This window comes from Rutilus rutilus (genome assembly GCF_951802725.1).
Source record: "Rutilus rutilus genome assembly, chromosome: 2".
Taxonomy (NCBI): Eukaryota; Metazoa; Chordata; class Actinopteri; order Cypriniformes; family Leuciscidae; genus Rutilus; species Rutilus rutilus.
In genome coordinates this window covers 18,556,509-18,617,456 of record NC_140210.1, presented here as the reverse complement: position 1 = coordinate 18,617,456, position 60,948 = coordinate 18,556,509, and the positions used below count along the sequence as shown (strand labels likewise).

The window sequence follows — 60,948 nt, the reverse complement described above, 5'->3', positions numbered from 1 at the left end:
TTTTGTACATTTGGAGTGCTGTCAATACAGAGAACAACGACAAAAATCGGTGTTGCCTACACTGTGTTATCCTCTTTTTAAAATTTGCACCCTGTTGACTTCAATGGGGCAAGTTTTAAACCTGCTTTTAGCCTCTTAATATCCTTGATGTGTCATTACAAGTGCACAGCCAATGTGAGTGATTCCTTCAGAGTGAACACGAGTGAATCGAGTGATTGTCGAGTTCACGCGCGTGATCATAGGTAACTAAACCTATGGGCGTGAACTCGGCAATCGACTACTTTGGACTTCGACCGAAAACAGGATGTAAATACAGGTATTTGCGCTGGCTTAAATAACATCATTTTTATTCTTATCTTTCACATCTACTGCAGTCAAATTCACTCGTGTTCACTCTGAAGGAATCACTCACATTGGCTGTGCACTTGTAATGACACATCAAGGATATTAAGAGGCTAAAAGCAGGTTTAAACATTGCCCCATTGAAGTCAACAGGGTGCAAATTTTAAAAAGAGGATAACACGGTGTAGGCAACACCAATTTTTGTCGTTGTTCTCTGTATTGACAGCACTCCAAATGTACAAAAAAATGTAAAGTTCTCCTTTAAGCCTCAAATATCTCAAAATACACAAACATATTTAGGACACTCGCTTTGTAACAGAACCCAAAATGTGAGTAGCCTATAATCATGAGTAAATAACAACAATGTCACATTTTATGGAGGACCAAACCTGCAGAAATAAAAAATGAAGAAATGAAGAAATATGCGAAGAAATGTAAAAAAAAGAAAAAGAAAAAAAAAGACTATTTATACTTTTATTTCCTTATTTATGTATAATTATATTATTTCACTTTATTTATTTTCACATTTATTTATGTATATATGTATTTATTTCCACATTTATTTATTTATACATTTATTTATACATTTCTTGCTCTGTATGCTAATGAGGGGGGCGTGTAAAGTATAAATAGTCATTTAGTTATTTTTATTTATTTTTTACATTTCTTCGTTTATTTATTAATTTATTCATTTATTTATTCATTTATTCATTGTTAATTTCTGCAGGTTTGGTCCTCCATAACATTTGGTGTTTAGACGCAAAAAGTGATCTCAATAAACTTCAACATGACTACAAATCAATCAATCAATCAATCAACATTTATTTGTTAAGCACATTTAAAAAAAAAAAAAACACAAGTTGGCCAAAGTGCTGTAGGCTACATGTCTAAAAATTAGCCTACTCAAAAAAAAAATTACTCAAATGATTCAGTAACAACAGTAAAATATGCTCACCACTGGGATCAGGTAAGGATAAAAATATAAAGCAATTTTGATGTTGAACGTCTTGAGTCTTAACAACAAGCTACATGAATCTCGTGAGTTCATCGTTTCTCTTCTCTAATGACGCAGAATCATATGCGTTCTGAGCATATATCGCGTTATTAAATCGACAGACTCTTACAAATAATAATTTATTATAAATAATTTATCCCTGCACATTATAATTTTATTTAAATTAATGTAGCCTACCCAGTCGTACCAAAGGCTGCAAGTCTGAGAAACACGTGTACAGGACCACTCCCACCACCATAATGCAATGTAGCCTACATTGTGCAGCAGGGATGATTTTTCTCTCTCTCTCTCTCTCTCTCTCTCTCTCTCTCTCTCTCTCTCTCTCTCTCCTCGCTCTCTCTCTCTCTCACTCTCTCTCTCTCTCTCTCTCTCTCTCCTCTCTCTCTCTCTCTCTCTCTCTCTCTCTCTCTCTTCTCTCTCTCTCTCTCTCTCTCTCTCTCTCTCTCTCTCTCTCTCTCTCTCAAAATAATCAAGGTTAGAAATATGTCAGGGGTATAAGACAGGGGTTCTCAACTCTGGCCCTCGACTAGTCTGGCTATCACCAGACCAAGCTCAATCTTTTAAGATTGAACATTAGTCTGGAGAGTCTGCCCTGTATTTTCTACTACACAAGAGGCGTGATCAACGGGCATAGTTCAAATGGCTCTGTACGCAATTGTGTAAGGGGCTTTACAGTCAGACAGAACTCTGAGGCTCCTGTTCATGGTTCATTACATTACATTACATTTATTCATTTAGCTGACGCTTTTATCCAAAGCGACTTACAATTGCTATATATGTCAGAGGTCGCACGCCTCTGGAGCAACTAGGGGTTAAGTGTCTTGCTCAGGGACACATTGGTGTCTCACAGTGGATTCGAACCCAGGTCTCTCAGGTTCATGTGGCAGAATGTGTGTGTATAGAAGACATCTACCCAGCAGAGGGCGATATTGAAGCGCAATAGCCAAGCGCAAGGGCTTCGAGTTATTGTAGAGCTAGAGGTGTCATCGCCTCAGCACACTTCCTGGATGCACAATAACCGCTTTGTCGTCGGAATCTTGTACCTTACAAGCTGTCAATTACAGGACATTCTCCAATTTTTGGTCAGTAAGTTGCCATTCTTTTTCCGACATTAATGTTTTAGGGGTTGTTTTTTTATGTCAATCTTTACTTGTTATCCGTTTACACGCCCAAAAGCAGACAAAGAAACGCCAGGCATACGGATGCATAGTTTTAATAGTAACTTATATTAAAATAGACTCTCTGCATTCCAATAAAATCGTGGATTTACTTGTGTAACGTTACTAGAATAGTTAATTTAATAGGCATTCATTCTTTGCTGTAATTATGTCTCAAATGTATTTTTTTGATGCATTAGCAAGGCAAGCGGGACTTGACCTTCTTTACAATGGCTGTGTCTTTAAACCTTTACACCTTGGGCACTTTGTGAACTTGCACGTTTGGAACACTCCCAACACGCTGGAAGACAGCTCGCTAGGTTTTGAAACACAGCCATTATGTTAATAATGTATTTGACTTTGCTAGTTAATATATTTGCTAACGCTGCCTTTTGCATTTATATATTGTTCAATAAAGCACACTATCCTAAGTCTTATTTCTGTTTTTTTCTTCTTCGCAGCTTCCCATTGGCGAAACAACAAACAACAAAGAAAATACATCCGGCATGCTGGTTCGGTGCTCATTCTGCTGAAAGCCCGTTATAACGCGTTGTACGCCTCCAGTTACACTTATAACAGCTTCTCCTGGTGAAGAGGAAACCTTTTTTGTCTTTAAGAGTGATCGTTAAACGTTTGGAGATGAACGGAGACTACGTGGACGCGCGGAGCGAGGCTTCAAAAGAGTAAGATGATATTGACGACTGTTGCTATGCAGCTTTCAGAAGTGATTGACAGTTCAAAAACAGTATTAAATTCCCTAACAATTGCTTTCTTTTTTGTTACCATGGTGTTTAAATATATAGACTCGTTTGTTTCTACTTGTTTATTTTAGCATTTAGGGTTGTATTTAACGTTTATTATTATATATTAATATTTATGATTATTATAAGTTTAATCCATTAACTTCCATGAATATTACGGTTACTGCTAAATAAATCAAACATAGAAGTAAAGAACAGACCCATACAAACATCTGCTTGATCTCATTTAATATGTCTTCCATTTATAGTAGCTACAGTTTCATCTAACTGATTCATGCATCTGTTTGTCCAGTCCTGGTGCAGATGTGGCATCTGGACTGCAGCCCGTGCAGGTGGACGGTAAGGGTCAGTCACATGTCTTCAGATACAGCCTGAACTACCCCAACATCGGGCACTGCGTCATCATCAACAACAAGAACTTTGATCGCAAGACAGGTAACACTTGTCAGTCGTCTTGTTTTTGTGAAAGTTGTCAATTTGAATGCCCATCAAACTCAGATGATTGTTGAAATGCATTTACTTATGAACGGAACAGTGAACAAATTTAGTAGTGTATTACTATTTATTAATGTTATGGCCTATACATGCATTAAACAAAATAAATAAAATAATACATGTATTATATGTTATAAGAATATGTAAATGTAATCTTTAGATGAACCCAAAATTAATATGTCTCAACATTATAATTTGTTTTTACCTGTAGAGTGTGTGTGTGTGTGTGTGTGTGTGTGTGTGTGTTTTTGTGTATATATATCATCGTTGTCAGGTGGAAACCTTCTATTTCCAAAAATGGAACCATATTTTTTACATAATTAAAGGACAAGTTCGGTATTTTACACTTAAAGCCCTGTTTTCAGATCATTTCTGATGAAATAGAACGGTTAAGATTGAAATTTGGACACATGCTGCTGGCCCGAGAATTTTCGGTTTCTGTGGTAGCACCCCCCACCTCCACAATGGCTGCATAGGTGCACTGGAACAATCCTTCCTAAAACGCATTCAACTTTCGTTTACAAAGACGTGAAACTCACCGAGTGGTCAGGGGTGTTCACTGATATGCTCACACAAAAATCGCTGCAAAAGATGCTTTCCAACAGGTTTTATCGTAGTTTTTGTCCAACTCCATTGACTTGTATTGGATGTGCTGTGAGGTACGGTATTACTCCGCCGCTGGAAACGGAAATGAGGTTGTTTGTATTCTTTCTGTAGTCTTATGCAGTCGTGGAAGCTCTCAACGGAAGAATGTACGGGTGTGAGGTGTTTGGAAAAATAGGTCCACACTTTTACAACGAATGGTAAAACACCTGTTGGAAAGCATCTTTTGCAGCGATTTTTGGGTGAGCATATCAGTGAACACCCCTGACCACTCGGTGAGTTTCACGTCTTTGTAAACGAAAGTTGAATGCGTTTTAGGAAGGATTGTTCCAGTGCACCTATGCAGCCATTGTGGAGGTGGGGGGGGGGGGGGGTGCTACCACAGAAACCGAAAATTCTCGGGCCAGCAGCATGTGTCCAAATTTCAATCTCAACCGTTCTATTTCATCAGAAACGATCTGAAAACAGGGCTTTAATTGTAAAATACCAAACTTGTCCTTTAAACACTGCGCTGTCAAAGTTAATGCTTTTATATGTGGTCAGACACTTGCATGTGTCATTTTATTGTTGACATTTTACCCAAAATCAAGCTCAAATGGAGTTAGGAGTTTTTTGACCAGTGGATTTCAGACATGTTTTGTCCGTCATTGGACCAACCGCATCTGAGGCAATAAGTGCATATATTATGCATATATTCAACTTATAAAGTTTAATGTAGCTATGTGGGCGCTCAGTTTTTTTCTGTCATGTGGGCAAAATATTGTTTATTTAAAGACGAAGTGCTATTTATGACAGTATTGGCTATGACTCGATGACAAATGCTAGACTGCGACACTCTTCTCTGCTCCTCAAATACATAAAACATTAGCCTTTATATATGTATAGTGTTTCTTGAGTAAAGAAAATGCTGTACTTATTCAAAGTCAAAGAACCAATTCTTTATTTACCCTTGCATTGCAAACAAGCAGTGAAGCAGAGACTGTTCAAACTGCGTGCAGCTGTGATGCTGTACAGAAAATTACACCAATCAGAGAGTCGAAAAAAGCAACATGCTCCAAAATAGCTCTTTAGCTCCGCCTACTCCCATAAAGCACTATGAATGTGCATAATTTATGCATATTTTGCAATAAACCTGAAATACATGGTTTTTATACATATAGTCAACATTTGTAAATGATTGGTTTTAAATGTTATACCCACAGACAGACATAAAGGGTGACCAATAGTAATGATTTATAATAAAAAAAAGACGAAAAATGGAGAAGCGAGGTTTCCATAGTATTGATGGCCATACTGTGAAAGCGTGAATCACTAATATCAATTAACGATGTAATGAATATATTGTGTTTGTCTTCAACCTTTTTAAGTCATTTAAAAAAATCTGTTATATGTAATAGTGTGATGATTACCTGTTCTTCACCTCCTACAGGCATGAACCAACGCAATGGCACTGATGTAGATGCAGGAAACGCAATGAATGTGTTTCGAAAGCTTGGATACACTGTGAAAGTTTACAATGACCAGACAGTAATGCAGATTAAGCAGGTTTTAACAGCAGGTATGGTGTATTCATATTACACTCAGTCTGCACAAACCTTAAATGAATTCTTATATCTTGTCTCTCAGCTTTCTGCCTCAATATCAGTAGATTAATCTTAAAATCCCAAGTTTTCTTGTTATTGCGATCAGGGCATTAAGTAATTATTTAAAAAGCGTGTTGATGTTATAATTGAAAAATTACCAAATTCATTTGAATCAGCTGCCAATACCCAAATGTTATGTTAATTGAACATTATACTTTTTATACCATTTGAATTGTAACCAATTGTAACATGGCTGTTTGTTGTTCTCTCAGTTGCCCGTGACGACCACAGTCGCTGTGCTTCATTAGTGTGTGTGATGCTTAGTCATGGAGACGAGGGGGTGTTTTTTGGCACTGATGGTTCTCTGGAGCTTAAGTCCTTAACTAGCCTGTTTAGAGGAGACCGCTGCCCATCGCTTGTGGGAAAGCCTAAACTTTTCTTCATACAGGTACATCCTAAATCTCTGCTGTCATCTTATGTGTGTGTGTGTTTGTGTTTTCTGGGTTGATGTTTATAATGAGTTGGCTCAGAGTGATTGTTTTCCACTCTTGAATTATCCAGGCTTGTAGAGGTACAGAGCTGGATCCCGGTGTGGAGACTGACGCCAGTAGCAGCTCAGACGGTCCAGTGAGGATACCTGTGGAGGCAGACTTCCTCTATGCATACTCTACAGTACCAGGTGCAAACACACAAAGCACACAAATACTTCCTCTGAGTATCAGATGAAAACTTCACAAACATAATGAATATGCACTACCAAATCAGCATATTAGAAGGATTTCTGAAGCATTATGTGGAATTGAAGTTTAGAGTAATGATGCTGAAATGGCATACAGTTTAACATAGTAAAAAGTTATTTTAATAGTATATAATAATAATATTTCACTATATTACTTTTTTTCTGTATTTTTGGTCTATAAATGCAGCCTCTGTGAGCTTAAGAGATTTATTTTTTATTTTTATTTTTTTGCCTACAGTTGCAAATGCACAAAGGAAAGTTCACTACGAATGAATTGTGGCTACTGATAGTATTCCTTATATGCTGATTAATCAATCGAAACCCAAGTAGGCATATATATAATTGAAGATAATTCTCTAAATGAAGATAATTTACATTAATGCTGTCAATCGATTAAAAAAAAATAAAAAATAATTTGCACATTTAATTAATTGTGATTTAATTGCACCTAACATTAAAGTTTATAGTATATTTATATATTGTAATAATTTCACATTCAATCTCCAAATTAATGTAGAAACCACATAAAGAAAGTACATTTTAACAAATTGATCTAACAGGTAGAAAATAGGCCAATAGGCTACATAAATTGAATAATTATTAAACACTTGTTTTCTCTGCATAAATTAAACATAGATCATTCTTTTTTTTTATTAAAGCTACAAAAGTTATTCAGTCAAGAACAGTGAGTGATTTTCTCTTTTTCTTTTGTTCTTTGATTAACATTAATGGAAGACAGCAGCAGGTTTATGAGACTGCTGTCACTTTAAGACCTGCCACACATGACACAGATCTGACATGCATACCATTCTCTTTACGTTAATTTAAAGCCCGGGACACACCAAGCCGACGGTCGGCCGTCGGGCAGTTTTTGTGCGTCGGCCGACTAAGTTTTCTCAGTGTGTTTCCGCGCGGTTCCACACAGTTGGCTGAAATTGGTCCTCGTCGGCTTTTTTTTTGGCCGATTCGACATGTTGAATCGGCGTCAGGCCGTCGGTGAGAGAGAGAAATAGACAGTTGTCTAATTTACACGCAGGCGCAGAACGCGCATTCTAGCTGACAGTCGGCTGTAGTTCTCTCGGTGTTTAAGTGCAGCTTTTTTCCTCCGACGCGAGGCGACAACGCAAATGGCTTTTATCAGCGCTAGTTCTTTGGCGTCGGTTTGGTGTGTCCCAGGCTTAAGACAAAACGGCCATTTTGGCATAATTTTGTGTGTTTTTGTTCGTGATAAAGCGTTCAGTTTGTTCATAATGAAGCATCATTCTGTGCAAATGAGTCTTGTCACAGACAGGAGATTCACAGAGTTTGAATGGTTTAAAAGCATTTGCATGAATAAGGGGTGTGATTATATAATGTAACGCTAGCTAAAGGATGGCAGAAAAAAAACGAATGCTGCATTAATTGCGTTAAATATTTTGAACACGCTAAACTGAAAAAATGAATCGAATGCCTTAACGCATTAATTTTGAAAGCCCTAATTTACATGCATGGGATGTTTCCTAATGTATTTCTTTTCTCTGTCAGGTTACTACTCCTGGAGAAACACCACTACCGGTTCATGGTTCATTCAGTCTCTCTGTGAAATGATGACAAAGTATGGCAAAGAACTTGAGCTCATGCAGATCATGACCAGGGTCAACCATAAAGTGGCGTACAACTTTGAGTCGACCTCCAACATGCCTGACTTTGACGCTAGGAAACAAATCCCCTGCATTGTCTCGATGCTCACCAAAGAGATGTACTTCAATCCTTGAAGGTACAAGGGAACTTTAAGGCATATGATATAGATTTAGGGGTTGAGTTTAAAAGTGTAAGACACTTTTTACACAGGGAAACTCTTTTTCAGATCCACTTATTTACCAGAAGCATTAGCTGAACATGCTTAGTTTGGGATTTCTCTCTCAGGACGGTTATTGTTGATGTTTTTCCTAACAAGTCTAATTGGCATTTCGTTAGCCTCATAGCATAATTGCCTAAGTAATATTTCTAAAAAAATGATTTGGGCAATTATGCAATGAGGCTAACGATTTAAAGTTTTGTACGTAAAATAAGGTGCTCAGGTCCTTTTCATCTTGAGACCTATATACCATTTATTTGTCGCTTGCCTCTGGTTTTCTAATAAAAAATATAATAATAATGAATTAAAAAAAGGTGGCGAAATTACAGTAATCAGGGACTTTGATAAACTTTAATGTGTTATTGCACTAGTTTGACTAAATGGGAATCATAGGTGGGCATTAAATCAGTTAAAGCAATGGACGGTGAGATGACTTTAAATTGAAGGGAAACCAGTGTGCCTGTTTTAATGTGAAAAGCAAACAACAATCAGAACTATTCCTGGTGCTTCTCACTGAGCCATGTTATCAACAGATTTTGATAACTTCTGAAATGTAATGTGTAGTTTTCCACGGACACACAATAAATGCATTATTTACACACATACTTTGTTACATGAAGTTAAGCTGTGGAAGGTACCAGTGACATCCAGTCCACTACCACAGAAAATTGTGTACATGCATTGACATTTTGGTCTAAAAGTTGAAGTCTGTGGGGCAAACGACTGTCCAAACCATCACTGTAAGTGCATAAATGTCAACACTCTTTTTGTTGTAATGGTCAGCATCAGTCACCTGAGAAAATCACTGTCATGAATTCTTTCAGTTGAGGTCATGCATGCATTGTGTACGTTATGAATTTCTAATTATGCATACATGAAAGAAAATGTTTCACGGTTATTGTACAATCATTAATATGTAGATTTTATGTATGTAATTAAACAGCTCTGTGGTGCACTGGATGATTGGTCAATATTTTATTGAGATTCTGAGAGTTTGTGTTACCAACGTTTCAAAATGATTCAGTACTCAGCAGGCATTTTTGAAGACATTTTGAAATAAACTGATGGTTGGAAATTATAGAGATTTCTGTCTAAAGAACAATTGAATCTATAATGGGTGTTTGTTAGCTCTTATTATAATCTCAAATATTTAGATTGGGAGCAGAAAAACATGTTTTCACAACCTATGTCTATATGGCGTGTAGGACACTGACAGCCTGTGAAACCAGTTTACTGAATTATAAGAAGGGTGTTTGCATTTAGAAAGTTTGTTCAGGTGTATCAATCGCCTAAGCACAGGTAACAGTAAGTGACAACGGAATCGGAAACTAAAGAAAAGGAGTTTCTCATCCATTCATTCAATCATATGCCTCATTGTCTTTTCAGTTTCATTAATGAAAATAATTAGCCATTTGCCTTGCACTCTTAGTAGCAGGCCATAGAGTAGACCTTTATCTACACTTTATATTGTAATCATGGAATCTTTTCCCCCATATATTATGCCCCATATCTTTTCCCCCTATATTTATTAATATAAAATGGCACCAATGAAAGAAATATGCTAACTTTTTTTAACCACAAAAGTCATATTTGTCTCTTCAAAAGTACAGCGTTAATATTTCATGTTCATATATAAAAAAAAAATCAAACTCAAAATGAATTGCTCTTCTCACTCATTCCCATGCAAGATCATTCCCACTGTCTGTGAACCAGAAATGTAGTTATGCTTTAGTCATTATATTGCTACAAACACAGATGCAATAATATAATATACTGATATTTGATGAATAATTCCCAATGAGGAAATGTATTACCAATATTATATTGTGCAACACTCACATTTTCTAAATATAGACACTGAGGTATGTATCAAAAATAATGAATTAAGGTTAAAGAAACCAAACCCAAACACTGTTAAAAGTCAATGCCATCAATTTATTTCCGTCTCACACCCACATGCTACAAATAAACTTTTGCACAATTTGCATGAACCAGAATACATTAAAAGATGTACAAAAACATAAATAGATGACCTATATACAAGCTTTAATCTCCATGAGAGAGGCACATTTGAGATGGACCGAGATTTCAAAGGGCTGTTGGTGGAATCTGAGCATCAACCACAACCAGTTTGTAATGTCAATTTCAGTGGAAATCATTTATTCAGATATGGAACAGATATGAGTCTGTGTCAAACACATGGTTTATCATAACAGAAGCATTGTTAAACAATAAGAATCCTACATTTAAATAATAAGCATTCTGAATTAAATTCCCATTTACATATGTTTATTGGAAAGCACTATATTTTAAACAGGTTTTGTTGAAAATATCTACGCATGGTTTACAAATCAGAAACCTGTCAGCACGTTTTTGGCATACAAGTATCAGCCTGTCATTTTGTTAAATATTTTTTGCGTGTGTTCTGGATTATTAGACTAAAGGCATTCACTGGCCTAAGGCATTGGGGTGGTTCACTTCCAGTTTGCTTGAATTGTCATCACAGATGAACAGCCGAGCTCATGCAATGTCTGGTATGTGCTTCGCTGGAGGGGCAGTACTTCACCTCTTTTGAGAGACGACGCTGGCACCTCCAAGTGGTAGAAATGACAAAAGTACTTCAATTAGGCTTCAGTGAGTCCAAGAGTATCAGCATCTGCAGTGGTCCTGATGCAATCACATGACAGAACTGGAGCACCTCCTTTACAATCATCAACACATCGCAAGTATGCGTGTTTTGGGGTGTTCTAGTTCAGTCACTCTCAGTGTTCACATTTTGATTTTGGCATAGAGCTGGTCAGTCTGCTCCCTGAAGCGGTTTCTCAGCTCGGTTCTCTTTGCTTTCAGTGTTGGTGTGAGGAGTCCATTCTGAACAGAGAACATCTCCATGTGCAGGGCAATGTCTCTCACCTACAAACACACAGATTAGATAAAAGAATACACAGTCATTCTTTTACAGGGGTTGTCAACCTTTTCTGAACCCTCCATCTAAACTCTCAACCAACTAGTATACAATTGCTTACATTTCACAGTAATATAAAATAACATGAGTCACTTAAATAATATTATTATAATTAATAGTTTAATTAAAATAAGAATTCTATAAAGATAATGTTAACAATATATAATAGTATAGCTAATATATATAAAAAAAAAAAATAATTTATTAATACTTCTACTACTAAAACAATATGTATCTAAAATATCCCCAATATGGTAACACTTTATAATAACTGCACGCTATTAATCATTAGTTAAGCATTAGTAAACAGTTAATTCATAATTTCTAAAGCATTAATATACATTAATAAGCAGTTTATAAATACAGCTATACATGCCCTGCTTTATTCTTGATTTAGAAGCATATCTATAATGTTTAATAATTGTATTTTCACACTTTATTAATGATCAATTTATCATTTCTAAATGAAGTATAGCATTATTTACAAAGCAGTTATTTAGGAGTTGTCAGTGATTCATAAGATCACTTAAGTGCAAGTAAATGTAGTAGATTCAGGGAGTTATAAAGCATTTAGTAGTGGTCAGTTAACTATTTTTGTGAGCTCATCTAAAGTGAGGACTAGTTATGCCTTGTAAAGCATTTATAAAGGAGATTTAAAGGCTCATTGATCTATACAGAAAAAGGAAACAAACACAACACAGTGATACAGAACATAGAAATATTTAACTGAGCCTTTAAATCTCCTTTATAAATGCTTTACAAGGCATAACTAGTCCTCACTTTAAATGAGCTCACAAAAATAGTTAACTGACCACTACTAAATGCTTTATAACTGCCTGAATTACAGTAGACATACATGTTAATAAACCATTTATTAACACACCAAGTAACTATTACTATATGTGTGAATAATAAGATGTATGAATGTACATTTAAATAATTTATTAATAATTTACTCACACATTCTAAGTGATCTTATGAACCACTGACAACTTCTAAATAACTGGTTTGTAAATAATGCTATACTTCATTTAGAAATGATAAATTGATCATTAATAAAACATTATTTTTAAGATTATTACTTCATTTTATTCTGCCGGAAAATAAAATCGGGTCAACACTAGTTTTGCATAATGTAATAATGTTTGTTAATGTTATTTATAAAATAATTGTAGTTTTATGCAGTATAAAAGCAACAAAATCAATAATATTAAAGTTTTTATTACAAGTATTATTTAATAACAAATTAAATAATAATTATCAGATAAATTCTCCATATCTAGAAATACATTTTGAAATAGGCTATGTATAATATTTTCAAAAACAATATTTAAGTTAACGGACCGCAGGGGTTCCACAGACCCTGGTTGAAAACCCTTGCGCAAGTACTTTTGTATGTTGATATCTGGATCATTATTTATTCACAATAAAAAAAAATTAAGCTTAAAAACTGATAAATTGTGTAAAAATGTGATAAGTGGCAGAGTTTAATTTATCTGGAATTGTGTTTGTTAGATTCACCTGTTCAAAAGACTTCAGTCCGGCTTCTTTCCCAAGCCGAATGATGTCCTCTAGAATGGCATTTTTCAGTTCCTGTTTAAACACAATAGCAGGTGTCAGTTCATCAGGGTTGGCACAGGCCATTCAAACATTACAGCCCATTCAAAATTCAGCTAATTCATTACGATGACATAAAATAGTGTGATAAAACGTACAGGTAATACAAAAACTAATCATCTGTGTTACATCTCTGGATGGTGAAAATGACATCTCCCATCATCCCACTCTCCTTCATAGCGTCATCAAGCTTCACCTTTGTTATTGTTTTGAAAATGGCGGCGAAAACTTACATATTGTGCCTTTAAATGTATTTTTTCTAAATAAGTGGTTTACCTTGGATTTGCACATTTCAGTGTAGGAGCCCTCAATGTCTCTTTTCTTTGCCCATCCTGGAAGAAAGTCTGGATCAGGAACCACAATACCCACTAAACATGCCTGCAAAGAGTACCAGAATGGGTTTACTCTCATTTATAGCATATGCTGTACTCTGATTCACTGCTGTGTGTGTTTCTCACCTGTAGACTGTCTCCATGTACAAAGACCTGGGCCACAGGGTCACTACGCATGTAGATGTTTTCAATCTTCTCCGGAGCGATGTATTCACCTTGAGCCAGCTTAAAGATGTGTTTCTTCCTGTCTATAATCTTCAGAGTTCCATTCTAAAACAATAAATACTCAGCTTCACTAATTAAGTAAGGAAGAAATAATGACAGACCATAAAATGAAAGGATGTCACAAAGTGGAGGCTTCTATTGGCTTGAAAGGCAAGTATTAACTTCAAAATATTAAAAACTTTGCAACAATACGGGAAGATTGTGCATAAGTGATATGCTTTAATTCTCTAAATTTTTATATTTATGCAACCTAGTGAAGTTGCAAGTGTGAGTTTCAGTGAACACATATGCAGAACTGTGTAGATATCTGGTTCACAATAACTCCTGTCAAGAACTAGTTAATGCAATAAGGCAGTGTTCAGAGCAATCTTCCCCAGCAGTCATTTGCGTTCATAACTCATTAATATACACTACCGTTGAAAAAGTTAGGGGTGAGTGAGATTATTTTTTTTTGAAGATTTTTTTGAAGAGTTCCCACAAAAATAAATAAATATTAAGCAGCAGAACTGTTTTCAACATTGGTAATAATAAGAAATGTTTCTTGAGCATCAAATCAGCATATTAGAATGATTTCTGAAGGATCACGTGGTGACACTGAAGTCATGATGCTAAAAATTCAGATTCACTATCACGGAAATAAATGACATATTGAAATCAATATTTAAATTCCTGTAAATAGAAATTCCTGTAAATATAAACAATTCTTTTAAATTGTAATAATATTTTCACAACATTACTGTTTTTACTATATTTTTGGACAAATAAAATGTAACCCGGGTGATCTTAAGACACTAATTTCTTACAAATCCCAAACTTCTGAATGTAGTGTAAATGCAGATGACATCATTTTTATTAACAAAGTGGTCTTAGGGTAAAATAAAGACTAAATATTGGGTAACAGTTCCATTTAGATGTCATTCAGATGTCAGTTCCATTTAAAATTAATCGGATTCACTGAAACAAGGGTAAAATTCACAGAAATCAGGATGTTGATTAAATTAGAACTGAACTGGGAGACTAAAATAAGATCTGTCGACTGAGAGTAAATAAGGAGCAGAAGTGCTGAGTAGGGCTGGGTACCGAGTTCGATACTTTTTAGGTACCGACCGAATTGCCTCGATACTATCGAGTATCGAAAAATGACTTGTTTTTCGGTACCAGATTTCGATACCTAAGGGGTTAACTCGTCAACGTCAGTGCTCAAACAAATACATATGAAATGCACAACGACACGCCTAAATTCGCTCACGCACATACACGCAAACTCTACACACACAAGACGCGCGGAACTCTCCGCACATACTTTTATGAGACGCGCGCGCACACACAAACTGTCCACACACTTTCTCATATGAGACGCGAGCCTATGGACGCGAGCACACACACACAAACTCGCGCACATACTCAATGACACGCAAGCACACACACTCACAATACCCTAAAGATGTGGAAAAGTCGATCAAAAGTGTGGCTACATTTCTCCAGGCTCGATGCCAACAGCGCGCGATGCAGTATTTGTGGTAAAATAATGGCTGCAAAGACGGTACCGCGACAGATATGATGAAGCCCTTGACAGTGCACGGAGTAAACATAAGAGCAGAAAGTTGCTGCGTCTTCGACTGGTAAATGAAGAGATACCTTGTTGATCACTCTGACTGTGTTTATATTGCAATAATGACCTACTGAATGTACACTGCCGTTCAAAAACGTGTTGGTCAGATTTTTTTTTCAGTAAGCATGCATTAAAGTGATCAAAAATGACCTTCCAAAAACTGTTTTCATATTTCAGCTTTGACAACACAGGAATAAATTACATTTTGAAATATATTCAAATACGATTTTAAATTGTAATACTATTCCACAATATTACAAGTTTTACTGTATTTTTGATGAAACAAATTCAGCTTTGGTGAGCATGAGCTCTTTATAAAAAAAAAATATTTTGTACCATATGTATAAGGAATATTTTGTTCCTTTGTGCTTTTTTTGTTCCTTTGTGCACTGACTAAGGAGCATGAGTCAAACTGAAAAAATAAAACCAAAGTTTTTCTGAGGTAATGTGTTATGTAATCTTGTTAAAATGGATTTCATAAAATTGGTATCGAAAAAAGTATCGTTCAGGAACTGGTATCGAAATCAAGGTATCGGTATCGGTACTGGTATCGAAAATTTTTGAACGATACCCAGCCCTAGTGCTGAGAGAGAATGTAGAATTCACCGGTAGCCATTTGCCGATGTCTCCAGTGTGCAGCCAGCCGTCTTTATCTACGGCTTCTAAAGTTCGCTCTGGGTCCTTCAGGTAACCTTGAAACACATTTGGTCCTTTCACACACACCTGTGGGGGACACACACACAGCCAGTAAACTGTGAGGTACACTGTGCCACTCAAAAATTGTATAAATAAAAAAAAGTATTTTTAAATGATCATTTTTGGTTTGCTTTTGTCATGACAAAAGTAAAAAAAAAAATTTGGGAGTTAGCCATTCCATCTGTTAATATATCATACATAAATGAGGGAGGAGTCTAAGGGGCTGTTTACACAACACCGTTTTCAACTAAAAACGTAAAAGTCTTTTTTGCGTTTTGGCCGTTCGTTTACACAACAACAGTGTTTTACCTGAAAACGCAAACTTTTGAAAATGGGTTTCAAAGTGCAAGTTTTTGAAACCGGTATCCGTGTAAACGACAAAAACGAGAATCTCTAAAGACGATGACATCATGCACATGCGCATTACGTGTTCAGTCTATAGTGTGTCATCGCCATCTAATGGCCTGGCAGCAGAATACAGCGTTTTTAGTCGTTTTCGCGGATCCGTGTGAATGGGGATCGTTTTGACAATGGTGTCGTCTGTACGTGGAAAACTCAAAGGAAAAACTTCTCTGATTTAAGTATTATTGTTGTCGTGTAAACGTGCCCTAACTTATTTGATTTATTAATCATTTCACTATTAACATTATGCCACAAAAGCTGTCAACAAATCTTAATTGAAACCACTTTATATTAAGTGTATTTAACTATATAATAACATTTAAATACATTTTTTATACAATGCACATTTTATGCATTTTACATGAAAGACACCTAAAATAAAGTGGGACCACTTGACCAACTTGAAATAAACCAAGAACGTTCCTTTAAAATTCAGCATTTTAACTGGTGACCTACCTCTCCCTCTCCATTGGCTGCAAAATAATTCATTTCAGCCAAATCCACTAACTTAACGAAATTACAGGGCAGCGGCGCTCCCACATGACCTGAGTGCAAGAGACAAAGAGAGTTTGTGTTACAGTACAGGCTGTTTATTCATTAAAACAGGTATATCTGTGTGTTAGTGTGAGATTTGCATGTGTTACCTGCTGTCCAGTCTCCAGGAAGTGACATTGTGCAGCCTGCGGTACACTCTGTCTGCCCATAACCCTCATAAAACTAACACATAAGCAACAAACAAAAAAAGTGACTTTAAATGAGATGTGGGAACTGGGAACTGATAGCATGAGAACAGAAGTCTGTGTATGTGTGTGTGTGTGTGTGTGTGTGTGTGTGTGTGTGTGTACCTGGCAGCCCAGCGCTGCTCGCAGGAAGGTGAGGACGGTGGGAGAGACAGGAGCAGCTCCTGTGATCATTAGCCTCACGCACCCACCCAGACTGGCCTGTAGGCAGAGTCACAGGAGTCAGTTTGGTTGTGTTTACCCACTAGCAGAAAATAGTTCTGTTTTTGGAGGGCTAAATAGTGTTGTGTTCATACTTAGTTTAGTCACAAAAGAGATTTTAGAGTCATCATTATCACTAATCAAATCATAATAACTTTTTTTAATCTAAGTGACAGATTTTTGGGCAAGTTCAGCTGATATGTGCTGTATTAAGAGTACACGATTGACATAATAGATTTATATCAAGCATAGCGTCAGTTCTGGCAGGTCACGTTAGTCAAGCTCGCATCAGCTGACTCTCAGCCGATCCACATCTACCTATAGGAATACGACGTACAGTGCCCTCCACAATTAATGGCACCCCTGGTAAATATGATCAAAACTGGCTGTAAAAAATAAATCTGCATAGTTTATCCTTTTGATCTTTCATTCAAAAAATGTGCAAAATTCTAACCTTTCATTGAAGTAAAAGAATTGAAAGTGGGGGGGAAATCACATTATGAAATAAAAGTTTTTCTCCAAAACACGTTGGCCACAATTATTGGCACCCCTAGAATTTTTTACGAGTAAAATATCTCTTAAGTATATTCCCATTAATATTTAACTTTTTTAGTACACCAGGGTGACTAGGAACATGAAACTGTCCAGCTATGACTTCGTGTTTCACAGGAGTTTAAATATGAGGAAATACAAAGGCCAAATCCCCTTAATCATCCATCACAATGAGTAAAACCACAGAATATAGTTCTGATGCGTAGCAAAAGATTGTTGAACTTCACAAAATAGAAAGTGGCTGTAAGACAATAGCTAAAGAATTGAAAATCCCCATTTTGACCATCAGGGCAATAATTAAGAAGTTCCAATCAACTAAAGATGTTATGAATCTGCCTGGAAGAGGACGTGTGTCTATATTGTCTTAATGCACGGTGAGGAGGATGGTTTGAGTGGCCAAAGACTCTTCAAGGATCACAGATGGAGAATTGCAGAGATTAGTTGAGTCTTGGGGTCAGAAAGCCAAAAAAAAAAACAAAAAAAAAACCTACATCCCCACATGTTGTTTGGGAGGGTTTCAAGAAAAATCCTCCTCGCTCCTCCAGAAACAAACTCCAGCAAATTTAATTGTCAGACATGACTGGAACTTCAAACGGCACAGGGTTCTGTGGTCAGATGAGACTAAAAAAATAGCTTTTTGGCAGCAAACACATTAGATGGGTTTGGTGAACACAAGGATAAAAAGTACCCCATGTGTACAATTTAATATACTGTTGGATCTTTAATGTTGTGGGCATATTTTTCTGCTGGAGGTCCTGGACTTCTTGTTCAGATACATGGCATCGTGGATTCTATCAAATATCAACAGATAAAAAATCAAAACCTGACGCCTTCTGCTAGAAATCTTATAATGGGCCGTGGTTGGATCTTCCATCAGGACAACGATCCAAAACAAACATCAAAATCAACACAAAAATTTGTTGCGGAGCACAAAATGAAGCTTCTGCCATGACCATCCCAGTCCCCTGACCTGATGAGTGGAGTGAACTGAAGAGAAGAAGCACAAACATGGATCTGGGAATCTGAAGGATCTGGAGAGATTCTGTATGGAGGAATGGTCTCTGATCTCTTGTCAGGTGTTCTCCAAACTCATCCGGCATTATAGGAGAAGACTCAGAGCTGGTATCTTGTCAAAAGGAGATTGCAAAAAGTATTTAATAAAAGGGTGCCAATAATTGTGGCCAACGTGTTTTGGAGAAAAACATTTATTTCATAATGTGATTTCCCCCCCACATTCAATTCTTTTACTTAAATGAAAGGTTAGAATTTTGCAAATTTTTTGAATGAAAGATCAAAAGGATAACCGATGCAGATTTATTTTTTACAGCCAGTTTTGATCATATTTACCAGGGGTGCCATTAATTGTGGAGGGCACTGTATATCATTGTATACATATATAAGCTCCTTCAGTATTATCAGCAGCTACCGCGTTTCTCAGGAGCTAATTACCCTCCTCCATCCCCAGCTCCTCCTCTCATCAGTCTCATCAGATTCCCCTTGAATCAGAATAAATTCTCAAATGATGTTGTAGGCTACTTTAAAATCTTGAATTAATGATATCTGCAATACATTCATGTTGGTTCTGTTCTGTTTACCCTAAGGGGGGTTATTGCTGCTCTCCCTGCTCTTATCCATGCTAGGCTGCATGGATGCGCAGGGAGTTCTCGCCCAGAACAGAACCATACCGCTAATCCAAACTGTATGCTAACTGTCAATCGTATTCGATGATAGTGGTCCTGACATAAATGGGCCATTCTACAGAATTGGTGCAAACTGCTGTCCAACAACCAAAAAACACATTTAAAAAGCATTTAGGTATTCAAATTGTAGATGTTTACTAAGATCCTTATATTATCTATTGAATCCCACAATAATATTTAAAATATAAATAAGTTTAATAAATATAAAATCATCATTTATTGTGTACTTTCAATTGGGAGGTGGCTGTCCCGAATCCTAACCCCTAAATTTCACTTGTGAAAATTATATTGAATGTTTTTTTATTTATTTATTTTTTATTGTTTTTTATAAATATATATTTTTGATATATTTTGCCATGGGTCTGCGGAATTTGCCTGCGTAACTCCGCCCTACCTCGTGGGTATATAAGGAAGTACGCCGCAACATGCAGATATGTTTCCTGCTGAGGAGCCGAGACTGAACTCCGGCGTTTCCAGCGGTACAGTGGAAGTGGCAGGAAGACGTATCGTCTCTGTTCCCTACTCAGGGAACGAGGGTTACATACGTAACCGAGACATTCCCTTTCGTGATCACTAAGAGTTACGTCAGTGACGACGAAATGGGGGTTCCAGTCTAATCACGCCACCTTCTCGGCTGTCTTCCAGTGCCCTGCGTAAGTCTGAGCTCCCTGTTGTGAGACTGGCACGGACGAAGGAGTCCTGCTTATCACAGGAATACCAAGGTACACTGGGAAGCATATCTCAGTGGAAATATGCAACACAATGCCCGCCCAAAGGGAGGTCTTAAGAATACACATATGACCCGGAGGGGGGGTGCATATGGAAGAACACTGGGGTGTCCAGCCCGAACGGTGGAATTTTTCAACCCCAGGGATGGCAAGGTGGCTTGCCAAGGGAAAGACACATGCTCAAGGAGGCTTACAGTGGAAATACACATGTGGGGGTCGCCCAACGGGGGAACCATGCACATGGAGGCACCTAGCCAATCGCGAAAGCTGCCAGAGGCATAACTCTGGCGTTGGCGTCAGCAGTGCTGGAGGAACTCAGGGTTTCTCTGTGAAACTCACCTGAGGAGAATATCACACTGATCCAGTCCGTGGAGTGGAATGGCGAGCACTCGTGGAGTGGAAGCGAGTACACGAGAGGATACTGGCTCCACTCGGAGATTATAGAATCTCTGGAATGTGTTAGGTGTCGCCCAGCCTGCAGCTCTACAGATGTCTGTTAGCGAGGCACCATGCACTAGAGCCCAATAGGAGGCCATGCTCCGGGTGGAGTGGGCTCTCACACCAAGGGGGCACGGTCGACCTTGCTGCTGGTATGCCAGAGCAATGGCGTCCACTATCCAGTGAGACAACCTTTGCTTGGAGAGAGCCTTTCCCCTCAGCTTCCCACCATAACAGACAAAGAGCTGGTCTGAGGTCCTGAAACACTGCGTTCTGTCTACGTAGGCACAGAGGGCGCGTACTGGACAGAGCAGTGCCAAGGCTAGGTCTGCCTCCTCCAAGGGCAGCGCTTGCAGGTTCACCACCTGATCTCGACAGGGGACGGTAGGAACCTTGGGCACATATCCAGGCCGGGGTCTCAGGATCACGTGAGAGTTAGCCGGCCCGAATTCCAGGCACGCTTCGTCAACGGAAAATACCTGCAGGTCCCCTACCCTCTTGATGGAGGCCAGTGCAAGCAGGAGCGCTGTCTTCATTGACAGGAACTTAAGCTCCACTGCTTGCAAAGGCTCAAAGGGAGCACTCTGCAGGGCAGTTAAAACCACTGAGAGGTCCCAAGAGGGCATGTGCGGCGATAGCGACAACATATACTTTAAGGGTGGAGGGAGACAGCCTTTCCAACCTTTCTTGCAGGAAGGAAAGCACGACACTGATCAGGCATTTCCTGGGGTCTTCTCGGCGAGAAAAGAACAAGGTGACGAAGAGGTTCCACTTCAACGCATAGGCATGTCTCGTGGACGATGCTCTAGCGGAAGTGATGGTAGCCACCACCGCTGGTGGTAGGATACTCAAACCTGCCTCGACCCATCCAGGAGCCACACGTTGAGGTTCCAAAGATCGGGACGAGGGTGCCATAGGGTGCACCGTCTCTGAGAAAGGAGGTCCTTCCTCAGAGGAATTGGCCAGGGAGGGGCACGAGGAGCATGAGTTCGGAAAACCAAGTCCGGGTGGGCCAATGAGGCGCAACCAGAAGGACCTGCTCCTCGTCCTCCCTGATCTAGCACTGTGCAAGAAGGCTCACTGGGGGAAACGCATACTTGCGGAGGCCCCGCGGCCAGCTGTGCGCCAGTGCATCCATGCCGAGCATGCCCTTGGTCAGGGAGTAAAACAGGCTGCAATGGGGAGAGTCGTGGGAGGCAAACAGATCTACCTGTTCGTCGCCGAATTGTTCCCAAATCAGCTGAACCGACTGGGGATGGAGTCGCCATTCTCCAGGGAGGGGCTAAAGCCGTGAGAGCTTGTCGGCTGCACAGTTCAGGTCTCCGGGAATATACATGGCTCGCAGCGGCCTCAGATGCTTCTGACTCCATAAGAGGAGGTGGCGGGCGAGTTGCGACATACGGCGGGAGTGTAGACCACCTTGACGGTTGATGTACGCTCCAGTCTGATCGGACTAGTACGTGCTGGTTCTTGAGCAACGCATGGAAGCGGTGCAGAGTGAGACGTACAGCCAGCAACTCGAGGCAATTGACATGCCAAAGGAGCTGGGGTCCTGTCCAGGAGCCCACGGCAGCATGTCCATTGCACATGGCACCCCAACCCGTGGTGGAGGCATCTGTTGAGACAACAACATGCCTGGAAACTTGTTCTAAGGGAACTCCGGCCCGTAGAAAGCTGAGGTTTGTCCACGGGGTTAAGGTCTGACGACAGGTCAGAGGAACTGGTACTCGGAGCGTGCCGTGTTGCCATGCCCACCTCGGGACTCGATCGCGTAGCCAGTGCTGAAGCGGTCTCATATGAAGCGACCCAAGCTGTGTGGCTGCCGCTGCAGATGCCACATGCCAGTGGAAACGCACTCTTGCTCTGGATGTGACGCAGTGACTGCGCGCTCGCTCGTAAGTTGTGCGCACATGGCGACCGAGTCGATTTCCATACCGCGAAAAGAGATCCTCTGCACGGGGCAAAGTTTGCTCTTCTTCCAGTTGACTCGAAGGCCCAGACGAGCTAGGTGCTGGAGCACTAGGTCCCTGTGCTCGCAAACCTGATCTCGAGAGTGAGCTACTGTAGGATCAGCTAGTCGTCGAGATAATTCAGGATGCGAACCCCGTGTAGCCGAAGCGGCACAAGGGCTGCCTCGACAACCTTTGTAAAGACGCGAGGAGAAAGGGCTAGCCCGAATGGGAGAACCGCGTACTGGTATGCCTGCCCCTCGAAAGCAAACCAAAGGAACGGTCTGTGTCGAGGAAGAATGGAGACATGGAAGTAGGCGTCCTTCAGGTCGATCGCTGCGAACCAATCCTGCGGCTGGATGCATTCGAAAATGCGTTTGGCCGTGAGCATCTTGAACGGAATCCTGTAGAGGGATCGGTTAAAAACTCACAAATCCAAGATTGGCCGTAACCCACTGGATTTCTTCGGTACAATGAAGTAGGGGCTGTAAAACCCGGACTTCATTTCGGCTGGAGGGACAATCTCGATCACACCTTTCGCCAATAAGGTAGCGATTTCCGCACGCGTGACAGGGGCACTGTCACCGACCATAGTGTAGCGGACTCCCCTGAAGCGGGGAGGAGATCGTGCGAACTGAATCGCATAGCCGAACCTGATGGTCTTGGCGACCCAGCGGGACAGGTTGGGAAGCTGAAGCCAGGCTCCCAAAAACTGTACCAGCGGGGTCATGGGGACCACAGACGTACCCTCGGTGGGGCAGCGAAGTGGTATGACTGGCCCGGACTGGGGAGGCGGAGCGTCCCGGTGTGGGGGCACAGTCATAGACCGCATCCTGACAGAGGAGACAAGGGAAGGACTTGCATTCCACTGGTGTCTGCTCTGACAGGGTTCTGGCGACAGAGGGGGACGAGAGTGGCAAGGCTCGTAAGCAGCGCACAATGCCATCCGCAAGCTCTGTGACAGAGGGTGACAAAAGTGGGGAGGCTCGTAAGCGGCGCACACTGTCATCCGCGCACTCTGGGTGCTCAGGGATGGGGGTGTTAGTTCTGTCTTTAACCACATTGGGGTGAACAAAAGATTCTCCCCCGGCCCTCCACAGGGGGAAGAAGTGGCCCTGCTACAACCTCCTCGACAGAACTGTGGCCCATCTCTGAGCTGTCCGCGTCAGGAGCGCCGCTTGGCCTGGCGTTTAGTGGGCGGCGGGGCTTGAGCGGACTGGGGCGCCTTCCTGCGAGCACCTCCACAGCACGGCCCGGGTGAAGGCTGCTGCTTGGGCCAAGCGGGAGGGGCAGGAGTCGCAGGAGGGCGCCCTTGGCGGCGAACAGACTGAGTTGACTGTGCCAGCGACTGGGTGGAGGCAGCAGCTGGTCGCCGGGGCAGTATGTGCTTAATAGCCTCAGTCTGTTTCTGGGCAGCCGAGAACTTTTGGCCGAAAAGGCCTGCCTGGGATATAGGAGAGTCGAGCAGACGAGTCCGCTCGGCATCTCTCATATCGGCCAGGTTAAGCCACAGGTGTCGTTCCTCGACCACACTAGTGGACATCACCTGACCAAGGGAGCGTGCGGTCACCTTCGTTGCCTGGAGAGCGAGGTCGCTGGCGGCACGCAGCTCATCAAAGAGCCCTTGGTCAGCTCTGCCCTCGTGCATGTCCTTGAGCATCCTGGCCTGGTAGGATGGCCATGGCATGCAGCGAGGCGGCGGCCTGCCCCGCAGCTCTGTAGGACTTCGCCACGAGAGTGGACGAAAACCTACAGGCCTTGGAGGGGTGCTTTGGGTCGCCACACCACGTCGAAGCACTCTGCGGACACAGTTGCATCGCAACAGAGCATTCAACGGGGGGAACCTCAGTGTACCCGTTGACCGCGGCCTCATCAAGGGTAGAGAAGGCGGAGGAGGCCGCTGAATGATCACGGGAAGACAACGGGGCCTTCCAGGATCTCGTGACCTCCTCATGCACCTCCGGGAAGAAGGGAACTGGGGGGGTGCGTGCAGCCCCCAAGAACCAATCATCCAACCGCGAGCGCTCAGGGCAGGGTGGAGGGTTCCACGCTTACCCGATGCTCGCGGTGGCCCGGGAGAGCATAGCTGTCAATTCTGGATCCAACTCGGACAGTGCTGGGATCCCGGAGGGCGGCAGCACAGTCGAATCTTCATCCCCAGAAGAGTCCAGCTCGCCTTGTGATGCGGCGATCAACATTCCTCCCGATTCCTCCTCTGGAGTCCCAAATGCGACACGAGGCACGTCCGTAGGTGGCCCCGCGATGACACTTGAAGAGCTTGCGGGTTGCTGAGCTGCAGAGGGGGGTGTGGCCCGATGAAGCATCGCCAGGGCATTGTTCCACACAGTAACCCTCAGATCACCCTGGCCACCAGCCAAAGTGTCACCTTTCGTGGAGGGGACAGATCGGGGTGTGGCAGAGGGGACTCTACCTTTAGACAAGTCACGGAGTCTTGTTCTCAGCTCAGCGATGGTCATGTTACCACAGTGAGAACATGACTCATCCATGAAAGCTGCCTTTGCGTGTTCTAAGCCCAAACACGCAAGACAGCGATCATGCCCATCAGAAGAAGGAATGGAACGACCGCACCCAGAAACACAGGGGCGAGACATCTTTAAAAAGACGTGCCCGTACAAGCTCTTTTGTGAGAGGAAACTTTACAATCTGTGCCGAGATGGCCAGGGAGAAACCACTGCACAGATCAGCAGGCAGGAATGTGAAACTCGCTGGAAATCGCCTATGACACCAACACAGACTGGAAAGCAGCTCGTCTCGAAGAACACTCGATGACACTCAGAGAATGCAAGCTACAGGAGTGAAGAGGACCTCTTGGCTACGAAGCAAAAACATATCTGCATGTTGCGGTGTACTTCCTTATATACCCACGAGGTAGGGCGGAGTTACGCATGCAAATTACGCAGACTCATGGCTTTTCCATTGCCATTGGCCCGTTTTGTAATACTTGAAGGTGATAGGCTTCTAAGCGAAACCCCCATTTCGTCGTCACTGACGTAACTCGTAGTGACCACGACAGGGAACATTTATTTTATATTTTATTTTTAAATCATGAAACTTTTCTAAGTTTCTTTATGTAAGAAAAATGTGTCCCGCATTTTCATGTCACTACCAAAACAGTGTGTGTTTTAGTCCATTGGCTGAGACTGATTTTAACCACACCCCTATATTTTTGATCAGGAAATATTCCTGAATGCCTCTCTATCATTATAGATAGGTATCATAATTTTGAGGGAAATGTGTTTAAAAGTCTGAAAATCTGTGTGTACTTTAAGGGACGTCACTACCAAACACCTTTTTTTCTGCAATTAAGCAAACTTTTTGGGGTTTTATTCCATAAAATGTCGTTTTTATGTGTGTACAACTGTTCAGAACTGGGCTAGGTAACCATGTGCTGATTATCATCTTTGAACTCGGCTCAAAAGTATCTTAAATTGTCACTACCGAAACAGTCATGACTGAAACATGTCATTATTGTTTTGGTAGTGACAAAAAGGAACACATAATCATTTATTTGGGGGAAATAAGTTAGTTATACTATATTTAGTACCGTTATGCAAATCATTAGTATCTTAGTATGTTTTAGTAGTGTTTTAGTGTGCGAGTTAAAATTCTGTAATGTGATGTGGTCGCTACCAAAACATTACTGTCACTACAGAAAATGTACCGCCACAACCGAAACATGGATGTTTTGTCTAAAATAAAGTATACTGAATTATCAACTAAGACGTTATTATAGTGTTTGGTTCAATGTACAGACCCTTTCCAAAAAATTTGAATATCATGGAAAAGTTTATTTATTTCCATAATTCCATTCAAAACGTTTAACTTCCATAGATTATAGATTCAGGGCCCACAACTTAAACGATTTCAAGTATTTAGTTGTTTATTTGTACATAATTTGGGCTTCCAGCTCATAAAACCCACGAAAACAGGATTTCCAAAAATTTGAATATTACATATTGCAAGGTTTCTTTCACCAGCACCAGAGCGGAGCAGAAGCAGAGTTTCTATGAAAGCCTGAAAAACGATCGATCAATCAATCAATCAATCAATAAAAAGCCAATTGCGACTTTAGACTTTAGACTGTTGGACAGTTGGATGTTGAGTGTTTTTGAATTTGTGAGTTGCCAGGAAACAGTCTTTATAGGTTCTCTATGGTTTCATCTGATTGTTCTGTTCCTGGGCACAAACACACTCTTTCTTTCTTTCCTTCTCCTTTTCATCTGGTTACCTGCACTTTGCTGAAGATTAGTTTATCCCACATGCTGTCCGTCCTCACAACTCCACTTCTTAGCTCCGCCTCTTTTCTGCTGGTGGCAAAATCCAGCAGCCATCTCTTAAGAGGAGTGTTCGCCTGTCCGAAGATCTTAACGCAAACAAAGATGAATGTATAATGATGGGTAAAGATTTTTAGGTATATTTAAAGACAGACTTCAACGTTAACAGTTTTTGTGTGTATAACTAAACAGTTACCTTATCAAACATGCGGTTGAGTAGTCTGGGCACTACAGGAAATACAGTGGGCTTAAGAGTCTTCAAATCATCCATCAGCAGACGGATGTCACCCTGAAAATATCCAATCCTGCCCCCGTGGACCAGAAGCACACCCTATACACACACAACAAACACATTTATTAAACAAAAATATAATGTAGATTCATTTTTATATGCAAAGGATTTACTCAAAGCACAACACAACACATTTTTAATAATACTTTATTTGGATAAAGGGTGAAGATGTCAATTTTCCTAAGCCGGAAATTACTTTTGGCAACTACAATATGTAAAATATGTGACAATGGTAGAGTAAATAAATCATAGTATCATATATTTAACCAAAACATCCCTAACTTATTGATTTAATGTATTAAAACATTTGTTTAATGACTGTGTGCATGCATAATACATACCTCAACCACTCTCTCAAACATGTGTGCGAGTGGTAGGTAAGAAATGTGAATGTCTGTCTGGTTAAGCATGCAATGAGCCTGTAAAACACACACACACACACACACACACACGTGCAGTGTGAAATCCAGCATACCTCAACTACTCTTTCAAACATATGTGCTAGTGGTAAGAAGGAGATGAGTACATCTTGAGGACCAAGTTTCAGCAACCCCTAACCACACACACATACAAACACATCAACATATAGATCATGAGGGAGGTAGAAACAGGAAACAGACAATTAAATGAGGAAATGAGGCACAAGAAAAGGTTAACATAACAGAGACAGAAAGAAAACATTTCACTTAACAGTTAACTGACAAACAAAATAAAGGAAACAGGCTCCTAAAAATCTCATAGATTTTATCTGACATTTAAATCTCATTTGTTGGCAATTTTTTATCTTTTTCTCAAAGATAGAATTCAGTACAATGAATTTTAAAGGATAAAGAAGCGAAAAAATCTATCTTACCTGTGTAACTTTAATGAAAGCAGAACAATTGGAAACAACGTTTCCATGTGTAAGCATTGCTCCCTTTGGATTTCCTGTCGGAAAAGAAATCAGTTACATTTATTCTCCAGGTTGGAGCCCTAAAAATGCCAAAATATGACTTTGATGTAAATGAAAAAGGAAAGAAGTTTGCTTTGTTCATCAATGAATCCTCAGTGATTAAAGCCATTGGAAAGCATTGACGTGTTAACTACAAAATGATTCATTTTGTTTGAGATTAATAACAATTAAATACTTTAATACATAAATATCTAGCTCAGACATGAAATTCTAGAGGGCCCGGGCTGATAGGTCCATTACATGCAATCTACAAGCAATCACATAATTACCGCATGGGACAAGCTGATTGGCCTCTGCTGATCCTGCGGCCAATGAGATTGCTTGCTCAACATTTAAATAGTCTGGTTCAGTGGTTGCTGTAAGCTAGTCCTGCAGCGCTATCAGAGTTCCTCTGAAACCCTCCACCTCCACCTGTCTAGATCTGCTATGGGATTTATCCATGTCTACTTATGCAGCAGCAGGATATCTGTCATGCTCACAGCAGCGTGTCTGTGTATCTATTAGCAGTAGCAAGTCCATACTTGCTCTGCAACAGCAGCAGCGTAGCAGATCTAGTCCGCCAAGACCAAATACATTAACATTGCGTATTCAATAACATGCTAAATCTACACAGAGTTGTTATGATTGGATTATATAAATGCATACCTGTAGTTCCACTTGTGAAGCAAATCAGTGCCAGGTCCTCTGGTTTAGGAGGCTTGAAATAAAAATTCAATACTAAGCAGTCATTCCATTATGAAGTAAAAAAAAATCAATAATAAAGCAATCAAATAAAACTATTCATTATTCACATATAATGTTGCAAGTCTGTAAATCAATACAGTGCTCAGTTTTACTCACAATGGGAACCTTGTGGTTGACTTTGCCAATAGCCTGCCAAAAGAAAGACTTCATTTACTGCAGTACAAATAGATTAAATGGGATTAATGGGATCACTGTTTAGCAAGTGTGTTTAAGTGTGTGTGTGTATCAAACCTCCAGCTCCTTGAGGCTCAAAACTTCAATGCCGTTCTGTTGTGCTTGTGCAGTCAGCTCACTGTCAAAGTTCTCCATGATCACTATGGTTGTGACGCTGTGCTTCCGGCCAGACACACAGTCCAAGATAAGACGAGCCTTCTCCGCGAGATCACAGATCACAGTGGAGATGGAGGCTACAACAACAGCTCTGTTACCCACAACAAATTTCCACAATTTCGACAACACATCACAATGGCAACACGATTTACATCTTCATTCAAATCTTCAAATGAAATAAAAAAATAGTTCTGTTAATTAATTAAATATTAAAGGCACAGTATGTAAGTGTTGCATTCAAAACATTAACAAAGGCGTAGCTTGTTGACGCCGTGAATGAGCGTGGAATCATGGGAGTTGTCTTCTTCACCTCCACAGCCGATAGAAAGCAATCCGACGGGACTCGGGGCAGAAATCATGGTCATGGGTGAGCTAATGTATTAAAGTTTTATTAATGTTACTGTGGTATGAAGCAGGGAAGGGCTGAGAGCTCAGGACATTTTACGTTGCTGTTTTTGCTTATACCGGCCGCTGCCGCTCTCTTCGATTTGTTGTTTATGCATATTTTATGATTAAAGTTACGATTAAAGTTGTTTAACGCTCACCTCCTTCATCCCTGAATTTGAACTTTGTAACAGTGTTGTTACAAATGTAATGTTTGATCACTCAAATCACATTATTTTATTTAATTCTGATGAAATAGCCGCAAATGCTGAATTACAGGTCACTTTATCTGACTTGCTTGGTGGCTGGTATGAGACACTTCTTGCACACTGCGCGCAGTAAGATAGATCGATATTAGTAGCTGGATGACTTGTGTTCCTAAATGGCATGCAGTTTATTTTAAAATGTATTGTATAAAATGCTGTATTACTGTTACTACAAATAAAGCTCTTTCTGATTATGCTGTGTTAGCCACTTGACAAAATTGTTGTCTCTGAGGCATGGTACAAACATGTTACTTGCGGTAAATCAAGAAATCAATAGATTCAAACAATAAGACTAACCGTGTTGAGCTATATAACAATGATTGATTTTCTATCGTGAAAAGTATTCAAACAGTTGCTCACCAAAACGCATAACAAATTAAAGCGTGTTTCCTGGTTTTAAATGGTGTTTCCATGTTTTCTACAGAAATTCAGTGTAGCGCGGATATGATCTCATTGACATGCTACGCAATGACACGGCCGTTACACAGGTTAAAATAGCTGATTTTTCTGGATTTAAACATTGTTGGAAACATTTGGGATAATGTAAGTACACAAGTCAACAAATATATATTGTTTTAGTGGTTTTTGGATATTTTAATCCAGAAATCTTACATATCGTGCCTTTAAGTGATTCAATAAAAAAAAATTAAATGTAATTTTAATAAATAGGTTCTAGTTAATCGTGTTTTAGTTACTTTTTCACTGAACAAAATGCTTTTTCGTAATAGGAATAGGACATTTTTAGTCTGAATAAAAATAAAATAAAAAATATTTTCAAGTATTTATTTGCAGAAATAAAACTAAATAGAAGGGGAAGATATCATAAAACTTCTGCACAGAATTATAAAGAAATGTTGTGTGCTTTCTCACCTTTGTCAATGATGTAGCTGATGGCCTCTGTACCCAGTGTGTCATACAGTGGCACTGCCACCAGTGAATATGTGTAACATGCCAGCTCTGAAATCGTCCACTAACGTACAAGCAATTTAATCAGTTGTGGAATACACATACTTATGCACAAATAATATCATCTTAAACAGAATAAATATAGAATAAAACAGGATTAGGAAGTGCTGCCACGCCTGCTGTACAATAAGTGAAGCAATTAATTAGGGCTGTCAATCAACGTTCAATTAATGAGAATACATGACATTTTAATTAAATCGTATATATTAATATTTCTGAGAAAGCACCCAAATGAAAAAATTCGGTCACACTTTATACAAGGTGTCTTTAACTATGATGTACTTATATCAAATAATAAGAACAATGTAATTATTTTGTTGAAGTTGTATTGCAAAACACTTTTGCAGCTATTGAGGTGGGATACGGGTAAGATTAGGACAGGTTTAGTAAAAGGGAGGGGAAAATGCAGATAATTATAATAATATAAGTACAATGTAAAAACATGTATATGTAGGTACAATGTAGGTACAAATTAGTTAAAGCGTAAGACACAATATAAAGTGGGACCAAAATGTTCAAAGTTATTACATTATTGTGGCAAACAAGTAAAGCAATGAATAGACAAAAAGTGGCTTTAGAAGTTATCATATTGTTTAGTTTACTTACATATACATGATTATTGGCCTACAGCCCACATCAATCCATTTTACAATCAAACTGTCTGAGGCAGATAGCTCTAGTAGGATGTGATTACCTCTGGCCTGTTCTGTGCAAAGATGCCAATGTATTTGTCTCCCGATTGACTGTGACCTCTGTGGAGTAATGCTGAACCTGCAAACTCTGCCCTGTCTGCTACCTACGAACACAAACATCATACGGAAATACATAACTTTATTCAATTGCACAGCCATATCTGATCAAATATAAACAAGAGAGGAATCCATGAACATTTATGAAATAAAATGCTAAACCAGTTCTGATTTAACATCACACCGCAGACTACAGAAATCTTACCTCTTTATACGACAGCCATTTATATTGCTTGCTCGCTTTTCGTGATCCCAAACAAGGACCATTATCTATAAAAGTTAAATCACAAAAATGATTTACAGACAAAACTTTAGGCTTAGAGCTGCACGATTCTGGATTTTTTTTTTTTATTAAAATTGAGATCACAAATCTCCCACGATTCTGAATAGACAACTAAACAACACAGTATATTTAAAAAATATTTAATTAATCTGAATTAATAATTGTAAAAAAAAAGGTTTTAATGAATGATTCAATGACTCGCTCATAAAGACTTGTTTCATTACTGGATGGATCAGCATTTTTGAACAAATCTTTTGAATGAATGATTCAATGACAAATTCACAAACAGTCACTTGTCGCCACCTACTGGTGTAACAATGTTATTGATAAATCTTTATTTAAGTTACTTCAAAATGTGTCATTTACTCTATTTTGAACGCTAGGGCAGACATAAGTGTTTATATGCAATAAACTTTATTCCAGTACTTCCAGAAAAAATATATATATATATACTGTGTGGTTGAAAAGACTGTTTGTGAAGCTGTTTCATATCTATATATGATGATAACTGCTTTCTCTGGGTCAGCAGCAGTACGAACACAGATTTAATTGTTCGCTGTGATCATACTTGTCAAAGATTTAATAGACATAGCCGAATCATTGACATTTTGGAATAATGTATATTATAGATCGCAATCTTTTAACGATTAATCGTGCAGCTCTAGGTGAACTATTAATTTAATTGATTTTAAAGTCTGTTTAAATGACCACTTGACTTACTTGACACTCTTAGTCCTCGTAAGAAAAACTCATACATTGTCAGAGCGTCTTTATAGTAGTATGTCATGTATGTGTCACTGTCCAATAGGATAGACCGACGAGCATATTCACTACCCTGAAAAAACAAAACGAATGAACTATGATGTAGTTCTGTCCCAGAAAATCAAATCACAACTCCTTACAAATCCGCTCCCGCTTTGCTTCCACACCAGACAGATACTCTGGAACAGCATGAACAGACACAAACAGAGTCAAATGAACAGTGAATCATCCCAGTGCATTTGAAATTTGAGGACCAGAACAAAATGCTAATTTCATTTATGCATAAACAATTTTTACAGTAGCATTAACTTGTCAAAATAAACAAGAAAATAAGACACACGGAAATGTAAAGGTCACCGAATCTTTCACTACTTTAGGTTTGATAAAACAAAAGGACCAGGCCATTAACAGCAGAAGGAAGGAAGACTTCACGCCAAAAGAATTTACAGATGGTCGTTGCTCAGTGGATCTGACTGGCTTTATATCTGTTGCCAACACGTTTCAGTTACCATAGCAAACATACAAGAAATAGTGAGAATACGTGTTTTCTTCTTCAGCCAAAGACAGAGACAGAGATCAAGGACGTACATCTGTAGTTACACTCGTCTGGGTGAAAGAGGCTGTAATTATTCGTATTTAAGGCATCGTTACAGTCTGTGCACATGTGTACATGCACACAAAACTGCTCATCGTATGAGGACAGAATGGGGGAAATAGCAGGAATGTGATGAAAAGACCATTCCAAAACCAGCTGTAGGCTCCAATGTTTTCAACTGTACACACACACACACACACACACTACCATTCAAAAGTTTTAGGCTAGTAGTTTATTTTTTTGAGCATATTTCTCTTATGCTCACCAGGGCTGCATTTGCTCACAAAAACAGTTAAAATTTGTAATATTGTGAAATATTATTACAATTTTAAATGACTGTTTTCTATTTTAGAAAAAAAAAAAATAGAATTATCAATTTTGTTACTGTCACTTTTGATCGATTTGATGTATTCTAACTGAATAAAAACATATTAGAGTGTATATTAAACCTTTTCTTCTACAGACAGGAATTAAACATGGTTATTATAGAAACCACAATGCATGATTCCAAGAAAACACAGCACATATTTTGTGCACTAAGATTTATTTAAATGTACAGTACTGTATGTCTGAGAACACAGATGGGCAACTTAAGACAGCTCATACAGGCAGAGTTTTGTGACATGCAGCGGGTGACCTCTTTATATGCTGGGTTAACCAGAGGAAGCCACAGTCTGTATTGCTGAACCACTTTTAAATGGAACAAATAATCACTAAAATCTTGCACCTCAAGCTGAGAGACACTTTCAACCTTTCAAAATAGATTTGACTCTAGAATGCGTTCTAAGGTCTCTGACTGAAAACGTGTTTATTTTAATGCGTTACTAGTTTCGCAAGCTATGATGATGTGGAGAAATTATGACCTTGGTGGATTTGCAAGCCAATGGCTGCTAAGCAACTGTTGGAGATGAGAATCCACTAGTTTTTCTCAAACTGCTGGCAAGTTATTTTACCAGGTGGCCACTGGCCACATTGAATAATTCCAATGAAGAATTACCAAATTACCCAAAGGTTTTATGGCAAAGGTTTTATGGAATCAAATTTTTGAAGTACAACCTATTTAATAGCTTTGTTTGAGGTGGTTAGTAACATTGAAACAAGAAATATTCAAGTGCAACTGATGGTATAATCAATAGTCAATAATCTCAAAATTAAAGATTTACCTCATTGTTACCTCACGAGTTTTAGAGTAGGCATCATCTAAACTGTGGTTGGTCATTTTGCATCTAGGTCTACCTGTCTATGTGGCCTTAAAAAAAAACTACAATGTAGATCAGACTTTGTTTTACGGACATATTGACAAGACTACTAACCCTGAAATAGGGGTTGCACAGACTAGTCGACTTTAATGCTCTGCCATGACGCTTTACGCTTGACGTCGACTAGTCACTGACCATGGTCTATAGAGGGCGCAACAGGATAAGAAAAACACTTTTACACTCTGTTTCCAACAATTAAAATGACAAATAGATTTAATTTGTTACATTTATATAGCGCTTTTCTCTGCACTCAAAGTGCTTAACATAGAAGGGGAATCTCCTCAACCACCACCAATGTGCAGCATCCACCTGGATGATGCGACGGCAGCCATATTGCACCACACACCAGCTTATTGGTGGAGAGGAGACAGAGTGATGAAGCCAATGAGTATATATGGGGATGATTAGGAGGCCATGATGGACAGAGGCCAATGGGCAAATTTGGCCAGGATACTGGGGTTACACCCCTACTCTTTCGAAAGACATCCTGGGATTTTTAATGCCAACAGAGAGTCAGGGCCTCGGTTTAACGTCTCATCCTAAGGATGGGAATGCATACTCCGAGAGCGCTCCACGAGATATGTGTGTTTATACCATCTGGATGCTCAAAATTAAACAGGTGAATACATGTAAGTTAATCGCCGATCTAAACTAATGCACAGCAGCAGCATTGTACAGAATCATTCAGTAGCACAGAAATGTATAGTCAACACTGTTCTGTGATTTATCAATAAAATAGCTTATCTGAAACTGAAAAGTTCTAGCATATTTCTTATAGTGACTAAAACCCACAGCTTCACTATTAGTAGAGTAGAATTAATTCACAGTATGCACAGTAGAAATTAATTCACACACAAACGCTCTCTCACTAATGCATTCAATGTAATCTTTACTGTGCTACTTTATCTGTATCTGATTTAGAACGAGCAAAAACCCGGCAACCCGCTTTCTAGTCTCAGCTCGAGGTTCAGGCTTATTTGTTCATTAATGACGTCATCAGCGACTAGTCGACTCGACTTTTTTTATCACATAAATGTTGGCTTAAAAAAATCTGAAGTCGTTTAAACCTCTACCCCTAGGTATAAAACTACATAAAACAACTGCATTTTCACACTTACCGGTACCTCCACGGACTGCATGGCGAGGTCACATGGTGGTTTAAGGGCTTTGGGACGGGTGGCCAGCCAGTATGTGGTGATGGCAGCGAATGCGCCCATGCCCATGAGGGTGTTAGTGGGTAAACCACGCACATACTGCCTCACGTCGTCCAGCTCAGGCATCCGCAGGTGTCGGATCAGATCCTGGGCCTGCATTGCTTTGCCAATTCAGCTTACTCAAGTCTGAAAGGAAAAACACAGAGGGAGGACACACAAAGTGATTATGGAAAAACAAAACAGATACTGGTGTATTTTAAAATGTACTTTTAATTGTCATTTGAAAATCATTTTGAAGTGAATGCAACATTTGGTAATATTCATGATGATTATTTGACATTATTTTTGTATATGACTTGTTGGCCCTTATTAAAATGATTGTGATTGGCATTTAAGTGATTGGCAAAGAAGACACGTTTTGTACAAAAATGTATGAAGTATGAGATTTGCATTCAAACTATTACATCCACCAGCTGAAATGCCCATGATCGCCACCAGAGAGCACTCCTCCCAACTCCCTTGCTTTCCCATCATGAACTTCAATTCCCATTACCCATTGCCTGGACTCATTATTGTTTGGTCACTTCCATGGTGTGTCATTATCTAGTTAGGTCTGCCTATTTAAGCCCGGTGTTTTCTGCTATTCTTTGTGAAGTCTTGTTTGTGTCACAGGGCAGTTTTCTTTGGCTTCCCGTGTTATGGTTTCGATCATCTGCCTGGTTTCCTGGATTTCCCTGTTTGCCTATGATTTGATTTTGGACTCAATTGTGGTTTGGATTGTTTGCCCTGCGTTTTTGATCTCGTCTGATATTTGAATTACAATTTTGGATTACCCTAATAAAGCTGCGTTTGGATCTCCAATCCAAGTCTCGGAGCAGTATGTGACACAAACATAAGTGAATTCCTCTGAATAATTTTTAAAATGATTTATTGTTACAGTAAACTAGGAATGCACGATTTTATTATTATTCTGTTATATTATTCTGTTATATCAATTATATTTACTTTAATAAATTATTAATCGGTTTCATACTGTACATACTACATTATAATGTTGTGATGCTGTTTTCATTTTCTTAAACTAGTATAGATTTATAAAACCAGCCAGAAAGTCAATATCATAGTGCATCCCTATACATACACACACACGCCTGTTTTATCCCAGTTCATAATAATCAGTGGACACTCAACTCAGCTGAGAAAGACAGTCACAATCTTTCATTTTATCCCTGTATGTCTCTGGTTTGTTTCATTGTTTCAATAGGGCTATTAAAAACATAAATATAAATTTCAAATAAATATTTCAGCTGCATCAGCCTATAGCCTCTGGCAGTGTTTCTCTGAACAGGCCCTCTTCATGGAAGTGGACTATGATTACAGACAGTAATGAGGGCCCTTCATTCAGCTGAGACCCAAGAAACGTCTGCAGCTTGACGTGACTTCCATGCTCTCACACTCAAGATGGAAATCTTCACTAAAGGCTGACAGCTTCCCTGCATCAGTGAGGTGTTAGCCAGCTAATGCCTGATGATATCTCTGAAACCACTTCATCTTCATGCAGAGGGTGAAAATGAGTGATAAAGCCTGTGAACAGCACTGTTAATGTGTTGTCGATAATATGGTGGGTCTTCACTTCAGAAGTCTTTGTTAGTGTAGGGTTAGGTAGGGTAGGGTTTCACACTGTTACACTCTCTCTCTCTCTCTCTCTCTCTCGCTCTCTCTCTCTCTCACACACACACACACACACACTATACATGTATATAAAATGTTAATATATATATATCTTTCTCAAGGTAAAAACTTTCTCTCGGTTCCACTCTACTAAAAGCCCAGTGCCTCTGACCTTGAACTTACCCAGGAGCATGTAAAGTACACACACATTTACATAGCTATCTCAATGAGAACATTTCATGAATATTAGTGTTATTTATTAATTGATTTTCCAATTGAGGATGCCCCCAAATTTTACCCACATTTACCTTACTTCTATAGGGACAGTCCTATATCCAAAGAATCACAGCACAGGTAAAAACACACACAGCTTGACATAAAGCCACTTTTATAATGGAATCAAAACTGAACGAAAAAAAAAAAAAAATACTTACAGTGCAGCTCTGGTTAGGTTTTTTCGTGTGAGTGAGTAATAGCTGTATTGTAATTGCGTTGTTTGCGTTGTGTCTGTTGTTGCGGTTAAACTGACCTAAGCAGTGCTGAAGGAAACTATAGCTATGAATAGCAGAATGACCCTCACGGACAGCAATACCACCACGTGGGTCTCTCTCTTTTTCTCTCACGCTCTCTATCAATCTTTCACTATAAACTGTCACTGAATTTCCACTCGTTTTCTCCTTTTCTCAAGCGTCTCCCACTCCTCAATGCAGCGCGAATGTTTTTATAGCTGTTGGCTCAAGTATTTATGCCCTGTAGTCTGTTTTACCAGATGCAGTCGTGTATGCTTGTGTCGTGAGTGAGCGAGTCTTTTAAAATGCTTCAAAACACATGGAGATGCTGGCATCCCACACATCAATATAAAGCGTACTGTTGCTGTTCTTATCTCTGAAACATAAGCACATCATCCATTTCAAAGACGTGAGAGCTGACATTGCCGTGTACGTACGTGTGTGAAATTCTTGCTGAACAGCACAGTAGCTGATAGTAGTGCAGCAGATCTGCTCTGTAATACGAGAACAAGAGATGTGTGGCAACTCAAACACTCTGTACTCAAACACAATACAGTAATTCACATGGATAAAGAGAAAAAATAAGGAAGACATTCCACATGTGCCAGAAAATAAGCTCTCTCACAGAACGTGTCGCTGTCTGTGAACGTGCTATCTGGGTCACATTTCACACCAAAAATCAAAACAAGTAAAACAAATGGCCAATAAGATTACTATTATTAACATTAGTCTTAAAATAAAAAGCAAAATTTTGCATTGGGACATTATTTTAATGACACTTAAGATCTGAATTTGCATTAGCATAAAATAAATAACATTAATAATGTAAGGGGGGAAGGGGTGGTTTATTATTTAATTTTTAAATTAGCTAGAGATACACAATATATAATTTCCATTATCAGATGCTATTAGTGTTTTTTGTAATTAGTAACGGTTGAAACTGTCTGAAACAGTTGACATTGGATATTTAACTGGGATGCAGCATTCATTTAAAACTATTAATTTAGGTTTTAGTGTGTTTTAATTTTGCTTACTTATTTCTTTTTTGTTTATTGGCCATAACATTAGTAATTATAGGCTTATCATCAATAAGTGTAAGCGTCGTTGAAGATTTAAATGTTTGTGTGGTGCTGCACAGTGTTATTGTAAACATGAAGAGTGGTTATTCATAAAAGATGTACTGTAAACTATGCATTTATATGCCCACATGAGACTTGTGAGAGGGGGAAGCAGCTGTGAGTGTATCTGGCTCACAGATGGGAAAATCACATGGCCGTTCTGGCAGAGCTTGTTCTCGAACTGAAAGCTAACCTCTCTCCATACTTGGGCCGCAAAGAGCACAAACCAATGACAGAGCTACACTTACAATCAGCCCACTGAGAGAAAGACAGAAAGAGTTAGACAGAGAGACAGACAGACAGACAGACAGACAGAAAGTCCTTCAGCAGAACCCAGAGGAACTTTGTATTGCTCAATATTTCAAAGCACGATTTAACGAAGTTTCGTTTAAACTTCCCCTTAGATGTTTCTTCTAAAATTGTTTAGGATAAATACAAATAGATACAAACTGAGACCTTAAAACTCAACCAAAGGTTCTGCAAACTTGCTCTCCATTTAATATTGATGCTGAATAACACACATACACACACACACACACACACAAAGCTTTATTTATAATTTTGGAGGCTGGGAAAGTTATGTTGTCACATAAATGGAAGCCAATGGAAAAAGAGAGAGAGAAAGCAGAACAAACAGCTGTTCAGGATACCAAAAACATGACACACAACATGCACACAAACCTATCAAACCTTTAAAGGGGTCATGACATGAGAAATGTAATTTGCCTTGATCTTTTAACATATAAGAAGTATTTGTACCATTAAAACATCCTGCAAGAATCAGAGCTTAAAACATCCTACTCATAAACAAAGCATTTATTTAAGCAAGCTCCAAAAACAGCCCGTTTTGATATTAGAGGGACTTGTGATGTGACGTCACAAGGGCAAATGTATTTGCATATGCCTGCCTTCAGAGACATCGACAAATAGTTTTACATCATCGCACCATAAGCCACTTTTCCACTGTTGGGCCAAACAATAACAAGCTAGCTTTGAAAGCATTAGATCCCACCCTCCCTTCAGAGCGCTCTAAGCCACGCCACCTCCAAAACACATGAACACACACAGCAGACTCTGCAAAGCGTCACCAGATGAGAGACAGTATTAAATTATCTCATGTCTCAAAAGCACATAACATTATAATAATAATGAATGTGAACAACTTAAAGAGCTCAAAAATCCCGAGTCTGAGGACGTGAACAGCTCCGCGTCGAACATCACAGGTTGCCATCTTGTAATTATGGTTATATCGGACCGAATGCAATGATTGGAAGAAAATGTTTTGGTCTGGAGACTTCCACAGAAGATATTGTAAAAAAAAAAATTAATATATTTAGACCACTTCTATTATTACTTGCTATCAGGATGTGAAGAGAGTTTCAACCAGTACAAACAAAAAGTATTTATAAAAAAAAAAAAAAATACCTTTAACCTCACACACAAACAAGCACACAACAAACACCCACTTCACACAAACATGCATGCTACTGAGGTTAACTTATTCATACATATACAGTATGTTGCACTGTAGCCTACAGCCCTGAATATACCTAACCCTCATAACGGCATAACTCCATCAGTGGCCTATTCAGATTCAGAGATTCTTTTTGGAAAGAAAAAAATAATAATCTTGTCAAATATGTTTCCTATTTTCCACGGTCTATCAAGGTATCGCAGCAGCTGGTGAAATACATTCAAGGCAGTGGTTTCTAAAAAAAAAAAAAATTTTTTTTTTTGGTCATGCCCTCTTTTTAAACCTTTTTAAAAAAATCAGGCTGATTGAGCAAATATATGAGACATGATACATTTCAGTTTCTTTCAACATACCTTCTGATGTTCATTCATGTTTATTTCTAATAGCTAATACTGCTTAGTATATTTAGTAGAGCTGTTATTCATTAGTTATGTGAAACAGCATTCTCGTCAGCTTCCAAAATTTATTTTAAAAATAACACTTGGCAATAGACACAGAGTGTGTTTGCAACTATACGCCATTTGTGTTTTGCAGTCACACTTTATATTAGGTGGCCTTAACTATGTACTTAACCGTTTAAAACAATATGTTAGTGCATTGTAATACCATTTAAAGTGCATTTTATTAACATTAACATAACATAACCCCGGCCTGACACAAGCCTTACCCCAAAACCTAACTCTTACCCCTATAATCCTAACCATAACCCTCCTGAACCTATAACCTCTAACTCATAAGCAGTAAATGTGGAAATTTTCCAGAACAGCGTGTAACAATTACACAGTCAATTCAGTCTTTTAGGTGTTTAATGTTATGTAGTTAAGGTAACCTAATATAAAGTGTGACCTGTTTTTCAACTTATTATGCCTGTTTAAGGATATTTCATTTGATTTCCTATTATTTCTTACTAAATCTTACATAAGCTCTAGATTATGGCCTGAAATGGGCTTGTTTGGTCATGTTTGAACTCTTTCCAGCTGAACCACACCTAAAGCATTCTATAAGGAGTTTAAAAGTGGAGCAGCACATAATACACGCCACGTTCTATAGACGGCCAGGGGGCAATTTTGTTTTTTGTGAGAGGAAAGACTTACAAGAGAAACGGATATCAATTTCGGAAGATCTGAAATTTGAGACAGGCTCTTTTATCTGTTAGTCTATTAAGTCGAAAATCTTAATTAACAGAGATGAGAAAACATTTTTATTGGTAACGAACCACAGCAACAGGTGTTATAGTCCCATCCTTGGTGGATTGTTCACCAGTGACTCACCTTGTACTTCAATACCTGCAGCAAAATATTAAACAGATTCTGGCAGAATGGTCTATCAACAGAGAATACTCAAACTATCAATATACAAGAAGTTTGCTATGCAACCTCAACCTTGAGAAAAGTGATGTAACTTAAGTTGACCAACTTGACCCACAAAACCAGAACAAACCGTCTGCATGAATGAGAGAAAAACAAAAGGAAATGAAATCAGCCTGCTAGACAGCCAAAATTGCAGACATTCCAATCTCCTGAGTCCTGAGTGTGTTTGCTGCTCATAATTCGCAACTCCGCTGTTTACAAGTTGAAAATCTCATTCTCAATCACAACATATTCACACACAACTTTCTGTTTTGCACAAAAAAAGAAATGAGTTTACTTGACATGAGAATGATGAGCAGACAAGCTAAAAAACGTCTCTTACCACAGTATTTAGAAAAAAGAAAGAAAAAGATTAATATCTTTAAGATTTTTCATGCAAATCCGTCGAAATAAGTAAAGTTTAATAAATGACAAATATATTTCTTCCGAGGAGGTTAAGGTCCAAAAATAAGTGCATCTTTCAGCCCTGCATCAACGAAATGAGGCCAAATGATCTGTGTTAAGAGGTCTTGTCAGCAGACCTGTTGCACCATTCTGTAGTTGGATGTTTTCTTAAAATCTTTAATGGACAAAGTCAACACTTGTTTTTTGTTTTTTTTGTGCATCAAATAAATGTTATGTTTATGTTTAAGGTTTGCTGATGAAATAAGTGTTAGGCTAACCCTTATTTGTAATAGAGATGTATGGGTATTTCAGGATGCCATCTAATTTGTGATGGCCAGTGATCTGGATAAGCAAATGGGAGGTTAAACGACAAGGAGTGATGCCACAACATGTCGTGGACAAAGGATGCATGGTCTCTTTATCCGATTCTGTTCTGAATTAACTAATTAACTAACAATAGAGCGTGCGAGACTCCGAAAAGCGTCCGCCCCTCTCTTTGTCTTCACACAGATCCTCCACTCAACTTCAGCCTTCTCTGCCAGAGGAGTACGAAGGAGATCGTTTTGGGATAAGACATAAATAACCTTTATATTTTAGAAGACCGTTTTAATATTTTCTGGACTTGCTGCTGCTCACTAACTGGCAAAGGTCGAAGCGCTTTCAGCGCTCATGCGTTGCGATGTCAAATTCGTGAATGATTCGTTCTTTTGAATCGGATCTTTTCAATGAATCGCTGATCCGGTTCACAAAATCAATCTGAACGGACAAAATCGGTCAGAGCGGTTTTCGAGTCAACATAAATCCGATAACTGCATGGACATGATCGATATGTTATTATGACTGATTAGTGAGCTGATGGTATGCGTTTGGCAGGAAAGGAGGATTGATGGGGAATGTTACTTTAATAGATAAATAACAGAAATTACACATGACACATATGCGAAACAGAGCAGCATTTAAAATTAAGTAGTAACATTTGTTTAAATTAATAGCGAAAAAACGGGGGTAAAAACATCATGTGTCTATAGCCTATTGCTAATTTGGGATGCAGAAAGGATATTTTCTTTTACTGTCTATGATATTTACGCCGTGAAAAATGATCGTGTTTTGAAGTGGCTGAAAAGGACCGTTCAAAAGAACCGATTCGCGTAAATGAGTCGGACTTTTCCGTCACCACTCATGCTTCAAAACGAACTCGCTCTCGCTGCAGAAAAACACATCGCCAAAGGCGTAATCAGTGCATTTAAAATTAGTGTTAAACTGATAATTCATGATCAGGCTGAGCAGATGCACTAAACCAACAATATGCATTTGGACGTTTTTCTTCGTGATAAATATGCACGTTTCGGAAGTTTTATTCAGTTTCATCGACAGGAATATGAATAGTAGTCTAGCTGAGATTAAAGCAGAATTGCACAAACCTGAATGGTGTGAATGTAGCGTCCACACTGCTGTTATTTAGAGGCGTGTATGGCTCTCCTCCGCGCTGTTTTCAGATAGGAAACTGGGCGCTCGACCAATCCGAACACCCGTCACATATCTTTACGCGTATGAATTGAAAGAACGACTGCAGTTGGTCATGTTTTAATGAACATTTACATACATCAACTGCGATGTTCACTAATGACTAATGACACAATGAAGCTCTGGTTTTTTTTGTTTTTTTTTGCACCATGAAGTGAAGTATAATAAATGAATAAAGGGACTCTATTAAAAATTCTCTATAAATTAGCCTAGTATATAATTATTTTTAACTATTAGTTATTGTAATGCTCTATAATAGTGTGTACTGCACACCAGTAAATATGCCTCTTTGTTGACCACCAACACTAATCGTCTAACTAACATAAAAAATGTGTTTTATGGTATAACTCTAAAATGTGCTGATTAAGAATGAACAAGGTCTGAGAAGTCTAACAAAAAGCTTTAATTAAATATTCTGCTTACACTTTATTTTAGGTGTCCGTGTTACAGTGTAATTATGCATTTAAGTAGCTACTGTGTAATAATAATTAACTAGCCTACATGTACATACCATGGGGTTAGGGTTTGGTGTAACAAGGACACTGTAATAAAGTGTTACCAAAATGCTTTCTTTCTTTCTTTCTTTCTTTCTTTCTTTCTTTCTTTCTTTCTTTCTTTCTTTCTTTCAACAAACATTTAGTTGTACCTCTGCAAATGACAATAACGTGCTAGTGAGCAAGAGGGCGCCATTCAATCATAGTATTTATTTTTTAAGATAGGCTACATTTATGAAGGGGGAAAAAACAAGAAAAGCTGTTTCTAAAGTTTAAATCATCAAGTGATTAGGTCTATATTGTATTTTTGGACAATATTTTTTTAATTTTAAGGATGTTCTATTGTGATGCGCGAACAATGCTGAATGTGTCTCGTGTGAAGTGATGCAGAGGAGACTCACGGTGGCGCGCGAAGCTAAAGGATTGTGTGTGTCTCTGGCCCGGGGTCACCACGGGTCACCGCCTCTCGCATGACAACACATCGTCGGGAGGATCAACATTTTTTCCCATCAACGTAGGAATTTCAAATCTCGCAAATGTGCTACTGGACAAATGTTTATAGTGTGTGTAGTATGCCCTGTACTTGCAGATGAATTGCAAAGCTGATAGCTAACTAAAAAGAGCTAATTAAACTATAATAAATGTTGTGTGAACCAAACAGTGTGTTACGAATAACAATAATACATAAATACTCGTTACTTAGGCTATAGATTTAATTTAAAATGTACAATTATTTAAAGACATTTTAATTCGACGTGATTTAGTTAATCGTGTTATTGTTAAGTTTTGTTCATCTCTCCACACGATGGCGCTTTCAATCTATTTATAAACATATGCAAAAGGCATCTTGGAAGATTTTTTTTTAAACAGTTCGTTTTTAAATCAACTTCTGGAAAGGTCATATATATATATATAAACAAATAACCAATACAATATATTATTTAAATAAATAAAAACATTACATTGCAGAAAAAAGTAATGCTTTGACTATTTGAAGTTTCAAAATACCCAGAGAAAGAAAAGTGTAAAGGAAGTAGCACAGGGCAGGACTTATTTAATCACTCTTAAAAAGATTTGCCCTAGCAACCCTTCACACAAGCGAAAGCATCCCCTCCTGTCCGAAAAAGCCCAGATTGGTTAGTGTGTCTGTGAAAAAGTCTTAGGTTGGTTGGGAAATAAGGCGAACTGTACTGCTGTAATCAGGGTGACATGCATGACTGCGCTCCTCTAATTCTCTTTCACATGGACAGATCCTTACAGACAGAGTTCAGCTTTCAGGTAGCCTCTCTTTAAGACTGGGATCCCCATACAGAAGCGTGTTTGGACAGCTTTAAACTCTTATATGCCACAGCAATGAAACATTGATACGACAATTAGGAGAGTTTATGACTTTTATCGATACAAACTCATTTAGAAAGACTTTTTTTAAATAAACTATTTTAGTTAGTTTTGTAGCACATGTAGTTTAAAATTTTGCATTATTATGACTTTATAGCATTAAATAGCATTGTGTAAGTAAAAAAATAAATAAAAATCTTGTAATTCAGAAAAAAATCCTGCGACTTTCAACGTTTTGCAGCTTATAAATAGTGTCATAAATATTATTATCATAAAAACGTTTAAACTGTAATCTGCGCACTTATTGTGTAGTTTTTACACTTAATATTGAGAAATATGATCATAAATATATATATATATATAGACATAACCTATACATAACGATAAGTTGTTTCTTGCGTAATACGTATTTTACGCAATTTGTAACAAAATGCATCAGGAATGTGTAAAAATAAAATTAGGCATTAGAGAAATATAATTATTGTTATAGTCTTCTTAGCGAGAAACACTAAATATGGGATGAACTTGTTGCGTACAAAGATGCAATTCTGTTCACGTTTTCCAGCTTTGTGCATTCTATTATTTATTTATTTTTTCTTGGAGAGTTTCTTCCACAAAACAAACATGTATGCTTATTCTCAAGATATTAAAATACTTTAATCTTTTTGTACTGGGTTGTTTTGTGTAATGTTGGGCGATTAAATTATATTGTGATAGGAGAAAATTCCGCTGACGTATTGCTCTTCTTCAATGCAACAACACACGTTTACAAAAACAGATTAAAAATGGTCACATTACAAAACTTCAGAATCCGAAAGCAAGTTAAAACGTTTTGTTGTGTCGGCTCCACAGAGTTTGCATAAAATGTTGTGGTAAATTCAACAATAAAAAGTAATGGGATTTTATGCTTTAGTCTGTTTCACTGGTGCTTTTCTTTTGCGCGCTATAGTATTAAAAAGTCTCCATTGCTTTGGCTTTCCAAAGAGCTTGAATTCTTTAAAAGAAAAAGAAAAAGAAAAAAAATCCTCACATCTTTGATTTTTCCCTCCACGATTCAACACGATATCGCACTTTAAAGCGTAGCCAACCTTCAGGATTAAAACGTTCCCAGTGAAAAAAGCAGAAGATCCAGGCGTTTTGGCGCATGAAGTCTGAGTCTGGGAGTCTGGGCGAACACAATAAACCTGTTGTTAACCTTGCTGTGAAAATATGTTTGATGAAAACAGCCAATTGTTGTATGAAATGTATTCAAGTATAAAATAATGCCCTTTGTTGGGCACAAACTTGAGCAATGTGGGGGTACAAAAGTCCCCTGTGGCATGAATTGCGCTTTGGCGTCGCCACTTGGCGCGTTACCCAGACCCCTCTATACGCGATTGTTTCTTTCTTTCTAATGACATTTACCGGATCAAAACATGCTGTTAATTCGATCAGAAAGCTTCACCCTTCACAACAATACCAGAATAATTTCTTCCAAAGTTTGTTAAGTTGACCGAAATTAGGCAAATGAATAGGGGTCTCCAGGCGCAGGTGACGGAGAATAATGCGCGTCAGGACCAGCTGCATTCTTCTTTATTTCTCCTTTTCTTTTCTTTCACTGCATTATTAAAATTTAGGCCAATGAAACTATTCATTCCGCTCAATAGACATTTTCTTATAGGATAATAGGATACAAATTGAGCCCCTCTGAAGGGAATCCAGCGGTGGGTAACCCTCGTGTGCCAAAGACGGCTGGAGTCTCTAACATGGTCGGAGGGGCCGCTCGTGTGCCAGGCCGGGTCCCCACACCTGCCGAGGCCCCTAACAAAACTAGAGAATGTAAACAAAAACCCGGCCGTAGCCCATGAAAGATGGACGTGTCACCAAGTCGTGTGAGAAACGCGGCGAACAAACGGGGGGACTCCGTCTCCAAAAGGTCTCCCCTGAACTCGGCGGAACAGCCTATTATGTGCTTACTTAATTACTATAATAACAGTAGACAGGCTTTAAACCTGAGACGGGCTTGGGATGGAAGTTAAGATCGCTTGCTGAGACCCATAAACAGGCGATCGTGTGAGAAACGCGACGTGGAACAGAAAGAGACGCCTTGCTCCAGGGGCTTTGTTTTCATTGCGCGCTCTGCGCTCGCTCGCGAGCCACATCCAGCAAGGCCTGTTACTATGCAAATAATATTCTGCAACCCATCACGTGTCTTTAGATAGGCCACGTGGATTAACAAAATAGGTCTGCCCCCCGCTAGCCCACAGCTTCAGGTTTTACTATTTCTTTAACTGATCCTAAGTGCACACATTAACCAAAAGCTCGCCTTTAATCCTATGGAATAATTTAGGGCCATGAATGCGCGAGCGCTTTATAAGCGGCTGCCTCCAGTCAGCTCATCTCAGTCTGAAGCGTCTAGAAACAGGAGCGCCTACATAGTCTAGCTACAATATTTTCACAATTTCACTATAATTTTTGTCCTAGTTTTTACCAAACGATGGCGTCAAAGATGAAGGATCGCAAGGTATGTGGACACTTTGGTGGCGCACACATGATGCCAGACGATGCATGCAGACGATGGCCTCTTTCAATGTTTATACTTTTTTTTTTTTTTTTTTTTTTTTTAGAACTGATTGATGTTTTTTTTAGGTTTTTTAGGTTTTTTTTTTAGAATGGCATAATATTAATAATACCTACTTAATAATTTCAGCATTTGGTTGCGCGCAGTTAAGAATAGGCTAACGTATTACGGGATGGGCCTACTGTAGTGCTGTAGTGCTAGAATGCTTGATTTTCCTGGTCTTATATTTCATGTAAGCCAGTGGTTCACTCTAAAGAAATTAATTATATTATTTAACTTGGTTGCGATGTAAAAGCGCTTCCTTCAATGACGCCCTGCCTCGGATAGATGTTTTGCGCGCGTGCAGGGTAGCAGAGCGCGGCGCTGCTCTCCACTCACAACTTATTGCTAATCAAGTCAAACTTACTGCAGGATATTTTATCGACCGAATAGATTATCCTTCCGAGTTTCACTAATGTAACTACCTATCCGTTGATTGTTTTTTATATTTATCAAGTTAAACGTATCCAGTATAACCATATGCTTATTTCGTTTTTGGTGATGGCGCTTTTGTTCCCTTAATTTATTTTTCATCTTATTATGTTCCCTTCCCACAGAAAACTCCTGTTTCTCACAAGGTCATTGAAAAAAGAAGAAGAGACCGAATCAACAGATGTTTAAACGAGCTGGGAAAGACAGTTCCTATGGCGTTGGCTAAACAGGTGGGCAGCTGAAACTTTTAACGAGTTTAAGTCTTTTAGGTGTTCATGACTGCCTTGATTGTACATGTATGTATATATGCTATGACTAACAAAACCTGTGTATTAAAACAGAACTCTGGGAAACTCGAGAAAGCAGAAATCCTGGAAATGACCGTGCAGTATCTGCGCGCGCTCCACTCCGCAGACTTCCCGCGCGGGAGAGAAAAGGGTAAGAAACTCGAATAAATAATAAATAACAAATTAGAGTAAAAATATGAACAAATTAAATACAATTCCTCGTTCACATCGCGAGAGAAAAAAATTATAAAATTTCAAAACGTCATATCAAGCTCTGTCTCCCATGATGAATTTCTATGGATTTTCTAATAAGGTTCTTTGTTTTCTCAGGAGAACTGCTGACAGAGTTTGCCAATTACTTTCACTACGGCTATCACGAGTGCATGAAGAACCTCGTTCACTACCTGACCACCGTGGAGCGAATGGAGACCAAAGACACCAAGTACGCACGGATTCTCGCGTTCCTGCAGTCCAAAGTCGTAACCGAGCCTGTGTTTGGCACGTTAGGTACCATCTCACCAGACCCTACGGACCTTCTGTGCCAGCTGGAGTACCAGAGTTCAAGTCCAACCGAGTCAGTGTTTCAGCAAAGCCCACCCGGACACTTTTCCTGGCACAGCTCGACGCGGAGCCCCACGCTCGCGTATCCGGCGATGTCTCAGCACAGTGGATACTTATCACCGGTTCAGGGACTCGATCATCATTACATGAACTTCATCGGGCACTCACACCACAATGCCTTCAGCTTACACAATGCACAACACGCTGCTCTGTAAATACGTCTGCATATGTCCTTAATTTATATATGTGTTCATGTTTTATTTTAATATGTAGTTATATCATGAAATAAATGATGTTTGAATAAGATTCTGTCTTTTGGCGCGATGTTGGAAGTTCTTTTTCATTGAGGAATAGGCCTATATGCTGTATGTGTGCTCATTGAGGAATTGTGAAATTCAGCTGTATAATATCCAGATAACATTGACAGAACTGCAAAGCTATAGGAGATTTTTAGGAATTTTAATAAATTTTAATAAATGATTTTAACAAAAGTATCTTAACATGTATAATTGCATATTTGTATTCAAAAGTATAAACAGTTATTTTCAAACTATTTATTATAGTGTTTTAAGAAAACAAGCTCATTTTCATTAAAAGGTGATTACCTGAAATTTCACTTTAAAGTGCTACAGTATTTTATCTTACACTTACATTTAGTTTTGTATATGGTGTAACCATTTAGGTTGATTAAGTAATGCTACATAACACTTTTATTTGATTTTTTTAGGTTTCCAGTTTTTTCAGTCTAAAAGAGGAAGAAGATTCTATAATTAAAATGTAATAAATAAACAGCTACAATAACATAGGTCAAATATTTAAGATCAACTACTTAAAAAAAAAAAAAAACTTTGCACAATGGCAAACTGGACATTATTTGCATAAACATTAAATGTTCAATATGTTTGTCTAATGTAATTAAATGTTTCATATAGCATGACATTTTTTTTTAGTATATCATTCAAAAATAAATATACATTTATTAATATTTAGTATTTTATTATTTAAATCTTGAAAATAGTTTAATGCACAAAAATATTGCAGAGTTCTTAACTTTAGTTGTGGCATGCACAATATCTTATGAAGATACCATGGCTAAATTTGCCTTTGTAACTAGACTGTATTGTCTCTAAGATTAACACTTAGCGTAATGGTCTGCTGGTCTGAGACCCCTTGATTGACAATAAGCCTCTCTTTAGGGGAATCCATTTGGACACAAATCCAGCCCCCCCCCCCCATCCTATATCCCAGTGTCTCTTCCACCTATATTTAAATAGGATGCAAATAACAAATCAAACTGATAAATACTAAATATTCTTGTGAGGGAGTCTGGATGGAAGATCTTTTAACACATATGGGCTACAGTCGCAGTAATACGTTTATGAACTTTTTTTTTTGTTTACTAATAAAATGTGGTCTGATCTTAAATTAAGTCACAATTATCTTACCGTGGATTCATTAACACCCGGTTTTTTAATGCTTTTTAAGACTTTCCCAGCTACTTGAATCTCCATAGGCCTAATGCTTTTTATGGTCCTGTGAAAGCTTTTGGGATTGAGGCATGGTTCACACCAACCAATCTTTCTTTAGAAGACCAATTTGTCCATAACAGGCTTTCTATGTCTTTATTTAAAGGGAGGACATCACCTGTGCGACCCACAACACCAATCTCACCTCCTTAGCAGACTTATATTGAGTCGGCTTTTGGCGAAGTCGTAAGATTTGTAACACAAAGGTTCACTTACTTTCTGCACTGTGAATGATTGCTCAATGACCAATACAATTTTGAAAAGTACAAATGTTTGTGTTTTTAGTTGAAAATCCTCTCATCACTCACCCTCAAGATGTTCCAAACCTGTATGAATTTCTTTCTTCTGCTGAACACAACTAACCAAACAGTTGATGGGCCCAATTGATTTCCAAAGTATGGGGGGGGGGGAAATACTATGGAAGTCAATGGAGTCCCATCAACAGTTTGGTACCCATTATCGTCAGAATATCGTCATTTGTGTTCAGCAGAAGAAAGAAATTCATACCGGTTTGGAACAACTTAAGGGTGAGTAAATGATGACAGAATAAACATTTTGGGGGGAATTATCCCTATAAGTCAGCTTGTATTTATCTATAATTGTGAGTTAGATGAAGGTCAGATGAGTAAGAACGTATGAGAAATAAACGCAGAAATCCAGAAGCGTTGACAAACATATTCTTGTGATATCAATTTCTCCCTCTCTACCTGTCACTATTAGATCCACAAAGGATGATGAAGAGGAAGGTTTGAGTTCAAACAGCAGCATCGCTTTAACAAAATTAAACAAACGAAAAACTCAAAGTATCAGTGTTTAAACACAGACAACGAACTAAAGAAACTGAGGGCATTATATCCACAAAATAATGAACTAAAATACAAACTGGTGTGCTCTAATTAATCAAACAATGAATTGTCATGACAACCAAGGAACAAGCAGGAATATAAAACAAAGGAAACAGGAAACAAATAGAAACATAATAAAAGTCCTTGAAAACAAAAGAAAACAAAAAGTGACTAAACGTGACGTTACCTTTATCTCACGAACACATTCACCTTCTTTCTTTTTCTACATTAATAAAATATTTCCCTCAAAAACAAATCTCTAGGTAATACTAAGAAACTAGTGTCGTTTGTGTGTTGTGTGCCCCTATAATTCATTATTGATCAAAGTAACTTGTTATTGAACATAGTAACATTTAAGAGATTATGTTAAGATATGAAGTGTAATTCAAAAAACCTTTTAAAACATTACTTTCATTTCTCATTATTTGTTTTCAACATTTTACACAACCCTATGCATTACATTTCACTTTAATGGGTTGTATAGACTACCCATTTATTTGATAACAGTAATTAAAAAAACAACATCAAATTTTAACATAATTTTAAAATGTAATTTATTTCTGTGATGGTGAAGCTGAATTTTCAGCAGCCACACGATCCTTTATAAATCATTCTAAAATGCTCCGATGAATAGAAAGTTCAAAAGAACATTTATTAGTCTTTTGTAACATTATAAATGTGTCTTTTTGTCAATTTAATGCATCATTGCTATATAAAATATGAATTTCTTTAAAAAAATCTTACTGACTCCAAACTTTTGAATGTATGTAGTGTTTTTCTAAAATCCTTTCTGCATTTTCTGAGACACTGCAGACATTTGTCCCTGCATTTTTACTTTTTTTCTGACATAATATTTAAGGGAGTGACATCATCAATGGTTGCACTTATTTTAGCCTCTTATAACGCTGCTCTGGGAAAAGATCATAGTGAAGCATTGTGAAGGCACAAGAATATTGACTGTAAATACTGCAGTGGGGAGCAGCTACATCTGCTAAGGCCATATTATGCAGTGCTGTTATATGTGATATGTGAATCAGTCTAGACAATATGTGTCATTTCCATACTTGACTTAAGCAAATCAGACACTTGTTCACTGTGGTCAGGATTAGCATAGGGGAGAGATGGCCACCATAGTGGAAAATAAAAGAACTCTACCCTTATTGCATATCATTTTACCAGGTTCCAGTCAGCCATGACACTGATTGTTTCTGAGATGTTGGCACTTGCGTCCCTCCCTCTTTAACTGTAGAGGGTTTACTCTCTTTGGACTCTACAATGGCAGAAGAAGTGAACCACACCCCCGTCTCACCCCAAATACTACCAGAAACCAATATCACTCAGATATGCTCAATGGGGATACCTAAAGGCACATACTGTCCTACAGTATCATGATGGGTACAAGACAGGTGTGATTTTGGCCCAGATAGATGACTTAAGTCTGGGACCCCTCCTCATATCCTGAATTCATCCCAATGCCGTTAAGTCTTTCTTTAAGTAAGTTGTATGGCTCCAAGAAAGCACCAAGGAAAGAGAAAGGAAGAAAGAGGGAGAGGGATTCTGGAGAAGGCGGGAGAGGTTGTGATACTTTGGCGGGGGTTGCTTCATTGTGATTGGACTGAAAGGAAGACAATATTGGGTTCCTTGGGTTTCATCCTTGAGTGGAGCTGAAGAAAAATAATCAGCACCATGAAATCAAAACTCCTAAAAAGAGAGCCAGAATATAGGCATGAGACTGCAGGACACAACCACAGACTCAAATACATTATTTTATTATATAATATTATATTATATATACACAAGCAGATATAGTCTATAAACAGTCTCTCTAATGCTCACCAATGTTGCATTTATTTGATAAAAGAATACAGTAATATTGTCAAATATTTGTACAATTTTAACTGACTTTTTTCTATTTTATTGTTAAAATGTTATGTATTCCTGTATTGGTAAAGCTGAATTTTCAGCATCATTACTCCATTCATCAGTGTCACATGATCCTTCAGAAAATATGCTGATTTGATGCTCAAGAAACATTTCTTATTATTATTAAAACATATTTTGTGGAAACCGTAAGGAATATTTGAATTGCAATTTGAAATATGTCATTTGTACTAATTTTATACATTTCTTTACTGTCACTTTTGATGGATCCCTGCATAATAAAATTATTTATTTATTAAACAAACAAACAAACACATACTGTCACTCACATTTAAATGGTAAAATATGTATTATACAGAAGGATCATGGATGCATCAGAACTCACCAAGACCCACAAACACCTACATTAGCACTTTTGGGATGAAAAGCTCAGTTGTCTGTCATACACCTGTCAGAGCGAGTAATTGATGGATGAACAGACAGAGAGATGGATGGATGAACAGATGATTGGATGAATAACACAAAGCTGTTTGCCAAAAACGTTGATGCAGAAAAGAAGAGAGAAGAGGGAGAGAAGACAAAGAGGACATGCAGATGGGAAAAACGATAATGCCATGAAAGAGGAAAGCGATGAAAGAGCACTGAGTGACCAACAAGCCAATATTGGTTTAAATCCGCAGAGGGAACACTGTGTTAAGCGGAGGGAGAAAAGCTGGTAAAATTAGACTCCTTTAGCTTCATCACACAGTATGAATCAAAACAAATGAAGCAGAGCTAAAATGGCTCAGGGTTTTATTCTATTGTCATGTAAAATATCTTAATATGCCAACGAAAGCAGGCAAAAAAATTCTTCTCATCTAAACTTTTATTTATACGCAAGCAATTTTGTTAAGATGACTGTGGGTCTTGACTAAACTAAACATCTGACGCTGCAGGGTATAACACATGAAACACCATCTTGTCAGTATGGTATTTTATATTTCTATGTTCACTCAGTATGATTGACACTTTCACAAATTATATAATGGAGGAAATCAGCCCACACAGACCTATAGCAGTCAGAATTTGACAAAAATATGCTTGACAAGTAGGGATGCACGATACATCAGCCACTATATCGGTATCGGCCGAAATATATGTAAATTTTTGATGTTATCGTTATCAGCCTGTTAAGAAAATTTGGCTGATATATTAAAGCCAATAAATAATGGATTATTTCCTTCAGCTGAGACATTTCAGATGACCACTGTTCACCATGATGGTTTTGAATTGCTTGAAATATGATTGGAATCTTCTCTCTGTATCTTCTTTCAAAAAGGAAGACACAGTTAAGTGCAACATGTGCAGCGCAAGTCTGTCATATAGGCTACATAAAACTATAATGAGAACATTATAAATGTGTGCTTGGGAAATGTATTTTAATCGTCAGACTTTTGTTTTTGTAATCAGGCTCTCAAAAATTATATAAAAATGTGGTTTATCTGCCAATATATCGGTTATCGGCTTTCAAATATAATGAATTATCGGTATCAGCTGAAATGTTCATATCGGTGCATCCCTATTGACAAGATTTTAAAATGAAACAATGCATCTCAAATGATCTCCCTCAGCAATCTGACATATTGTATAGCTGTGAGCTATCACTGTTTATTCAGAAATAGAGCCATGTTTGTGGCGAGGGGGCGTGGTAATGCGAAGTCTGCAGCGGGGGAACGATTGCAGAGACGAGCGGGGATAAGGAGGTCAAGGGCATGAAAACTAACACCTGTCTCTATTTCCAGTGATTGGCGGAAAAACAGGAAATAAGCGCCCCGCAGACCTCGAACAGGGAGAGAGAGACTACACGTTTGGACTGTAATTATGAGTTTGTGTTTGGATGCGAGGCTGAACGCCTGAGTTGATTTATTTCTGTTATTTTTGGAGACAAAATAAAAGGACTCCGTTTTTCTCGCCACCCTGACTTCTTTGTCATTTTTATTTTGAATGGTTTACACTGGTGCCCGAAACCCACAATGAAGAAGTTGGCCAGCCGCCATGCAGTCAGCTCAAAAAACGCTGCTTATGGAGCTAGTCAAGTCGCTCGCCGGTCTTCACCAGACTCAACATCAAGCACTGATGGACCTCAGACTAGAACAGGAATATCGTTTCTGTCTGCTGGTCCAGGCACAGGAGGAAGTTCAGCAGGTCATCCGGAGTTTGCTTGGCCGTGAGGTCGCCCTAGACGCAGGCCCTACCTTCTCCCACGTCCTGCTGGTGAAGATGGGTCCACAGGACGACCCTGAGGCGTTCGTGGACATCTTTGAGAAGACAGCAGAGACATGTTGGTGGGCACAACAATCTGAAGTGGGACATCCTTCATTGGGTTGGCCACTCCCCGGACCGACATCATCAGTGCTTCCGGTCAGTGGAGCTGGGGGACAGCAGCCGACCAGCAGCCTCATGATGGCCCAACAGCTCCGGGATGCCTGGCCATCCAGCTGGATGAAGATCATCTGGTGGTGTGCCCCGGGGTCGGCGAGCCCCTACCTAACCTCTCTCTCTCCAACCCTTCTCCCTCTCTTCCTGCTCTCTCTCTCGCCCTATTCCTGTTTCCAGGTCGCAAAGCAACGCGTCACAGCGTGAATGTTTTTTTTCCAGGGGAATAGATCTGGGAGCACTGGAGCAGTCGCTCCATCTACACATTTCTCCTCTCTCCGCCAATCTCTTGGTCATCCTTCTGCCACTGGGGTGGCGGGAAGGCCTGGGCCGGCCTGCTGGAGATGCGGGGACCGGGTCATTTCCAGGACAGGACCGGTGCCCAGTGAATGAAGTAGTAACATTGATACGGGTCCCCGACTCCCTGTGGGCTGCCTCGATCAAGCCGGGCAGTACCAAATACCTGTGAGTATTAAGAGGGGTACATATCAGGCTTTGGTGGATTCAGGCTGTAACCAAACCTCTGTTCATCAAAGTCTGATGCAGCTAGGGATGTTGGATGCAAGCCGCAAGGTTAAGGTGAGGTGTGTGTTTTTCACAATTATTGGGAATTTTGTGTGCGGATGCCTCTTGGGGAACAGGGCTAGGGACAGTAAAAGCCTTGGTTTAGGCTGTAGATGCTGTTCAGGCATGCTCACAGACTGTCTCAGAAGAAACGAGAACGAGGGCAGAGCTATTACCGCCTGACTTTCCTGTTGAGCAGTCTCGTGATGAAATGCTCAAAAACGCATATGACCGGGTCCGCACCATCAACGGACAGCTACTTCAGCCTGATCAGCCACTCTCCTATCCCTATTTTTCTATTATAAAATATAGGTTGTATCGGGTGGCCCAAGACACCCCGACAAAGGAAGATACAACCCAGTTATTAATGCCAAAAAGCCGTCGGGAAATGTTTTTCTTTGCGGCTCATTGTAGTCACATGGCAGGTGACTTGGGGGAAGCAAAGACACGCTATCGTCTCATGGCCCGATTCTTTTGGCCGGGCATTCACTAGAACGTCTGCCGGTGGTGTGCGGTTGGCGTGAATGTCAGCTGCTTAAGGAACCGGCCATTTCAAAAGAGCCATTGCTCCCATTAACCATTAGAAGTGGTCCCCTTCAAGATAATTGGTATGGACCTCATCAGGCCATTAGAACGTTCAGCACGCGGACATCATTTTGCATTAGTTTTAGTTGATTATGCAACACGATATTCGGAAGCAGTGCCGTTACGCACCATTTCTTCGATGCTGAATCGATTCGCACCAGCGTCTATCACTCACAGACATAGGCTTGGTGGAAAGATTTAATTGCACTTTGAAATTTATGTTCGTAAATTCATTAAAAAATTGGGATAAATGGCTCGAGCCCCTGTTGTTCGCGGTGCAGGAGGTTCCATGAGCCTCCACTGGGTTTTCCCCATTCAAGCTTCTCTATGGTCGTCAGCCCCATGGGGTGCTTGATGTCATTAGAGAGGCTTGGGTGGAGGGGCCTTCAAATAGCCATAGTGAAATTCAGTATTTCATGGACCTCCGAGCAAAACTCCACACATTGTTGCGGCTCTCTATGGAGAATTTGCTCCAGGCAAAGGGCAGACAAAGTCAGCTGTACAACAGGGGCATTCAAGAGGCATTCCATTTACACCGGAAGATAAAGTGCTTGTCTTACTTACAACGTCTAGTCCAAAGTTACTCGCGAATGAGGTAAGATGAACAGACAGGGGTGATTCATGTCGAATTTATCATCTCAATCTTTTAAAACGCTGGAATGAGGTGACATCGGTTAAGTTAGCAGTGGTCGTTTTGGCAGAGGAAGATCTCGGACCAGAAGCAGCTAAAAGGCAGTCAAAACCAATCCGATTGCTCTTGTCACCTCTTGAGGGGAGATCACCTCTCTCTGCGGCAGCTCACCGATTTAGCCAAGTTGCAAGCAGATTTTGCTGATGTGTTTTACCCCTGCCCGGTCGCACAGACCTCATAGAGCACCATGCCGAAACGATCTGTGGGGAAATGGTGCGCAGCCATCCCTATTGTTTACCTGACCACAATAAAAAATGGTACAGGATGAATTAAAGGCCATGCTAGAGTTGGGTGTAATAAAAGAATTGCATAGAGACTGAACAAGCCTAATAGTTTTGGTATCCAAAACGGACGGCTCTGTCCATTTCTGTGTTGATTATAGAAGGGTGAATGCTGTGTTGAAATTTGACGGTTATGCAATGCCCCAAGTTGATGAGCTGCTTTCTGAGTTGAAAGCTCTCAAACAGAGAGACCAGATACAGCACCATTGAAAAAGAGTATTTGGCTATTTGGTGGGCTATCCTCACACTCCGTTATTACCTCCTGGGACGGGCATTCACTCTCTGTTCGGACCACTGCTCGCCCCTCCAGTGGCACCACCATATTTAGGACACCAACGCGGTGATCACCCACTGGCATTTAGCTTCACAGCCTTTTAAGTTCAAGGTGGTCCACAGGCTCTCTAATTCCAGTGATTGGCGGATAATAATAATAATAATAATAATTATTAATAATAATAATAATCGGCAAGTAGACCTGGGACAGGGAGAGACAGACCTTACACGTTTGGACTGTGATTTTGAGTTTTAATACCTGAGTGGATTTATTTCAGTTATTTTGGGAAACAAAATAAAAAGACTCAGACTTTCTCGTCACCCTGACTTTTGAACGGTTTACAATGTTCATATGCAGGAAATACTTGCTTTCATTGATCTATTCCAAATTATTTTTCAGAAAATAACAAATCGTGACTCGGAGGCCTAAGGTGGAGCTAGGGGATCGACACACCATGGCGGAGCAAGGCGGATCCAAGCATTTGGGCAGACCCACTGAAGGAGGAGCTGCGGGGCTGAAGGGAGCCAGTGGAGGTGGGGCTGAGGAACTGGATGGCTTTGGCAGAGGAGGAGGGAGAAGGAGCCTGGGCGGGAACATCTGCGACAGAGGAGACTTGGAGCTGGTCGAAACTAATGATGACAGTGGCTACTTGGGGCTGGGTGGAACCAGCAGCGATATAAGGAGATTTTAAGATAGGCAGAACCAGCAGCGACGAAGGCAACTTGGGCAAGGCGGAATGAGCGGCGATGAAGGAGACTTTGGGCTGGACATGACCAGTGGTGGAGACAGGGCTTGAAAGTGGGTGGGGATCAGAGGGTCCAGGAGTTAACACAGGGAAAAATATATATCAGGGCTAGGGGAATGGATGGAACTCTGCTCCACAAAGTCTACCTCTACCAGAACTCCCTCAGAGACGAATGTCGCTGCCGGCTCATACACCTGGTCAGACTCTGCAGGCTCAGGCTACAGGTCTATGTTGGGCTCTGGTTCACTGTCCATACACATAGAAACTGGACAAATATTGGCTCAGGCTCGAGGTCCTGGATGGACATGGGGCCGGCTCACACATCTGGTCAGACTCAGCTGGCATTGGCTCTGGGTTTGTGGTGGGCTCTGGCTTTTTGTCCTTAGCCAGCTTAGGCACTGCCTCTAGGTTTGTGGCGGGTATGTGGAGGTGTTGGCTGGGTTCTGGTTCTAGGTCAGTGGGGTTCGTAGATGAGGACATCGACAATGGTTAGACATATTCCAGGCAACAGAGAATGGCTTCTTGCCAACTAAAATTATCTGGTAGGTCCAGCGGACCATAATAGTTCTCTTCCATCCTATCCACGACTTTCCCGAACTCTGACCTTTCCCGTGATCGCTATGGCAACGTAGAACAAGCCGGTAACGAACTTCCGGTTTACGTTATCCTGAAGATACCGCTAACAGAGAGCCTCAACAAGCCCAAACAATTTGCTTGGATAATGAGGAGTAGAGCTTAGATCGGGCCCAAAAAATCAAGCCCGACCCTACCTGAGCCCGTTGTGTCCGAGCCTGGCCCGACACATGAGCCGAGCCCAATTTAGACCCAATCATTTTTAATACGTGGGCCGTTATAACCAGGGGCGGCGCCAGATAATTTTTTAACGTGTGCTGAGGGGGTGCTATATATATTATATATATAAATACTTTTAATAAATGAGCAAAAATTGGCCACTTAATATTTAATATTCAATTATTTTAATGATCACAATTAAAGTATTAATTTTATTAAATTGAACAAGCACAACATTCGGCATTCAATCAAATATTATTAAAGATGTATTATTAATAATGTTATTTCAACACAATATCTCGTTATTTCGACATCAAATGTGTTAGTCAGGTCCGAATCTTCAAGATTGTGTAACCCTGTAGGCATTTTTGAGGAAAAGTTGTTATACCACATTTTTAGAAAGTTCAATGTCTCCTGAATAAGGATCCACCGTATAACATTGAAATAAGGGTCCCATTTTCTTGTAATTGTTCTTGAAACAATAGGTGCATTATTCACAGCCGAAACACTACAGGTGGATAGGGTAAAAATTTTAAGTTATAGATATCACCATAAAACCTTTCCAGTTTTTCACTTACATAGAGACAGACATTTTTTGTATTACAAGTTTTCTGAATTGTAATGTTTACATATGCAAATGAGGCATACCAGTATATATATATATATATATATATATAATTCGAGGGGCAGGCATACCAGTACGCGGTTCTCCCTTTCGGGCTAGCCCTGTCTCCTCGCGTCTTGGGTGTTGTCGAGGCAGCCCTTGTTCCTCTCGACGACTGGCTGATCCTAGCTCACTCTCGAGACAAGGTTTGCGAACACAGGGACCTAGTGCTCCGGCACCTAGCTTGTCTAGGCCTTCGGGTCAACT

At 39.4% G+C, this 60,948-nt stretch overlaps 3 protein-coding genes across 7 annotated transcripts; 2 read left to right on the top strand and 1 right to left on the bottom strand.

The window, feature by feature from the left end:
* Positions 1-2,325: 2,325 nt before the first annotated feature.
* casp3a (caspase 3, apoptosis-related cysteine peptidase a) lies at positions 2,326-9,492 on the top strand. The gene is made up of 7 exons (XM_084401965.1): positions 2,326-2,439; positions 2,976-3,197; positions 3,568-3,710; positions 5,803-5,931; positions 6,229-6,404; positions 6,518-6,635; positions 8,220-9,492. Exons 2-7 carry the CDS (start codon positions 3,154-3,156, stop codon positions 8,447-8,449), a joined length of 840 nt encoding a protein of 279 aa, XP_084258091.1. The 5' UTR covers positions 2,326-2,439; positions 2,976-3,153; the 3' UTR covers positions 8,450-9,492.
* A 961-nt stretch (positions 9,493-10,453) lies between these two features.
* Positions 10,454-43,739, bottom strand: acsl1a (acyl-CoA synthetase long chain family member 1a). 5 transcript variants are annotated; one of them, XM_084395183.1, is made up of 21 exons: positions 43,665-43,739; positions 35,682-35,903; positions 32,668-32,782; positions 31,870-31,934; positions 31,610-31,711; positions 30,820-30,919; positions 29,201-29,376; positions 29,066-29,098; positions 28,871-28,922; positions 28,127-28,200; positions 27,749-27,826; positions 27,178-27,312; positions 26,936-27,070; positions 17,224-17,319; positions 17,023-17,095; positions 16,835-16,923; positions 15,887-16,003; positions 13,570-13,713; positions 13,388-13,489; positions 13,016-13,087; positions 10,454-11,442 (listed from the first exon to the last, which is right to left on the bottom strand). In XM_084395183.1, exons 2-21 carry the CDS (start codon positions 35,874-35,876, stop codon positions 11,302-11,304), a joined length of 2,094 nt encoding a protein of 697 aa, XP_084251309.1. In that variant the 5' UTR covers positions 35,877-35,903; positions 43,665-43,739; the 3' UTR covers positions 10,454-11,301. The 5 variants fall into 5 exon arrangements, with proteins under 5 accessions (XP_084251309.1, XP_084251310.1, XP_084251312.1 ...); XM_084395184.1 differs by lacking the exon at positions 27,749-27,826 and adding an exon at positions 27,615-27,692; XM_084395186.1 differs by lacking the exon at positions 27,749-27,826 and adding an exon at positions 27,615-27,692 and having other exon boundaries at positions 35,688-35,903.
* Positions 43,740-47,893: 4,154 nt separating this feature from the next.
* On the top strand, positions 47,894-49,887 carry helt (helt bHLH transcription factor). Its single transcript, XM_084388951.1, has 4 exons — positions 47,894-48,102; positions 48,756-48,860; positions 48,972-49,068; positions 49,248-49,887. Exons 1-4 carry the CDS (start codon positions 48,076-48,078, stop codon positions 49,691-49,693), a joined length of 675 nt encoding a protein of 224 aa, XP_084245077.1. The 5' UTR covers positions 47,894-48,075; the 3' UTR covers positions 49,694-49,887.
* Positions 49,888-60,948: the final 11,061 nt, after the last annotated feature.

Excerpts from the sequence above, each read along its gene's own strand:
- casp3a (XM_084401965.1), top strand. The coding sequence starts at position 3,154 with ATGAACGGAGACTACGTGGACGCGCGGAGCGAGGCTTCAAAAGA. Across the intron at positions 3,711-5,802 it reads GAACTTTGATCGCAAGACAG|GCATGAACCAACGCAATGGC; the intron begins GTAACACTTGTC and ends CACCTCCTACAG. Across the intron at positions 5,932-6,228 it reads TAAGCAGGTTTTAACAGCAG|TTGCCCGTGACGACCACAGT; the intron begins GTATGGTGTATT and ends TTGTTCTCTCAG.
- acsl1a (XM_084395183.1), bottom strand. The coding sequence starts at position 35,876 with ATGCAGGCCCAGGATCTGATCCGACACCTGCGGATGCCTGAGCTGGAC. Across the intron at positions 29,377-30,819 it reads CAGCTACATCATTGACAAAG|CCTCCATCTCCACTGTGATC; the intron begins GTGAGAAAGCAC and ends CTGTTGTTGTAG. Across the intron at positions 17,096-17,223 it reads GAGCAGCGCTGGGCTGCCAG|TTTTATGAGGGTTATGGGCA; the intron begins GTACACACACAC and ends CTTATGTGTTAG.
- helt (XM_084388951.1), top strand. The coding sequence starts at position 48,076 with ATGGCGTCAAAGATGAAGGATCGCAAG. Across the intron at positions 48,103-48,755 it reads CAAAGATGAAGGATCGCAAG|AAAACTCCTGTTTCTCACAA; the intron begins GTATGTGGACAC and ends CCCTTCCCACAG. Across the intron at positions 49,069-49,247 it reads CCCGCGCGGGAGAGAAAAGG|GAGAACTGCTGACAGAGTTT; the intron begins GTAAGAAACTCG and ends TTGTTTTCTCAG.